The sequence below is a fragment of the Aphelocoma coerulescens genome, chromosome 2 (genome assembly GCF_041296385.1).
Source record: "Aphelocoma coerulescens isolate FSJ_1873_10779 chromosome 2, UR_Acoe_1.0, whole genome shotgun sequence".
In the NCBI taxonomy this organism is placed as follows: domain Eukaryota; kingdom Metazoa; phylum Chordata; class Aves; order Passeriformes; family Corvidae; genus Aphelocoma; species Aphelocoma coerulescens.
The window spans coordinates 3,997,190-4,068,164 of NC_091015.1; the positions used below are offsets into that span (position 1 = coordinate 3,997,190).

A 70,975-nucleotide genomic window follows, 5' to 3' on the forward strand; every position below is an offset into this window, starting at 1 on the left:
TCGCTCCTCCAAACACACACACCGGTGCTCCCCACAACACAGTATTAAGGGTTAAATTATGAATATTCATCACATTCCTTGGGACAGGCGTGGTTATACAAATTATTTCTCGGAAGTCATTAATATCATTAGCATATGGGTCATGCATGCGCTATGTGTCCTGGTGGTCGCGCTGAGGAAGGCCTCTCCTCTTCCTCGGGGGTCTTTCTGATGAAGGCCAGTACTCATCCTCGCAGTGAACTTTTCACCTTTCTCCCTGGGCATGCGTAGTCCTTTGAGGGATGATTCAGCAGTCTCTGAGATGATCCTTGTCCCCTCTATCTTGACAAGATTAGGGTGAATTCGGCTTTGTAATTATCATCTTCTGTCTGAACTAACATTGCTGTCTCCCAATAGTTAACTTGTGCTTACATGGGTTAGTTATTGACTGCCCCTTCTTCACAACCTGGCCTGGAACACTCCCAGGGTCAGGTAGGAAGGAAAACACCTGCATTTCTGGGTCTGGAGGCTGAGCAGATTCCTGCCAGGACAATGTTCCATGCCCTGGGTCAGGACTCAGCACAGAGCAGGGCAGACACTGGTGCTAACCTGAAACACAGCACAGACACCCCACAAAATACCAGGGCAGAAGAGCTCTGACCTAAGCAAATTTGGGGGCCTGGAAAAGCAGACTCTCAGAATGGAGAGAGCCTGGTTCCACTCCAGCAGGAGCCCCCATTAAAGTTCCAGTGACTCCAACAGCAGAACAACAAAGCCCTGGCACTTGAAAGGTTTCTTTTATGGTGCTCATCCCGTTAATAGGCACCATCTGCTCCTTTCAACAGGAGAGCCATCCACTGCTTTGCTCCCAGCACTTTGCTCCCCAGGGCCGTGGCCGTGTTTATATAACCATGGCAGTTCGCCTAGGCAGGCGGAGAGGGGCCTGACAGCTTCCCAGAGCGCAGGAGGAGCCCTGCAGTAACAACGGGGGATTTGGCTCCCAGCAAAGGCGTTGTGCTTGTGTGGAGAGTCCTCCTGTTTTCAGTTCTGCAGCCCAAACCACTAACTCAGCCTGCAGAGCAGGAGATGAGTGCTTGGGTTCACTTGAAATGACTTACTGTCACATAACTAGTGATGGTATCGGGGAGTTGCAGCAGTTCTTTCTGGAGTCCACAATATGACAGATTTTTTTAAGCTGGGAAAGCTCTTAGGATGTAAAAGCAGGTTTTTTGGACTAAAAATTGCAGTATTTGGAGGTATTCAAAAGTCAACTGGACACAGTCTTGGGCAACCAGCTCTAGGTGGCCCTGCTTGACAGGAGGTTGGGCCAGAGGTCCCTTCCAGCCTCAGCTAGTCTGTGGTTCTGTGTGAAATCCCTTTAAATGCAGGAATAATCTATCTCCTGCGCTTCATTCACTTTTCCTGGAGAACAATTTGCTATCACCACGGACAGCCCAGGGTGCACACCCAAAGTAAATCTATAGATGGCACAAGACAGAAATGAGAGAAGAGGTAGGAAAACAAGTGTTGTTCTGAATTCCTGTTCCAACCCAGGGCAACACCAGATATTCCCAGGGACGTGAGCCAGATCCAGATGCCAGTGATGTGCTCAGATGCTCCATAAGGCTTCTCTTCATTGAGGGGGAAGAAATACCCCTTGGAACTTGCCCTTAATTTTGTGTCATATCCTGATTTTCTGAGCATAATGCTGATACTGGCTGTGCCCTTATAATAAAATCTTGGAATTGCTGAGGTTGGAAAAGACCTCTGAGGTCATGGAGTCCAACCATTAGCCCAGCACTGCCAAGTCCACCGCTAAACCCTGTCCCCGGGTGCCACATCCACATGGATTTTCAACACTTCCAGGGACAGTGATTCCACCACTTCCCTGGGCAGCCAGTTCCAATGCCTGACCACACTTTTAGTGCAGAAATTTTATTAAATATCCAATCTAAACCTCCCCATGCATGACTTAAGGATGTTTCCTTTTGTCCTACCCCTTGTTACCTGGGAGAAGAGACCCACCTGACTCCACCCTCCTGTCAGGGAGTTGTGCAGAGCCAGGTCCCCCCTGAGCCTCCTTTTCTCCAGGCTGAGCCCCTTTCCCAGCTCCCCCAGCCTCATCAGACTTGTGCTCCAGACCCTTCCCCAGCTCCATTCCCTTCCCAGGACACTCTCCAGCCCCTCAATATCTTTCTTGTTGTGAGGGTCCCAAAACCAACCCCAGGATTTGAGGTGGATTTAATGTGAGGCCTCACACTGCAGATCAGCACCAACCCCCCCCCCCTTTTATTTCTCTTGCTGTTTACTGCATGATAACAAATCCCTCGCTCCACTCTGATGGTTTCCAACAAGCTGATTCCAAGAGTTTTGAACTGCACAGCAAATGAAATCACCCCTTCAAACAGCAAAGCTACTTGTGCTGTTCTCACATCGACTCTGCTCTTGCAAAAGATTGGTGTTGAGTGTCAGGAGTTTAACTTTGAAGGCCAGTGCTTGCTCGAGGTTTTGCTTCAAATAAAGGATTTGTCTTGCTCCAAAGAAAGAGGGAGAGCACAAGAGATGAGTGAGGGTGTTTCTCATGCCATGCAGAGCCCCAGCTGCCTGACAGAATGTCCCAGCCCACGCTGGCTGAGTGGAAAACAATGAAATGGGGCTTTTTTTATCCCCAGCCCTCTTTTCCCTTCTTTAAAGCCTCCTCTCCTTTGAAGTATCATTTAAAATACAAGAACCAGGATGCCACTTATTTTCTCCCCCTCTAAAAGGAGTGTAAGAAGACAAGACAAGAAACCTTTAAATGTCAAAAATCTCTTCTCTCCTGAGCAGGCACCCAGCAAATCCCTGTGGCGGCTGCAAGCTCACACTGCTGGCTCCTGAGCTCTGGGAACGAGGGCATTTCACCACAGCTCCTCACCTGGGCAAGATTCTAAATATTTATAAACAGCTTTAAGAGCCTTCTCTGCTGGGTTTCTCACAGAACCAGCAGAGATGTGAAGCTTTGGGGATGCACAAGGACCAATAATGCTCTGGGTTTCTCAGGCTGGTGACTGAATCAGCAGGAGCATGAGAGTTACTGACCCTAAATATCCTGGAGCTGAAGGTCTCATAGACATTTTTTCCCAAACCACTTGGCTTCCATGTCCTCTTGGAAGGATTTCCACCCCGTTTCTTCACCAGCAAGTTTGGTTTTTAAGGCTTCTTGGCTGGAATCCAAAGGTTTTTCTGGCTATGTTGGCTCATGTTCACCCTAAACATGAGAGCAGCTGGGCTTTGAAGGGCAAAGATGGCTTTCCATACCATTTAAAAGAAATAAATCTGTGAACTACTCTCAGGCCTTTGAGGAAGTCACAAAAAAGGTGATGAAAGGTCCTGCTTGTTTTATTTTCTCCACCAGCTTGCTGGTGCTCTGTAGATAGTTAAAACCACTTAGAAAATGTGTTTCTACCCTCTAAAAATGAATTTATTGTCCTTTTTCAATCTTGTAGACTTTATACATAGAAATCCTGACAATCCTTTCTCAAGTGGAGGAGAGTGAAGGAGTCTTGAGGAGGGTGATAGAGGGGATCAGAGAGATTAAACCAAGCAGAAGCTGAAAGAAAAATAAATAACTGCCCTGCACTGAAGAAAACTTGTCCTTTTAGCACAGGCTGAGCATTTCAGTTTGGGGTTACTCTTCTCCTTGGTCCAGGGAACTGAGTGGTGCTTCTCTCCTAGGGTGTATTTTTACTATATGGAGGATGTCCTTAAGAAGCAAAGCAGTGAGGAAGGAAATGTTCTCTACTCTAGAAGGCAAAGCAGGAGAAAGATCAGCAGGGCAGTGAAGTGAAGGCTGTCAGTCAGGCATGAGAATGGGACACACTGATTATCATATCTGGATGATTATGATTGGATTTATTGCTAATAACAGCACCTAAGTATTGCCAGTGCAGTATGTAAAGAACTACTCTATCATCTACATAGTTTAGATTATAGCTTATTTTATTTTAAATAGATTATTACAGATCAAAGTTGGGTTATGGCTCCTCCTGTTGAGTCACAAGTTTTTATGAGACCCCCTTACTGTCTAAACTTCTCAGAGAAGTCTAAGCCACTTAGTCTCAGACTTGGTCAAAAATCTGTGTCTAAAGGGTTATAGTATAAGCAGGTTTGGCCCAAACCACACTGGCTTACACTCTCTGGCCTTGCAGAACTCACAGTTACAAAGCAACAAGGCACCTATGGAGTTGCTTTAGGATTTTATGTCTGTATTTGATCAGATTTTAGTGCTTTTTATCACCCATCTGAAAGTGAGGGTTCCTCGTCTTGGGCATACCCTGGCTTCCTTGTGAGGGTGGGAGCCACCCAGAAGCAGCCTGGACACACCTGTTTGCCCAGCTGGCCCAGGGTCCTGCAGCATTTTTTCCACTTTTTCACCAAAGCCAATCACAGCCACCTCAGCTCCCCCATCCCTGGAATGCATCAATTATAGGAGCATCCGGACAGCCCCTTCTGCAACACCCACTTGGTATTCATAGAATCATGGAATGGGTTGGGACCTTAAAAATCACCTCATTCCACCCCCTGCCATGGGCAGGGACACCTTCCACTATCCCAGCTTGCTCCAAGCCCCAATGTCCAACTTGGCCTTGGACACTTCCAGGGATCCAGGGGCAGCCACAGCTTCTCTGGGCACCCTGTACCAGGGCCTCACCACCCTCACAAGGCAGAACTCCTTCCCAATATCCAATCTAAACCTGCTCTAATTCAGTTTAAAGTCAAAGTGTTCTTAGGATAAACCACAGTGCCTGTCAGAGAGTGTGGGGAGGGAGATGACAAGGGTGTGTGGGATGTCACAGACTCAGCTCTCTGCCACGGCTGTCACTCAGGGCAGCCCTGGGCATTTGGTCACACATTCATCAGAAGCTCTCCCCCAGCTCTTCTCAGCTCCCAGGGCTGTGGGCACCAGGGCACACCAGGCTTCCCCCAGGCCCAGCACCCCGTGACATGGCACATCAGAGGAGGCACAGCACCTCCCTGGCCTCCTGGAGAGTAAATTCACACAAGCCTCGTGCCCTTAGATGTCTGGGACAGATCCCAGAGAGGAGAGGGGTTGAGAAGAGACAGGAGAAGAGGGGAGGCAGTAGTACATGGGGGTTTGGTCCTGACAGCAGGATTTCCATGGAAATATCTGCACATCCCTGCCTGAGCCAGGCTTCCCAGGTAGCCTGCAGAAACCAGCTCAGGGGGTACAGAGGTATGATCCATCCCAGCCTAAGGCAGATGTCTCAATTAGAGCAGTTGATTCACACCCTTGAAATTCCTGCACTGAATATGAGCTTCTCTCACAACCAGGGAGCCTGGCTGTGCTGCAGGGATTTTTGAAAGCAAGGGAAACTGAGGCGCCAGCACAGGACATGCCCGGACTCCATTTTATTTCTCTGGACTTGGGAAACACCTGCCAGTCCTAGGAATACATTAATTTCCCTCTCAGTGGGGTGTGGGGGCTGAAAGACAGCAGATGACAGGCAGCACTCACTGCTTGAGTAGCCACAACTTCATTGCAGGCGGTTGTTGGCAGGGAGGACCTGTGGGGTTTGCTGTGGAGGAAGGATGGGGCCAGGAGAGGAAATGCACTGGGAAGGCTGCTCTGTTCACAGCAGGGCTGTGCTGTCTGCTCGACCCTGTGCACGTCATTTAGACATTTATAGTTGGAGGTTTTTATACTGTCTTGTAATGGGGCTGCTGTAATGGGGTTTTGGGATAGAAAGTAGCAACCAGAGTGAAGAGAGCAGGACCAGGGCATGAAGGGTGACTGGTGCAGGGCTAAGGATCAAGGTCCTTTCAGCATCCCAGTTCCCTGCTCACCACTTCAGACACCTGGAGATGTTTGATCAGCCCCACAGTGGTGACAGCATGTGGGGCAGGGTGAGTAGGGCAAGGAGGGGTTTCTGATCTGGGGGCATCACAGCTATAATCCTTCCTTCTCCCTCCTCACAGAGCAGGAGGGACTCACCGGGAGCTCTCCCCATGAAAATAAAACCAGCTTCAGGTTGAAGAAGCCCATTGATTGTAGGACAGAGAAGCAGATAACTCACTGTGATCTGTCCAGGCTTGATATCAGCGCTGGGGCCATTTGTGCTTACACCAGTTTTTCATGTTGAGCTCTTATCAGATGAATGTGATGGATATGGAAGCAGCCACAGACACTGCAGTTGTTTTCATCGTGGCAGGAGGGGAAACCATGGGCTTGTGGTGCACAATGATGCTGTAAGAGATGCAGGCCAGAAAAGGAAAAGCTTTCCTTGCTAATCAGGCGCTCAACAGCAATTAAAGAAAAGCAGGGGGTTGGAATAGCATAGAAAATTAGTTGGATTCTGAACACTTTATTATCTTGTATCTCATTTGCCTTACTGTGAAAGCTGTTTCCTAAATTAACAGAAACAATCCACAGTGTAACACAGCAACGAGGGGCTCCCTCAGCCTCAGCTGGCACCTCTCGTGTTTGCAAATCTCAGCAACAATCACAGGCTCACCTGAGCAAATAACTGGGCTCCCTGCTGCCTTATCTCCCCACTCCCAGTTGTCCATCCCTCCTGCATTGTGAGTACCCAGCACAACATCCCACCTCTTGCTCTCAAGCCTCCTGACGTGATTAACTGTGGCATCTTTAACAAAACCTGAGGCAATATTTCCTTCTAAAGCAGAGTGAAGATTTCATTTACCCATCCTCCTTTGTTTTGCCAAATTCCATTTTTATTCCACTGTATAATTAATCAGGCACTGGAGCATGTGACAGCCTGGTTTAAATTTAGTTCTCAGTTCCCCTCTGTAGCCTTGTCAGATACAGCTGGCCGGTCAAACATGGGGTTGGGGTTGTCTGAAAGAGCGACACAGAAATTGCCAGCCTGGATCAGATCTTTCCTCCATCAATTCTAACACCTTGTCTCCAATGGCAACCAGCACCAGGCACTCCAGAGAGTGAGGAGTGCACAGGTGCTGGAGGAGAAGGATGCACCAACACCCACCCTGCCCAAAGGGGAAGGTGTTCCTGGGCTGGGGGTCCTCTGCCATCAGAGGGTGGAAGGACACGCTCCCACATCCCTCCTGCAGTAGCTGCTGATCCTTGTGCTCACCCTGAGAGCCCACAGAACAGCCCAAGCCACTCAGGGCTTGCCCATCCAGGTGAAAAAGGAAGGTGTGTGCAAAGCCTGGAGGCTGCTCAAGGGCTTGGTCCTTGTGGAAATGTCAGGGGGTGACATGGGACAGATGATTTTCTGCAGACTGCAGAACTCCAGGCACTGTAAGGCAGAATGTGAGATCATTTCAGGCCTATACTGATCTCTCACCAGGGAAGTGCAGCACAGAACTTGCTGGTACACAGGGCTGTGAGATTTATGTTTTACCCTTTCTCCATGCAGGCTTTCTTTCCTAGTTTCATTCATTTCACCTTCCCACCAAACACCAAACATCTGCTTGCTGGTTATAGGCACCACGGCAATAACTTGCTTCTACTCCTTGATCCCTCCCCAACTCTGTGCAGGTCTGTCCTTCCAGGTTATTATTCCCAGAGCTGGGTAAGCTGGGCCTATGTCTTGCCTTTTGCTGACCTGGTATGAAGAATGATCTCCCAAAGGAGGACAGGGCTTGGACATGCCATGCCAGCACCTCTGTGTTTCTTGGAATGACTGTCCATGTCAGGACATCAAGTCATGATGCAGTGGAGAGAGGATTTGGCAGGTGAAGGTCTTGGAGGATTAGGGTGTTTTATGAGGAAAGGAGCTTGGGGGTGAGAGCCTGGTCTGGGAAGACACTGGGAAATAATTCTCATTTAAATAAGAGCAAACAAAGGCAAATATATAATGTGTATTTGGGAAACAGAGAGAGAAATGGAGAGAGAAACAGAGAGGATGTGAGCAAAACACATTCACACATTTATTTATACATACTGCCCAAATGCAAGAGACTTTATTAGACCAGAAGTGAAGCATTACCTTAAAAAACAAAATCAAACAAACAAACAAACAAACAACAAAAACCCCACAAAATCCCCACAAAATAACAAAGCAAATTGCCCCAAGTGTGAGGTTTCCTAAGTGGGAGGACCTGGCAGCACTTTCACTGGCATCTAGTGGTGCATTGCAGAGGCAGTCGATGGCACAGCTTCACTTCCAAAGTGAATTTCTCTTCAGGCTGGGGCATCACCACTTCCAAAATGGGTTTACAAAGAGGTGTTTTTGGACACAGCCTAACTCTGCCCTGACAGCTTTGTCTGTGAATCACTTTTGGGCATGAACATAAAATGCTTGGAGTCTAGTTTTGACCACATGAGCAAAACCTTGGCATCATACCGTTGGGACCATTTGGTCTCTCTTTCCTTGGATTTTGGGGCTTTGCAGGAGTCTGAGGGGACATCAGGCAGATCTGATCTGTTTGGAGGAGAGGCTGAGCTGGGGCTGGGAAAATGCAGATATCAGTGGGGAGCAGCAGGAGCTCTGAGGGCACAAGTCCTCTGCCCTGCTGGAGGTGTCCCCTTTGGAATAAGGTAAATGGTGCCCCAGTGGACAAATGGACACTGACACAGCTGGGATGGCACAATCCTGGCCCCTTCCTCCAGAACCCTCCGGAAGCAAAGAAGTCACACAAACAGTCTCCACCCCTCCAGGGTTGAGATGAGTCTCAACCCTCATCCATGTCCTGTCCCAACTCTCTCCCTCCAGGGTGACACAGCCCCGTGTTTAATAGAGCTGCTGACTGGCACCAGGCAGGGTTTGTGGGAAGGTATTATGGAAAAAGGAAGGATGGAAAGGGGAAATGTTAGCCAAGGAGTCTCCAGCATGACCTGGGGTCTACTGTGGCCCTGCACCACTGTGTCTCCTGCCTATCCAGGACCTCCTGTGGGACTCTGGTGCATCAAAGCAGAGCAACTTGAGTAAGGCAGACTGAATGAGGCTTGTGTGTCTTCTGCTGTGCATGTCCTGCTCTAGAGATGGTTGAGTTTGCATGAATTCTGTCTTCACTGGATTGGGATAAAACTGGAATATAGGTGCCTCTTCAAACTGGTGCTGCTGTCTCACACTGCTGGTTTGTACTGGGGTAAAAAATATATCAGCAGACTTTAGCTTCGTTTACAAACAGTGTGTAGAGTAAATCTGAACTCCAGGGAATATGTAACTTTAAATTGCCCTGTGTGATCCAAGCCAGACACCTCACCATCTCCTGCCTCAGTTTCCCTGAGTCAGAGAGGAGAAGAACAGCATGTTTGCAGCCTTGAATCATATGTAGGACAGGTTTGGAAGTGCTGGTGCATGCAGGAATAAGTGTTATTGTCCAGCCTCAGAGGCATGGGGCAATCCCTAAACTCTGCCCCAGGGAAGAGCCGTGCTGCAGCAGCTTTTCCTCATTCCCATGCTCCTAAAACCTTCCCAAGGAAGCATCCTGGGCTAGAGCTTCCTGCTGAACCTCTAAGCCTCATTGTGCAGGGCAGATCCGGGATGGTCTGGGTGCTTTCCACGGGATCCAGCTGAGGCTCAGCCTCTCCCAGGCAGTGCTCATCCCTCTGCTAAATCTACTCCACATCCCTCAGTGTCCACCCTTGTCAAATCCACCAAGTCACTGAGTATCAAAGGGATCCTTTGCTGGTAAATGGGCATGGGCCCTCCCCACTCTGCCAAGGGGGATTGCAAACTGCTGCAGGCACAGGAATACTCCCCGGAATGCATCCTTCCTCTCTGGATACAGAAGTACTCCCTGGGATGCATCTTTCCTCTCCTGAAACCTCCTGGAGCCTGGGAGGGAAGAAGGATGCTTGCAGTGCCGCAGGATGTTTTCCTCCCCAGAACAGCAAAAAATAAGGGAACACTCTCAGCTGGGACAAGCGGCAAATGTCCCGAAGCTGCCCCAGTGGCTGCCAGGGCAAGGGAGGGCAGGATCGGGACCAGGGATGCAGGGAAGGGGAACTACAATTCCCAGAAGGCAGCGCGGGCCGGGGACCCCCTCCAACTTTCCACCAACACAGCGGAGAGAAGAAGGACACCTCGGGGACAAATCCCCCTGCGCTCCCTCCCGGCGCTCCCGCCGGCACCTTGGCGGTGCCTGGGCATCCTTTGGGGCGCTGCCAGCGCGGAGCATCTGCCCTGCCCGGCCCTGCTCCGCCGGGCTTGGCTCTTCGGCTTTGTTTGGCTTCACCCTTCCTCCGGTAGCTCTCGCTGCTCTTTAGGTCAGACTTCCTTTAGGTCAGCCCGGCTGCGGCCACCACGCAATTTCCAGCCGAGTCTGCGCCGCGGCGGTGCCGCCCGGGATGCTCCGGAGGAGGGAGATGCCAGCGCGCACCTGAGGGACCGCCCAGGTAAGGGGCGCCCGGCCACCAGCCCTTCCTGCGTCCCCGGAGCCGAGGGAAGGACACAGCAACTCCCTGGGATCTGGTTCTGCCCTTCCTTCAAACCCCGAGCCCCGGGGATGGCGGAGCTGGAAGTAAAGGGTGGTTTGGGATGTGGAGCATCTGGAGAGTAGAAAGAGGAAAAAAAAAAAAAGGTAGAAGGGAGGCAGGAATTTCTCCTTTAGCGTTGATCTGAGTTGAGGGATTTGTTGCTTTTTGCCGGAATTCCTGGCGATTGAAACGCTGCTGCCAGGGAGGTGTTTCCCTAAGGGACGAGTGTGAGCATCCCTGGTGAGGGCAGAGGCCGTGGACACTGCAGTGACCCACCGGCACCTGCGGCCCCCCGCGACCCCCCAGCATCACCCAGACCCCAGGAGGGTCCTTGGTGCCGAGGCTAAATCCACTACCCACTCGGGGTTAATGACTTTCCTTAATAAAGATACAATACTGAACTTTCCTGAGTCCTCTTTCCAGCCTGGCTGCTGCTGAGGCTTTGTCTGCTGTGAGATAAAACCCGCTGTGTTGTCACACAGCTCCTCCCCCGCCCCGAAGGAGTGCTGGGGTGTCTCCCCTCCAACAGCAAACACTGAGCCCAGTTCCTGATCCAGGTGGGTGTGTTTTGTCTCTCCTGGCTCAGTATAACTTTGCAGGTGGTTGGGTTTTGGGATGCACTATTAACATTAATGTTATTAATATTAATATAAATATAATATTAATATTAACCATATTAATTATATTGATATTAATATTAATATTAATATTATTGCTATTAATATTAATAATAATGTTAATATTACTACTACTAATATTGGTTTTGTTTTCCTGTGGTTCCTCTGTACCATCATGAAGAACTCAGCTGGGATGGGAGCACCACTGTGTTCATAGCTCTTACCAGCAACAGTGGGATCCAGATGGATTGGCTGGTGGGGAAACACGTGGCATGACCAAATCTGAAGTAATTTTCCCCATTATAACTGAAATAGCTGCCCAATTAATTTACCACGCTGACTCCTCTCCTCTGATGAACTCAGAGCTGCAAACTCTGCATCCCAGTTGTGCCTGGATGTTTATCCTCCCCATCTCCCACTGCCTGTCCCCTGACCCATGGCAACCCCCCTCCCCAGCCCCTGCACCTCGGCTCCCCAGGGACTCATCTTCCCAGTCACCGCCCTGCTGGCCTCCCAGAGCTCCTGGGATGAGATCTCACCGGCAGCCTGTGTCCCTGCTGGCCTCCTGCCCCATAACCGGAGATTTTGGCAGCCTCACCTTCAGCCATCAGTGCAAGCCTGCCCAGCCCCATGTGCTCCTGTTGACAGTCATCCCCACTGCCTTCCTCCCCTCAGCCTTTCTGGCTCCTTTTCCAGCTGCAATCCACCCTCCTGATGGGAGACACTGCTCACATCTCTGTTGGCCCTGATTTATTTACTTTTCAAATAGAAATGCATAAGGACTCAGACCCTCCTGCCAACTGTACCCTCTTGAGGAGGACAAAGTCACTTCAGCTTCCATATTTCCCTTCTTCAGCTTCCCACTGAGGACATCACTGACCTGTCCTCCCCTGTGCATGGAGATCTGTCCATCCAAAGCAGGGCACCCCAGTTTTGCAAGTGATGACGAGTTTGGGGTTTCTTCTCAGTTCAGGGGATCTCATTTGCTGTGCAGCCACTTGCCAAAAAATGAGTCTAATTACAATAACTACTGCAAAGTGCATTATTTAATTAACTTACATATCTTTTTGATCAAAGGACAGAGGACTGTTCTGAGAATAAATCACTAGCATGGCAGTAGTAGAGCTGATACCTCAGTGTCATTGCGGCAGCAAATGCATCACTGACCCCCCAAAACTTTGGGAAACCATCCCATTCCTGCCCTCTCTGCCAGTGTCCAGTTGAGCCTGTGGCTTTGTTGGCCTCTGGTTCAGTGTCTTGTGGAGCAGCCAAGGTGCCACCCATTGTGTCGACATACTGGACACAGGAGGTGGAGAAGATAATAACCTAATAATTTATTTTTTCAGTCTGGCAGTTTAAGTCTCCAGGAATAGCAGAGAAGCCTTTCCAGGAATGCCAGGGAAGCCTCCCCAGACAAAAGGAGGATGGAGATGGAGCTATAAGCATTTCATCTACAAGCTGAGGTGTCAGAAGGCCGAGGAATGAGGAAGAGCAGCACACTGTGTTGGCCCTGAGCTGGCATAGAGCAGCAGCACCCTGTTCCCTGCAGGGAATGCATCCATTCCAGCACTCTTTGATGTGTGTCCTGGTGGTTTTTGCATCCCCGCTGTGGCTCTGTTGTACCCATGGGCTGCCTGGCAGCTATTGAGGACCTTCCATGAGGGATGTGGTCAAACCCAGGGTGCCACAGACCCACCCATGCGAGGAGTGCAGGAAATCCTTCAGCAGGAAGGGGAACCTGAGGGGGCACCAGCAGATCCGCACGGCAGAGCAGATCTTCCCCTGCGGGGCGTGCAGGCGACGCTTCACCCCGTGGGCCCACCTGGCCACCCACCAGAGCATCCACCCAGGGCAGAGACCCTTCTGCTGCGAGGACTGCAGGTGCTGCTCCTGCCTGGGGACCTGCCTGGCTGCCCTCCAGAGGCCTCACGCCAGGGCCGGCCCCTTCGGCGAGAGCCTGAGCTCCAGGATCTCCCTCAGCGCCCACACGCGCACCCACGGCGAGGGGAGCCCGTCCGCCTGCGCCGAGTGAGGGAAGGGCTTTGTGGAGAAGGGCACCCTCACGGCCCACGGGGAGGTGCACGGGAGGGAGAAGCCCTTTGAGTGCCCCCAGTGCAGCAGGTGTTCTGGGCAGAGGGCACGCTGCTGGCTCAGCAGAAGGTGCACCTCTGGGGGGGCCCTTTCATCTGCATGGAGTGTGGGAAGGGTTTGAGCACCAAGAGGTGCGTCCACCAGAGGAACCATGCCAAGCAAAAAGGGCACAGCAATAGTGTCGTCCAGATTAAAGAGGAGCCTGATTTTGGCTTCAGGCCAGAGGAGAGTGTGTTGGAGAGCATGACCCTTAAAGGAGATGTGGCCCAGGAGTGTAGCATACCTAGAAACCCATCAAACCCAAGAAACCCTCCTTGGAAAATCCAGGTGAAAGAGGAACCAGAACCACCCACTGATGGCACAGCAGGCAGTGCTGCAGCAGCCTGCCAGAAACTTCACGTCAAGGAAGAGCCACCAGAAAACCCAACCTATGGAAAGCTCTTTGATTCAAAGATCCCACCGCCAGTCTTACAGGGGAGACAGCCTAAAAAGGAAGAAGATGGAGATGGGCAGCATGAGTGGGAAGTCCCAGTGGTCAATAAACGCGTGCTTCATGTGAAGGAAGAACCTGAGGAAAGCACTGATTTTGGGATGTGTTATGGACAGAAGCCAAACCCCAGTGCTGTCCAGAGGATCCAAATTCAAGCGGAACCTGGTGTGGAGGCCAACCACCAGGAGAGCCAGAGCCCAAAGAGGAAGCAGGAGAAATGCTGCCAGTCCACCAGAGAGGAGATGCTGGAGAAGCGTAAGAAATCCATGTCCAGGAAAGATCCCTCAGCAAAAGGAGACCCCAGGGGCGAACGGACATTCCCCTGCCCCGAGTGCGGGAAGAGCTTCAACCAGAAGTCAAACCTGACGAGGCACAGGAAGATCCACACGAGCGAGGGGCCCTACAGGTGCAGCGAGTGCGGGGAGAGCTTCCGCATGAAGCGCAAGCTGCGGCGGCACCAGCGCGCCCACCTCGGCGAGCCCTTCAAGTGCCCCGAGTGCGGCAAGAGCTTCACCCAGCGCTCCAACCTGCTCCGGCACCAGAGGATCCACACCAAGGAGGAGCCCTACCGGTGCCCCGAGTGCGAGAAGACCTTCAACCAGAAGGCCAACCTCTTCCGGCACCAAACCATCCACGCCCGCATGGGGCCCTGCAAGTGCACCAAGTGCGGGAAGTGCTTCCCCCACAGGCGCCACCTGGTCAAGCACCAGCTGCTGCACTCTCGGGGGGGAGCCCACAAGTGTGGGGTCTGTGGGAAGCGCTACCGGCTGAAGAAGTACCTGAGGAGGCACCAGAAAATCCACGCGAGGGAAGGAGCTTCTCCCTGCTCAAAGTTTGGGGAGAATGCGCGGACTGGACCCCACCCTGCTGAACAGAGGGCACTGGGCCCCGTGAGGAGTGATGGGGAGAGCTGAGCGGGTGGTGTGCCTGCTCCTGAGGGACAATCCTTTGGGAAAGGAGAGGGATGGAGACAAACTCTATGTGGGCAGGATCTGGGGGTGGGCAGGTCAACCTGAGGGGACAGTGAGGCCAAGGGGACACAGGACAGCTGAATACCAATCCTGTACCACTTTTCTGAGTACAAACCTCGGGGTATCACTTGCTCACAGCTGTGGGATGGGGCTGGAGAGCCAGGCACTTGGAGATGGGGGGATAAGATTTTGGCATCCTTTGTAGTGGTGTAATGTGTCACTAAAGGCTGCCAAAGTTGTGGATGCCAAAGTTACCTTGTGTGGACAGTATAGAACCAGGAGTGTCAGGCAGGGTTTATTTTTGTTACACCACTGTGTCTCTAAAAGATGAAGGAACCTCTCCCCTGCAGGCAAGGGTTTAAACCAAGTCTCCTCCCTCATGTGTCTCTGATCCACACCTCGAGGGAGCTGATGGACCCTTCCTAACTGGGTGATACAGATTTGGGACAAACTACTGCCAGCCAAATGAGGGTTTTAAGCCTTGAATCCCCCAAACCAGGCTGCCAGATTGGTTTAATCCAGGTCCCTAAAAGTGAGTTATGCAAAACTAATGACTGTTTTCCCAAAGGCAGCCCAGAGGCCAGGGGATTGTGTTCTGGTTTGTGCCCCCACAACCCCAATCCGTGGGTGTAAATCAGAGTGGCTTTCCTTACATCGAGTTTCACATCCCTGATGAGCAGGTGGCTTTGCCACCACGAGTCCCAGAGGCATCTATGACTTCAGCAGCTTGAGAAGCTTGATCTGGCTTTCAGCACCTGCTTCCCTACCTCTTACTCTGATGCTCTTGGTAGGATATGGGGTCCACTGGGCATTCAAATTTATGGATTTAGGGAATTCAAACTGAGCAGCAGGAATAGGTGAAAAACTTCAGGCTTTGTGGAGCAGAGAACTGGAAATTATTTCCCTCTAGGGATGTTTTCCCTTCCTTTCCCTGGTGTAAAGGGGACTGTGCAGCTACTCAGAACTGTGGACAGTCAGCAGCTGTTACAACTCCCTGCTGATGGTTTGTTTGAGTGCTCCCTGGTCAGGTGAATCCTTGTGTCTTGAAAGTCCCTGGTGAAGCAGGGATGTGAATAGAAATGTATGGGTGAAAACAACAAGTTTAGGATGTTCCAGGGAAATCTAAGGATCACCCTTGTTAGAAAAATGGGTCTCTCTGCAGGAGAAACCTCTCTGCAGGACTGGGAACAGTTCCTTGGCAATAACATGGCTGAGCCAAACTGGACAAAGCAAAATGGCCTCAGCTGAAGTTGCTGAGGGGCAGGGGTACAGCAGAGCCTGCCAGTGGGGACAGAGTGATGGACAGCATTTATTTCCTTTCCATTAGCCAAGCTGTAGAGACTTTTGCCAGGAACAGGAACTGCTGTGAGAGGATTTCCAGCTGTATCATTTTGTCCCTGCACAGAGACAGGGCAGTGAGTCAATGCCAGCAGCTCTCCTGGACATCTCTGGGTCTTCCACCCTTCACCATGGCCAGTCCTACCTTCTGGGGAAAATCAGGGCTGGCAGTTTGTAATATCTCCTAAATAAATAAGTATTCAAAGAAAAGGAGAAAACAAACTGAGCCTCTCTTCTGGTTTTTTTGGGGGGGTTTATCAAAAATATCACCGAGAGAACCACACTGTGTTCTACCCACACTGCAACAGGTGAGTGGTGCCAGAGCCAGATGTGTACCAGTAGCAACCACATTTTACTGGGTTTAACTGGGGGATTGTCACAGAATCACAGAATGGTTTGGGTTGGAAGGGACCTTAAAGATCATCCAGTTCCATCCCTCCGTCATGGGCAGGGACATCAGGATTGAACACAGCCAAATCCTCACATTAGCAAAACAGCCTTCATCCTTTTCTGCCTAAACCCATTAAAAAGGCTCCCAGATAAGAATAAAATTTTTATTAATAAATAAAATAATATTTTGCACTGCATAGATTTTATTGGAAACCCACCTGTGTATGCACTGCCTGAGCAGTCTCTGTCACCAAGGAAAAGGATGCCCACAAGGCCTGGTTTTACAGTGAATTGAACGGGGTAAAACTGAAACCAATGCAGTTAAACCTAAGTAAAAGTCATGTTAATGAAGAGACATCCAAGCTCTGATGACTTTTAAAAAGGAGTCTGGTTTTGCACTGTGGAAAGGCTTGTCTTAAAGCAAGTTAGGCACAATTTTTCCCTGGATTTCAGGGGGAGTTTGGCCAAGCATCACCTCATTGACCAATCTTTGTGTATGACCTCAGCATCAGTTCTGTCTCCATCTTTCAGCATGGCCTGTCTGGATGGAGATGGAGCTGGGGACAGGCTGTGGTGGGCAGTGTTTGAGCAAGAGAGCTCCTCTCATGCTTGATGGGACACAACCGGTGCTTGGCGTGGTCTGCTGTGGTGGGAAGGAGAGGGTCCTTGGCTCCAGAGCAAACATCTGCTCCAACAGAAGTGCCTTGGGATGTTTACTTGTCCTTTGAGAACAGGACAGTTCCCATGAGAACTGCTTGGAAAATCCCAGGCTGTGGAGAGTCTGGTGTCCCCAGAGACAGGGAGTGAGGGAAGGAAAAAGAGCAGGGTGAAAACTGGGTGAGCCCCAGGGTACTGAGTATCACACACTTCCACACGAGCTTTGTCTGCTCAGATTTGACTCTCAGCCTCCATGGGGAGTGAGTATTTGCCCACCACCACTACCTTGGCTGCCTCTCATCCCATCCAGGGCCAAGGGGATGCTGCCAGGTGGCACCACGTGGGGCCAGGTTATCGAGCTCAAGGTGTGTGTGTGTGGAACCAGGGCCTCCATCTCCAGACCCAAAGCACAGCCCCGCCCTTCAGAGGGATTTCTCCTGCTGGAACAAAGCCATGGTGAGAGATCTCCATCAGAGCACCAAAGCTTCTGACTTGGCACCCCCTGCAGATCTTCTGAGTGAGGCCATAAAAACATCTGTGACCTCAGCCAGCTTTAAGGTCCCTTCCAGCCCAAACCATTCCACGATTTTATCCCCAGGAAAGGTACCTGGTTCAACAGCACAAGGTCACAGCTGAGGCTTCTCCTTCAACAAACCAACTCTTTCAATGTGTAACCTCACATCCTTAACCACAAACCAACAGAACCAACCAAAACAAAAAGAGAATGTGGAACATCCACTTCACCCTGGGTTTTGTCCTTCTTCATTTTGTAACTGGGAAAAGAGAACCAAAGAGGATGTCAATGTCACTCCTTTTTGTGGTCACTTGGCAAGCCCCTGGTGAGCCACAAGTGGGACAGGGCATGATCCAGATTGAAAAAAGGAAAACTGGAGCTGTGTTTCCCAAGATTTCAAAATTCAAATATAACAGCATTTCTTTGCCCTGAGGATACTAAATTCCTGTAAAAGATAGGTATCGTTTTTCAGACTAATTTTGGAAATGGAGAAACTAAGGGAAACTTTGGATCTCAACAAAATCCCACAAGCAAGCTATGTCAGAGGCACACCCTCCTTCTTCTCCTCCATGACATGCTTTGAAACAGTTGTGGACTCATTTAATCTGAATAATGACATCAGGAGAAATTGGTTTGACTTCTAAGTGACACACATTAGAAATCAGAAAACACAAGCTGCATGAAATATGCAGTGCCCAACAGAGGCTGAACTCCTTTTTTACAGTACTATTGTTTTTTTTAATTAGTAATGAATGAATTAATAATATTTTCTTTAAAACCTCCTAATTCTGAGAGCGTGTCCCCAGCATTTTGACCTGTACTGCCAGAGCTGCTGTCAGGAAGGTGCTGCTGATAAATAGCCAGGCAGAGTGGCTGTGTCTGTGTAATTCAACCAGGCCAAGGACACTTCTCCAGCCCTGAGGGCTCCCAGCTGCCCTGCATCCACCCAGCTACACTCCATTTGGGATGGCATCATCCAGCTCTGCCATGGGACTCACCCCTGGCTCCAGCTCTGGCTCAGGCTAAAAGTTTCAGCATAAGAGTTGAGAAAATTGTGCTCTGGTGTACAGAAACATCATTTTTTTTTTTATCAGTGACGTGGCTTAGGGCTCCCTTCACCATGAATCAGCACATGTCCAGCAGCCACCAAATGCTCCAGGAGCTGCTGTGTGACCCAGGCTGGCAGGAGCGTGGATTTACTGTGTGTTTCTGAGGGCATCAGCACTGCTGGTTGTAGCCACAGCCTAACCCGGGCAGGCTGCTGCAGAGCACCAGCTACAGGCTTCCCTGGGAGCTGGGGGTTCACAGGGGGACTCCCAGCCACGGGGGGAGAACAATTTTCCTGGACTCTACCTCGCCCTGTCAGGCAGGGGGTGCTGACCTGGGCTCTGCCACTGTCACACCAAACCTCCTCTCTCAAGTCACCTCACTACATTTTTTCCCTTTTGCAAAGAGTTTCGAGCTCCACAGACAAAAAGGTCATGGAAGAGGAGAGCAGGAGGGCTCATGGAGTGATTTTTGGGGGTGTCCTGTGCAGGACTCGATGGTCCTTGTGGATCCCCTCCATCCCAGAATACTCCATGAATTCTACGACTCTTTCCTTGCCCAGCTCTAAGGGGCTCAGCCACATGAGCAGAGTGAAAGTATCCACATGGACAACACAGAGGTACCTGCTGGGGATTTAGGATGCAAAGCAGCTCAGTTTAGCTGCCTAAAAATAGCAATTAAAAAAGACAACTATTGTAAATAAAAAGCTGTTTCCAGCCTGCTGCAGCACTGGGCTCTGCATTTCCTTAAAACAACACCTGGACACCAAACTTTGGCATCCTGCAAGGAGCATCCCCACCAAGGACTACAGCTCCTGGGAGCCTGCAGCCCTGACAGCCTGCAGCAGGGAGGCTGGGGATCCCCCACCCATGGCCAAGAGGTTTTTGGAAGTGTTCAAGGTCAGGCTGGACAGGGCTTGGAGCAACCTCGGATAGTGGAAGACGTCCCTGCCCATGGCAGGGGGTGTAATGGGGTGATCCTTAAGGTCCTTCCATCCCAAACCATTCCACGATTCCCTGATTCCATGGTGTGACTGCCAGAGCTCACTTCAGCAACAGCAAGAGGGGGTTCACCCTCCTCTTCACAGAGCTGAGGATCCCCATGCCCAGAGCAGCACCTTCCACCCTCCCACTCCCTCCTCAGCTGCCAGATGTTGCCTTTGGGATTGCACAAAGGTGCTGAGACACCACCCCACGTCCATACACCACCAACTTTCAGTACCTGCATGTGTCTTTGGAGCTCAAGCAGGCTCCTTCCCCACTAAAATCACCTGGTGGGGAGTGATCCCCTCCCCTCTGTGCTTTCAGCAATGCTCACTCTTGCAGGATTTTGTGTGTGCCCTGCTCCATCCCCCCACTTTATTCTCTCCGAGTAGATCGGTTTGATTTTGAAGATTCCCTTCAGCATTTCTGTTCTTTAAATTGGCCTGTTCTCCCTACATTCGTTTCACTGGTGGTAAATTCATCAGCCCTAAATAGGCAGAGCGATAACAGACCATGATAACACAAATGTACACAAAACAATTACATGAAAAGCAGGGAATTAATCCATTCACTGGAAAACAGGCTGTGGTGGAGGACTGCTGCTTCCTGAAAGCTTTGTAGCCTTTTTTTTTGTGCAAGATGTTCTTGCTCCAGTAATCTTTGCACAGCTCTGCCCTATTTCTGCAAGCTACAGACACAGCCAGGCTGGCTCAGCCCTCGGCACCCAGTCCCCCCCTGCCTCACCCCTGGCTCGGGGATTTGCTTTCAGGAATGAAATGACAGCGAGGAATAAATTACCCAGTGCCCCTTTCCTGACTGATTTCTTTTGCCCACGTTAGGTCTTGCTAATAACCCCTCTGCACACAAACAAACCGGAGCCGGGACGGTGGAGAGGCAGCCACAGACATCACATGGCAAAACTCCTGCCCTGATGAGGTGATGGCTTTTCCAGCCAGGGGATTGTGAGTGATGAGCACCAGACTGCGTTCCTGGAGCAGGGATACAAGGAGAAAAGGCTTTGCCTCAGAGTCTTCCAAATGGGAGCCTGGAGGACAATTAGAGAGCGAGCACGGCCTGGCCAGACACAGCTTTGGAGGAGAGGAGCAGCTCCGTGTTTATGGGCTGTGGTTGGGGCTTTCTAGAAAAGTTGGACATGGGGTGGATGGAGATAAATTCTCGTAACAAAGCCTCCCTCACCTGCAAATCTTCCCAGGGTCGAGTGAGAAAATAAAGCAAGTTTGGAATAGATGTGTTTTGCCCTATCTTAGCGGTTGCGGGTCCACAGGGTGGGATTTTTGGGGGTGTCCTGTGCAGGGGTAGGAGTTGGACTCGATGATCCTTGTGGGTCCCTTCCAACTCAGGGTATTTTGTGATTCTGTGATTCTGTACTTTATCTCACCTGATGTAAACACCTGAGCTGGTTCAAAACCAAAGGAAAGAAACAGATGGGGAAAGTGATTTTTCTGCTCCACATAAATTACGACTCTGGGATCAGACTCCAGGACTCTTTCTGGCTGTGTCTCCACGAGCAGCAAAGGGGAGCCAGGCTTGGAGCAAGACATCCCCATCAGTCCATGGTGCTTTTACCTTACAGCATCCAATCTATTTGGGAAGAATAGCCAGGAGTTTTTAGTTATTAGACAAAATTGGTGCACGGGGTCAGCACTGCAGATGTCTCTGGTGCAGAAACTCCCCTCTGGCAGTGTTGGCTGTGCAGATGGAGCTCTGCCTGCAGGCTCTCTGAGGAGGTTTGTGGTGCAGGCAGGAGTGTGGAAAGGCTGGTATAACCCACAGAACTTCCCAGTCATATTTTTTTATAACTTCGTTTTCATTTAGCAGTGGGCAGAAGGTAGCTGGGCAGGACATGGAGTAACCAGCGGGAGTGAAACAATAATATATGATCCAATGTTGTTTGCTGTTCACAGAACAAAATAAACTGCATTTTGTACTTATCCCTCTTTTTAACATCACATCCCAGCATGCTTTTGCTGCACGGGATCCTCCAGCTACGAGACTCACTCTTCACCCTAGATTTTTTCTGTATGTGCTCTGATTTGCAGGTAATTTGCCTCTATTTTTCTCATTAAAAGCTGTATTACAGAAAGATGTGCATCAGTGCTGTCAGATTCAAGTCATCATGAATGGGATGAGGGTGGGGGAGGTAAGAGCTCAGGATGGGAGCATCCACCTGGGACCAGGGAACCATCATCCTCATCTTGATTCAACCCTTCATCCCATGGCAGGTCTGAGGGGGAAATAGTGTGAGGCTGAGGTTTTCCTGCAGGAATCACCGAGAAAGGACTTAACTCTCCCTCTAAACATCTGGAAAAGCACACTCAGGGTCCTCACTCATCTTGGTGTAAACCAGTCTGGAAAAATCTGTCACAAGCAGAGGTACCTGGGATACTCCCTTGGGGACATCTCTGAGCCAGACGTGTGTCACAGGCCACTTGGTGATCCAGTGGGATGTTTCAAGGCCAGGTTGGATGGGGTTTGGAGCAACCTGGTCTAGTGGGAGGTGTTCCTGGACATGGCAGGGGACTGGAACTGGATGAGCTTTCAGGTCCCTTCCAACCCAAACCATTCCATGACTCTGTGATCCTTTCCTTAGCTATTTTCCAAGCAACTCTCTCCAACCAGGTGAATTTTCTGGATTCTCCAGCCTCCATCAATCCCCATTTTCATTTGCTAGTCGAGAGAGCGGCTCTGCTCCTTCTCCCCCACAGAGGGACATTTGTTATTCTGAACAAAAATATTGCATTGCCTCGTTATTTAATCAAGTCAAAATTCATAGGCAGCTTCTGTGCAGAAGATAAAATGTTTTGGGACAGTTTAGTCCTTTTCTTATCTGAGTGATTAGGGTTATGTAAAGTCTTTCTCTCAAACAGAGATGGATTTTCATAAGCGATGGACCAAAATAGTGCCAAGTATCCAACCACCTCCCCTTGATCACACAGGATTAGTACAATTAATCTGTGGGCATTAGTGGCCAGCAGGGTTTTGCCTGGAGGATATCATATATATTTATTATTTCATATCTGATTTCCCCCAAGAGCAGACAATTCAGCCGTGGGCTTTGCTCTTCATCGTTATATTTTTTGCAATTGGCACAGTGGGATTTGGAAAATTACTGAGGGGCTCCTGTTCAGAGGGAAACAAAGCTCAGGGATATTGAATTAAGATGGGAGGGGATTCTCCCCCTTTACTCCACTCTCATGAGACTCCACCTGTAGAGCTGTGTCCTGCTCTGGGGTCCCCAGTGTAAGAGGGACATGGATCTGCTGGAACAAATCCAGAGCAGGTCACAGAAATGCTCTGCTCTGGAGCCAGGCTGGGAGAGCTGGGGGTGTTCACCTGGAGAAGAGAAGGCTCCAGGGAGACCTCAGAGCCCCTGGCAGGGCCTGAAGGAGCTCCAGGAGAGCTGGAGAGGGATGTGGGACAAGGGCATGCAGTGATCAGGCAAGGGCCAGACCAGCCAATGGCCAGCAGAAGACATGAAGCAAAGAGAGGAAGAACAGCACAAACACACAGAGATCTTTCCTCCTTCCCTCCTTCCTTTCAAAGCTGTCACCTGCTAATTTTATTAATTATTCACCACTTCTTGTATTAGAAGAGAAAATTAGCCTTTCTTTTTTACTCCTCCTCTTTAAACACTTTCTGAAAGTGGGGGTGATCCTAGACACTGAATCCACAGATGATCCAAGTGATGCAAGTGGAGATACTGAGGGGCTGGAGCAGGTCCAGAGAAGGGCAATGGAGCTGGGAATGGGTCTGGAGCACCAGGAGCAGCTGAGGGAGCTGGGAAAGGGGCTCAGCCTGGAGCAAAGGAGGCTCAGGGGGGACCTTGTGGCTCTGCACAAGTCCCTGACAGGAGGGGGCAGCCAGGTGGGATGGGTCAATATCTCGTCCCAGGTAACAAGAGGTAGGACAAAAGGAAACAGCCTCAAGTTGAGCCAGGTGAGGTTTAGATTGGATATTAGAAACAATTTCTCCTCCAAAAGTTTAGCAGTGGGCTTGGCAGTGCTGGATTAATGGTTGGACTCAATGATTTTAGAGGTCTTTTCCAACCTAAAGGATCCTGTAGTAAGTTAGAAAAGACCAGTGGGGTTTGCCAGCACTTTTCATTTTTCTGAGCTTTGTAAGATGAATGGGCAATGCTCTCCTGTCCCTGTGCAGGGAGATGGCTGCAGATTACAGGCCGGTTACACGATCAGCCCGGATGGGAACATGGAAATGAGGGTGGCAGAGCCACGTGGAGTTAGACTGGGGCTTATAAATACTAAACTCTGCCTGTGTGGCACAGAGGGTGAACTGCAGGTCACAGCAGAGATAGGAATCAAAAAGGTTTAAGCTGAGCTTCCAAAGTCCACCTGTTGGAGCTGAATTTGTTAGGACAAGCCTGTCACCTTCAGCAGTTTTTATTTTTTTATCAGGGCGATTTTTGCAACACACCAGCAAGGTAAGGTCCACGTTCTTAACTTCAGACTCCCCTCCACAGCATCCCATTCCAGCAGCAGAACAAGAACAGAGGGTTCATGGCATCTGTTTGCAAAGCCTGCTTGAGACTGAGGCAAATTGTGTCCCAGACTCTGCTGATCAGGAGGCTGCACTACAGCCATCCACACTCGGGATGGTTGGATGGGGCTTGGAGCAACCTGTTCTAGTGGGAAGTGTCCCTGCCCATGACAGGGGGTCAGAACGAGATGGTTTTAAGGTCCCTTCCAACTTGGACCATTCCATGATTATTCCAGGCTGTGCACTCCCCTGAAGGTGAACTACCACGAATTACATTTCTAAGCTTGTTGTCCCACCTGCACCAAAATCCACCCTGCAACAGCATTTTCAGCCATTGAATTAACCAAGAGCATTGGAGCCACGCAGTGCCGGAGGGTCAGGGCTGCAGCACAACCGAAACACCCAGGAGAGTTAAAAATAAACAATTTCAGAGCCTAAACACCTGCCTTCTGCTCGCTATTTTCTGCCTGACAGCACCCTCTTCTGGGAAGCGGGTGCTGTGCTGGCTGAAGGGTGCTCCCTGCTCCCATCCGTGCTCAGCACCAGCTGGACAAGGGCAGAGTCTCCCGGGGTGAGTTTAGGCAGAGAGGCATCAGACAAGGCTCTTCTGAGCTTTTTTTTGCAGCTGCTTTTGGAGGAGGTTGGAGATTTCTGCATGACCGAGTGCTGCTCAGTCACAGCACCCAGTTCTGGGGTACCCACGAGGGGATGGGAGCAGCAGCCAGCACAGGCACTGGGAAAGCCTGGCAAATACTTCAGCTTTGGGGTGCTGGAGTTAAACCCTCACTGTCCTGGCAAGGACTGCCCCAAATTTATGCCCTCAGATATGTCCCAGCCCTTTCATTTGCTTGAAACACAGGTGACCCATCAACTTTTTAGAAACCATGTGCGTTTCAGAACACTTGTGTTCAACTGGGTACATCTCACAGGCTGTGAGCTAAGAGGGGATGAACAGCCCAGGGATGCTGGGCAGGGCTGGGGCGCCACCATCAGCACTCATCCAGCAGGGCTCCAGGTCCCACCTCCTCCAAAATCCTCATCCTTTGCCCTCTGCAACAGCAGGAGCACCTCGCTTGTGGCTTACTTTGGTCTGGTCCCCACTTGAACAAATTTAGCATCATGCAGCTGGCTCAAGAAATTGTTTTCTATTTTAAATAACAAGGTTTTTAAGTACAAACCACACACAGGGCTTGCCTGCATCCTGGGCTAACATTCCCCTTTGAAGCCCAAGCAGTGAAGTTGGGACAATTTGCTGTCTAATTAGTTCCCTGGTGATGGTTTCCCACCCCCAGTGAACTTGCCCAGTCACTGCAAAGTTTTCTGTGCTCTTCCATGAAGCATTCAGTCCTGCTGCATCTGCTGGGATGTTTAATTACCTTTATCAAGCATGGACAGCAGCAGGGGCTGGGAGATGGATGAAGAGGAGTTGACCTGACTCTCCAGCTGCTGCTCAAAAGGTGGGCAGAGGGAGTGTCTGGCAGTGAGCAGGTCTGACACCTGCTTGGAGGCAGGAAGGTCCTTCAGGGCAGCTCAAAACCCACGTCATTTCAGGGACTCCCCAAAAGCAGGGACACCCCAAAGCGCTGATGGCTTTGGAAAGCCCTGCCTGCCCTTCTGTGCCCCTGCACAGCACCAGGCACACAGGCACTGTGCCTTGTCTGGTCTTTCACCCAAATTAATACCCAGGCTTAATTACTACATTATCTCTGTCCATCTTGTGGTATTTCCTAAAGCTCATGACCTTTGCTCACCCCCAGCATGGGGAAAACAGAGGCTAAGAAATCCCCTAGCAGGGATCCAGGTGTTCATCTCCATGCCTTGCACACTACAGGTCCTTGGAGCAGCCCCAGGCTGCAGAAACACCCAGGGGACGTTGCTTTGCTCCAGGTCAGGCACTTCTTCAAAGCACAGGACAGGCCCATGGAACAGCAGTTAACTCCAGGAGGCAGTTTGAGGAGGAAAAGAATGATGGAAAACAGTGACCACCAGGATGGATTAATGCAACCAAGACAAATAAACCAAAATTAAATCAGCAGCAGAGCGATTCAGGGGAACACTGAACCCCGCACCTCTGTCTGCTCATCTACTGGAGAAGTTTAGCTGAAACTGAAGGAAATTACTCAAAACATTCCCTAATTGCTGTTTGCCTGCCAGGCTGGAGAAGGCATCAGCTGCCAGCACAGAGAAAGCTTCCAGTCACATGAATCCCATTGATGGTTTCAAGCATCCTCTTCTGCATCCCTTTTTAAAAGCCTTTCCTTGCTGAGTGTCAGACCTGCTGGTGGCAGGGGCTAACACAGCTAATGCTTCCCCAAGGGGATCAGTGCACCTGCAGCTGACAGAGCCAAATCCTGACCTGGGATGCAGAAAGGTTGGGATCAGTCCTCAGATTCAGTTACCAGGGGCTGACAGGGGCAGGCAGGTAAATTACAGAGGTAAAAGTATCCTGGGCTGCATCAAAAGCAGGGCAAGGGGATTCTCTCCCTCTCCTCTGTCCTTCTGGGACTCCACCTCAGTGCTGTATCCAGCTCTGGGGCTCCCAGCACGGGAACGAGTCCAGAGGAGGCCACAGAGGTGCTCAGAGGGCTGGAGCCCCTCTGCTCAGGAGCCAGGCTGGGACAGCTGGGGCTGTTCACCTGCAGAAGAGAAGGCTCCAGAGAGAGCTCAGAGCCCCTTCCAGAGCCTAAAGGGGCTGCAAAAGAGATGGAGAGGGACTTTGGACAAGAGCAGGACAAGGGATGGTGGCTGAGGGAGGGCAGGTGTATATTGGATATTGGGAAGAAATTCTCCCTGTGACAGTGGGGAGGCCCTGGCACAGGTTGCCCAGTGAAGCTGTGGCTGCCGTTCCTGGAAATGTCCAAGGCCAGGTTGGATGGGACTTGGAGCAACCTGGGCTAGTGGAAGGTGCCCTGCCCATGGCAGGGGGTGGCACTGCATGATCTTTAATGTCCCTTCACACCCCAAACCATGCCAGGATTCATGTTTTCTAACTTATCTTTAAACTGAGTGTTTAAACCCAAACAAAAACTTGGAGAACACTTCCCAACCCTCTGAAGGGAAGGTTTCTAGCCTAGGGATTTCAGCAGGAGAGCCTCCAAGACAAGGTATGAGGCCTCTCCTACATGGCCCAGGCCAGGCAGGCTTTAGGGCTCCTCAAACACCAAGGGACTCTGACAGCACATGGCTTTGAATTCCTCCAGTGCCCAGGGAAGTCAAAGGCTCTTCTCCCACCTGATAAGGGTAGTCCCTGGTTTCAGCCCTTGCTTGCCAGGAGACATTGAATGAAAAAACAACCCTGGCAGCTCCTTGCTGCTCGCTCCCTCAACCAAGCAAACCAACCGTGTCCAGCAAGAGCAAGAACTGGAACAGGATTTTCCACCCCTGCTCCCTTCTCCCATCTGGCAAATGCTCCCAATTCTGCAGAAACAGGCATTAAACACCTGCAGCCAAAAAAAAGAGCACTGAACCCCCTTGCTTGAGGTGGCTGCTTGAACCACAGTGGAGAGAAGAGGACTGGCAATAGAGAAAAGAGGACTGTGATCACCCCTTCACAAACACAGCCCAAGCAACTGGTACCATCTTCCACCAGAGTCCAGGATGACCCAAATCCAGATGAAAGCCTGTGCATGAACCTGTAACACTCACAGCCCTAAGAAGGAGGGCAAAAATGAGAGACAAAAAGGGCATTTTGAAAGAAAGCACAAGGCTGCAGGAACACAGAGAGGCAGGCATATACAATGGTGGTTTTATTCATAACACCTTCAGCTCAGGCTGCAATTATTTCCGTTTTTAAAGTTAAATCTGGTCAGCAATTGAGGAAAAGAAAAAAAAAAAACCAAATAGTCCCTCTGTGTGCACAAACAATGCAGCTCTGAATAATACACAGTAAGTTTATTTCATATTAACATGAACAGTAAAAAGTGGACATTTTGACAGGATTTTACTTCAGGTCCTTTTCTTTATTCCTCTATTGTGTCCTTTTTGCCAGTCTCTTGTCCCTCAAACTGTGGATATTTTGCCTCGACATCAGCCCAGGTGAGATAACCGTTGGCCAGGTCTCGGATGATGGCAGGAAGTTCAGAGATCTGCAGGAGAAGCCACAAAGACATAAGGAACACAAAGTCACCAAAATCAAGCTGGATACTTAGGGAACGTGGGCAATTTTTACAGCAGCAACAGAACAGGTACAAGATCTCTCCTGGAAGATCATTCTTGGGGAGAAAACCATTAATTAGAACACCTTAAATCAGTCTGTTATCTGTTATTAAGGTGATCCAAGAGGGAAATGGTGGACCAAAGCAAGGTAATGTGCTAGAGTTTGGGAAAGGAAAAAGCAGAATACACACATCCAAAAGATGCTGTAAGCCAGGATTCAGCCAGACCCTACCTACTGTAAGACCAGTACAAAAGCAGCTGCCAGTTGCCTTGTCTTTGCTCCTCACAGCACTCTGTCGTGGTGCAAAGGATCAGCCAGAAAGCTCAAAAAGTGCAGAAATTGAAGGACAGCAAAGTCTCATCTTTGGTTAGCAGTGAGAGGTCACCCAGGTGACAGAGAGACAGATGGGCACCCTGAGGAACTGGCATTGCCTGCTACAGCCAGCAAAACCCCAGCCAGCTCAGCAGCCCCAGGCAGTGCAGGTGCTTCTGTGGAGCTACAGCTCAGCCTCACAACTGAGCACCATCTCCTCCTGTGTCTGGGGCAGGGGCAGGAAGAAAAGGGCATCAGGGCAAGAAGAAAAACCCCCAAGCCCCCAAGACTGCAGATTCACAGCTCTGAGCAGCTCTGCTCACAGGCAGAGCCCACCACAGGGAGGTTTTTGCTATTCCAGTCTGCACTATGGCCACACTGGCAGAGCATGTTCAGGGCACACGCAGCTTTTGGGCAGCAGTTCATCAGCTCCTCTGCTGCTGCACAGGAAACACCAGCTGCAAGGCAAACCCCAATGTTCTGCCTTTTGGTGCCTGTGGATTCTGAGGAGCCCTGCCTTTGAAAGCCAGACACAACCCAGTCAATGCTTTAACTCAGCAGCCTTCACCCAGAAAGAGCCACTCTGAAGAGCAGTGCAACCAGCACAAGGCACGGCTTTCAGGTAAGATTAACACCTCTGCATACAAGAAATACAAACGCTTCTCTCCCCTTTATCAGCTGGGCCAGCATCTTGTCCGACCAGCATCTGTTCCTGGGGATTTCTCAGAACAGCTGAACTGCTACAGAGCTGCAGGCAGCTCCCACAGGGACTGGTGACAGATCAGAATCAGCGGCCCGTGCTGGCCCCCCAGCCCAGGAGGGGCACACGGCCGCGCCAGCAGCCAGCGCAGGCGCCGCGCTCACCTCGGCGCGGATCTGGCGCATGGAGTCGCGGTCGCGCAGCGTGGCCGTGTGCGGGGTGCGGTTCACGGTGTCGAAGTCGATGGTGATGCCGAAGGCCACGCCGATCTCGTCCGTGCGGGCGTAGCGCCGGCCGATGGACCCCGCTGCGTCATCCACCTTGTGAGAGATGCCGGTCCTGGTCAGTGCTTCGGCTGCAGGGAGCAGAGCAGGGATCGTTACACAGCCCCACAGAGGCTCTCTGCACCCCCATGGCACTGAGCACTGCCCGTCCTGGGTGCAAGCAGCATCTCACACCCCAATTTTACTCGGACAGAAGATGCAGTGTTCCAGTCTCGGCAGGAGCACAAGCTCAAACCCACCCTGCTCTCTCAGCCCTCCACATTGCACCACAACTCTCACCCAAAGGGCAAAGTCACCGAGTTCTTCCCCTTGTCATCAGTGCCACAACTCTGCTTTAGCTCCAAACCACCCCAGCCTCAGTGTGCAGGGCACGTCCAGCACAGGGAGACAAAGTTCCAGGCAGAACCGGTGCCAAGAGCAAAAGGCACTGTCTGACATGCAACCCCTGTTCCTCTCCTTCATCTGTTCACCTTTTTATGGTCCCCTATTGTAGGAACCCAGAGGGCCAAGAAAATGTCTCTGCCTGTTTTTAGGGGTTTTTACCCCCCTGAATGACTGTTTTAACCTCCAACCTTGGAAAAAACTGCCTACGATTAGACAAGAACTAGAAAATACAGTGGTGTGAATTAGGTGACAGACTACTATGTAAGATTGTCACAGGGTGAAAAATTTAGAGGTTTTGGGCTTCTCTTTGTAGTAAATAGGTAAGAGTAAAAAATATCAAAATGGAGGATTGTTGTTGTTTTCTAAACCTCCTTCTTCTTCTACTACTCCATATTCTGCACTAAAAGTAATTTGGGATGATTGGACAAAAAAAATTACACAGTTCCTGGCTGTGTTACTGAATAATTGGTAGGAAAGTGAAAATAATACACGTTTTTAGTAACCATTGGTTAAATTATCTTTAAAAGGCTGTCTAAATCTTGAGAACTGGACTTTTCTCCTGCATTCTCTGCTCTGTGTCATGCCTGGGTCACGCTAGTGACTCTGTTTCTCTGATAAAACTTAATAAACAACTATCTGGCAGCAGTGAAACTCCAGGAAAGTCTCTGTCTCTCAAACTCCTTGCAGGGACTTTAAAAACACCCTCTCCCATCAGGAGACATTTGATTTATGGCCCGGTTCAGTGCCACCTATCTCCCACCACGATGCCCACTGCCAGTGGGCAGTTTGACAGACTGGATGCAGGCTCAGCAGCTCTGGGACAGACTCAGTAAATTAGCTGGCCAAGAAAAGCAAAGCAAACTTTAATAACAAAACAAACAAAAACCCCCACTGCTGCAGCTTCTCCCAAGCAATGGGAAAGATTTATTTTTGACACAGAAGGAAAAAAAAGCAACGTCTTTTACACTCCAAACCAACACAAGGAAGGTCACAGTGTTTGGTTTTTTGGGGATAGCTGAAGAGTTTGATGGATACCCAAAGCTTGTGGATTCTCAGCTGGTTCAGGTCAACAACTCTCCCTGTGCACTTTGGAGAGCCACATGATCCCTTTCTCATGCTTTAGCTGAGAAAGGAAAACTTCACAAAATGCTTCAGCAGCTGGAAAATTCCTCTGCTTCTGCTTTTTAGCATCCACAGATCCCAATGCTATTTTCTCCCTATACAAGTAAAGACAGAGCCTCTCTTCCCAGTGCACAGCCCCATCAGACCCAAAGTGCTTAACACACTTACATAATTCCTTGACAAAAGGCATGAATTCCTGATTCTGGCTCAGAGGAAGAACAGAGCACTTGAATGGTGCTACAACAGCTGGGAAGCTGAAGAACTGTGGAAAAAGGGAAAAGCACAAGTAAATACAAGTTTAATGGTCAGATCAGTCTCTTAGGAGGTGAGAATAAGCTCTGACTGAGGCTGGATGCAGGGTGAGTGTTTCAGGGGAGTCTCTGGCCTTCTCTAAGACATCAGCAGAGACACCTCACACCACTGGAGCAGGCTTGGTTTTCTTTAGCCTCCATTCCCCCTTATCTCCTGACAGCTAAATGTCACCTCCCACCAGAAGAGGTCTATTAGAGCCCTCCTGAAGAAATTTAACCTCATATGAATAACAGAAAAATTAAGGGTGAAGGTGTCTTTCCAGGAGATTTAGTCTTATGCACAGTCTAAACCAAACTTCTTGTTTGAGACTCCACACACAGAGCACATGCAGCAAAAAGGTTTTTAGAACCCTTCACAGATACCTTCAGAAAATAAAAATGTGCCAAAAGTAGGGGGAAAATAATAAAATTTTTCCTGGCAACCAGCAAGGTATAAAAGGAACAGAAGCAATGCATATGAGATGTACCACAATATAAAGCACCCCAGGGTACCCAGAAAGTAAATGGGTACTAGAAGGAAGGTAAATCCAGTATTTTATACTTCAGGAGCAGTTTATGATTCAAAGTCAACCATGTCCTAACTCTGGGCTCCTGAACCTTATTCCCCCAGTCATAAATGTACCACATCCTGTGGCACCCAGAGACTCGAAGAAGCACTTTTATTATATTTCTTTTTTATGAACACAGTCCAGGAGCCAGGAACAAGGAGCAGGAAGCAGCGCCAAGTTTCCAGCCAGCTTCCCTTGGGCCACCAGCAATGGCACAAGAGCATCACATCTGGGCACTGGCTGGAAGAGGCTGGTGCTCTGTATGTAACAAACACTTCCCTCCAGCCCCTGCTACAGCAAAGCTTCAGGCCAAAGTTTTAGGGGTGTCCAGAACCAGAGAAGGCTGAATTTCACAGGGGATTGAGCAAACACTTGTCCATTGTCCATCCTGCTGCACACAAGTATGATTCCAGGAAAAGCAGCAAAGAAAGGAAATTAAACACTGAAGAAATGTCTTTCTCTGAGCAATGGAACACTGCCAAGTGTGAATCCAGAAGGAGGAATTTCTCACCCCCTTGCCAGTAACCCAGCGAGAGCCTCATGCACACATGGCCCAAGAACGCTCTTATGTAAAAATGACACGTACTCTGGCAAAACCAGCAACTCCACAGCCCACCTGGGCTTTCCCATCTCTACTGGGCATTGTGCAGTCTTATTTCAGCCCTTTCCCTGGCTGTCAGGGGAAGGCAGGTGCCTGCAGCTGGCCCAGCCTCAGGGATGCTCACCGTTCTCTGCTCGTCTCCTTCCCGGATGCGGAACGTGTGTTCAAACACTGTGTACATGATCCTTCCAATGCCAAATGAGGGCTCAATGACATTTGGGATGATTTCTTCCACTGGAACACAAAATAACACACATCATCATTAAAAACTGATTTATACACAAGAAAAATATGTGGCTGCTGATGCTTTCTGCTCAGAAGTTCTCGTTACGTGTAGATGAGTACATGGAATTAAAAGATTAAATATTTCTGCTCTAAATACAAACACTTGAAATAGAGATTTGGACTTAGCTCATGTGCAGGACATATTTAGGCTATAGAAAACAACTCAGGGCCCCTTCTCTGGTCCTGAAAGCAAATAGCACTGCACAACTTGCATCCACACAGATAAAGCCTCTTCCACTTCACAACAGCAAAGCCCCATCCAAACTAATCACTGTCTACCCCAAGCTACAAACTATGCCCAGGCATTGTCTGGGGGTGCTATTTGGCATGGAAAGCCATTCCAGGGAGTATACCAGCAATTAAACAGCCTGGATGATGACGTGGCAATGCTCAGTCCCTGGCCCACTTTGATTTAACAGCCTCAGCATCCAGCAGTCTGGGCAGAGAAGCTTCAGATCCAACCCAAATTCCAGCAAAGAATCCCATACCTTCCACAAAACCTCATTCTGACCTTGATTTGCACTTTGGTTTGTCACTTAACCCTGACTAAAAGTGTTTGTATCACCTTGCAGCACTCAGCAGTAAGAAGGGAACTGGTCTGAGTAGCTTAAAATCCATTCTATAAATTTACTGCATACAATGGTTTGGGTTAAAGGGATTTTAGAGATCCAACCCTCCTGCCAAGGGACACCTTCCACTATCCCAGGTTGCTCCAAGCCCCGTCCAACCTGGCCTTGGACACTTCCAGGCATCCAGGGGCAGCCACAGCTTCTTTGGGCAAACTGTGCCAGAGCCTCCCCACCCTCACAGGGAAGAATTTCTTACTAATGTCTAATCTAAACCTGCCATCTTCTGGTTTAAAGCCATCATCCCTTGTCCTGTCACAAAGGTCCTGGTCTAAAATCCCTCTGCAGCTCTCCTGGAGCCCCTTTAGGCTCTGGAAGGGGCTCTGAGGTCTCCTCAGTGTCTTCTCTTCTCCAGGTGAACACCCCCAGCTCTCCCAGCCTGGCTCCAGAGCAGAGGGGCTCCAGCCCTCTCAGCTTCTTCATGGCCTCCTCTGGACTCGTTCCAGCACATCCATGTCCTTCTTGTGTTGAGGGCCCCAGAGCAGGACATAACATGGGATGACCTCTTTTTATTTGTGCATTGACCAACCATTTCCAAGACAAGAGAGAGGGAAACCCTAAATTTTGCCTTCTGCTTGCAGACAGCAGCCAAACCACCAAATGCACAAACTTAAAGGAAAACCAGCCACTGGCATTCTACTTGCTGGCTCCCAGCAATACCAGAGTCATTAAAAGCTACAACTGAGACCTTCTTTGAAGTGGTGACAAAGCAAAGTCTGGCACAGCAGCAGCACATGATGACTGAAAGGCACCCAGACATCCCAAAGGCTCAGCTGCTGCAGGAATAAATACATTCTGCACAGACTACAAGCAGCTCTGCTTCCTCCCAGGAACACTGATGGCTCCACCCAGGGCAGGATGACCCAGCAGCTACAGTAGCAAGTGGGGAAAACTCTACCTCAGCCTCCAGCTCTGTCAAAGACTTCCCAAAGGACCTCAGGTGAGGCACTTACAGAGCTGGCTGGAAAGACACGACTTCTTTGAGGAACTAAACCCACACATTTTGTAAAGTCACCTTTGAGCCCCACTTCTCACATCAGGACAAAAGCTCTAGGGACATGCAGTCACTGACTTTTCTAAAGCTTTCTAACTCTTACATTGTTAAATTTCAAGGAAATTACATTTGGCATTTTTCCTATGCTGTGTTATAGTATTAACAGGACAATGCTACCAACAAAGTTCATACTAAAAGTGTATCCTGATGATGATCAAACAACAAAGAATCAAATTTACCATGTAATGTTTTCTGAAATCTCTTCACAGTAACCATGTCCTTTGTTAACATAAAAGTTTTCCCTTCAGTTTCAACAGTGAATTCCCTGCAAGGGAAAAAAGAAGTCATTTAAAAGCTACAGCAATAAACAAACAAGTTTTATTTCCTTCATTGCATCACTTGGTTGACTCTAAGAGTGGGATGACAGAAGCCAGGGAAAACCCCAGAGATGAAAGAAACATGTAGCATACCCATTAAAAGAAATTTGCATTAATAATAAAACTACTACATGTATATTAAAAGCAACCATTTTCATAATCACAGTGAACTTAGCAATGGTTAACAGCCTGAAGCAAACTCAATTGTGAAATTCTCAGGATGAAGCCTATACACCAAAGAGAAAAAGGGAGGCACACAAAGCAGGCACTGGACTCTCAATAAAATCAGGGATATTGCTTGTAACTCATCTATTGAACCATTTCAGGGAGATTCTGGATGGACTAAGTTCACTTTCTTCTCTGCAGTAATTTCTCTGCCCGTTTTGAGTGCTACTGTTTTTTTTCTACACTTTCACATTCAGAGAGATGTGAAAGAAATAAGTTTTAGCTTAGGGGAAGAAAGAAAGATGCAAATATTACCATTTAATGTATTCATTGATCCTACACCTTGTACCACTTGAAGCAGGAAATGAAGTTTATTTTTTTTTGTTACTGCACCATTAACTTTCTCATAACACAGACAGCTGTTGGCCTGCTTCAGCCAAATTTGACAACTGTAAAGACTTTTCATATTTTCAGTTCCTGCACATTGTTAGGAAGGCAGGTCAAAGAAAATCATGCAAATTCTTGCCACGGTAAATCAAAGGTTGTAACAGGTCCTAAAGCAGCTCACTGAATACTGGAGGATACTCAGGCAAGTTTTGCTTCTCATTTAACTATCTTGTTCCATTGGCCACAGAATTATTTTATTAATTTTAAAGTTTTAGGTCTGTCCTGGTCTACTCTCAAGCCAGAGTGGGGAAGCTGGTAAACAATTTCCCTTTCACTGAACTGTTTCTCTTCTGGGATGATCCTAGTAAAGCCAGCAGCTCATTCCCACACAAACAAGTATTTGATTTATGTGCATACACCAAGGGAGGTGTTGATAGATGACCAGCAATGCCTGGTGGAAAGGACAGCACTCTAACATCTCAGATGACCCACACAGCTTGCTCTCACAAGGAAACTGGTTTCAGGTGGCTCATTAAATGCAGAGCCCACATCAGGATGTCAGAGGAAGGAACCACACACACACAGAGCCAGCTCACCCTTTCTCATTGAGCAGCTGCTCCATCTCGCTGATGTAGCACTCGTCACACATGGAAAGATATTCCATCACCACCTTGGCATCCTTCTTGTAGGCTTTGCCAATGGCTCCCTTATTTGCCTCAAACTGAACAATGTTGACTGTTCTGTACAAGGCAGTTAAGGAGGTTGTGAGGATAGAAAGCAGGGCCTGGTTCCTTTGTTATGTCAAAGTTAATTGCTACACAACACAAAGACATCTCCTCCACTACTGAATGAAGGAACTGCCCTCCAAAAGAGGAAAGGAATAACAAATGCTCTGTTCTTTCCTGTAGTTGTAGGTTTCCCTGTTAAATATACAGATGTAACTTGAAATAGAGCTGTGCAGAAATCCAAGACATTTCCCTGTCCAATCCCTTTCCACTTGAGGAGAAGCTGTTTTTTTCTGAAAGGATATAGGTTCTTTGAGATGCTTCTCAGCTATAAGAGGAACTTTGGTGGCGCGGGCATGGCAGGAAAGGTCATAGCAGGAACGATCAGCACAGCCAACGATCTCAATCCAACCCTGAAAAAACAAAACTGGAAGCTTTCACCAACTCACTTTTTTGTCCACTTAACCATCAAATATGTTTATTCACCCTTAAGCCCTCCCTGCTCCCATGACTGTTTTTTCTACATAATTAGCTCTGTTACAATAAGCAGCCCTCCCTCACCAGTTGCTCCCTCATTTGAGTGATTCCATTTGTTTCCAGAGGAAACGATCAGTCATCTACCCAGTGCCTGCGTTCAGGCCAGCTTTTCCACATGGCTTGGCAGAGCACAGCCCTGTGCCAAGAGCTCAGGCTGGGGCCAGAGCACACAGTCCTATCACTCACATGCCACAGGCACACAAGGCATCTTGTCCCCAGGGCTCTACTGCTCCCGAGCACAGGACACACAGCAGGGAATCAAACATGCTGGAATGGCCAAAAGCCTGGCTTAGGAGCTGCTACAACACAGATCACATACAAGGGAAGCTCTTAATTCAGTATTTCAGCATGTATGGCATGGAGGAATCTCAAAACACCGTTCACACTGGATTGGTGAAACAGCAAATACAACCTCCTCTGGATTTCCTAACAGACAATCCCATGTAAGAAAAGGCTCAGCAGCTGCTTCCCACTCATTGTCACATCAGTGTGGAACATTCAGGCAGCCAGATGTGTGGTTTTCCAAGCTGGAGTGATATAGGAAGGTGTCAGAAAAGGTATGTGAAGAGAAAAAATCCCTGTGCTTGAAAATCGTGGTGTCCCAGGGTATTTTTGGAGGATTTTTTACAGAAATTAAGCTATTAGGGTACTAAAGCTACTTCTCAGAAAACACAGAATACAGATTTATGTGTTTGCTCAACCTGGAGAAGAGAAGGCTCTTCCAGTGCCTAAACGGGCTCCAAGAGCTGGAGAGAGACTTTGGAGAAAGACATGGAGTGACAAGTCAAGGGGGAATGTCTTTAAACTGAATTAGAGCAGGTTTAGATTAGACATTAATAAGAAATTCTGCCTTGTGAGGGTGGTGAGGCCCTGGCACAGGGTGCCCAGAGAAGCTGTGGCTGGCCCTGGATCCCTGGCAGTGTCCAAGGCCAGGCTGGACGGGGCTTGGAGCAACCTGAGATAGTGGAAGGTGTCCCTGCCCATGGCAGGGGGGTTGGATCTCTAAAATCCCTTTAACCCAAACCATTGTATGCAGTAAATTTATAGAATGGATTTTAAGCTACTCAGACCAGTTCCCTTCTTACTGCTGAGTGCTGCAAGGTGATACAAACATTTTTGGTCAGAGTTAAGCAAAAACCAAAGCATAGTTCAGCTCCCAAGGTGTTCCTTTCATGCTCACTTCTGGGTTAGGCAGTTGGACACCTTGCCCTGTGAGTGTTGTCCTGATCATCATGGCAAGTTTAATAATCTTATTTACATGGTGTGGCCCACACCTGTCCAGTTTTGGGCTGGCTTGGAGGAGAGGCTGTGAACTTGTGGAACTCAGCTATGGATATTCAGAGGAAGCCATTCCTTCAGTCACTTCTCCAGAGCTTTTCCATATGAAGACAAATCACTCATCTGAACTGCAGGAGATTTGTTGTTTTTCCAATCTTAAGTTTGGTAGAATGTGCAAAGTCTAAATCCAACCAACAATACAAGAGGGAAAAAAAGGCATTCAACAAAGGCTTGAGCAAAAAAGCTCTTAATGACTGAGAAGGAAGATGACAATAAATCCTTGGGGAATTTTTCTTCCAGCACCAGCTGTCTGAACTGGCAGGAGTGAACTCATTTCTCACAGCTCAGAAGAGGTAAAGGAAGAACAAGCATTCAAGCAGGAAGCAATCTGCCCTGGAATAACACCTCCAGCAAAGTAAGTCCTTCCCCACTGATGTTACAGTCTTTGGAAAGCACCAAGATTCAGTTTCCTTTAACTCCAGATTAAATTTGACCAGTGAAGTGTCCCCAGGCTACTTCAGGCTCCAGCAAAGGAGTCTGGACCTACCAAAGCAGCATGAACAGTTCTTAAACTTTGTGCAGGGAGTTGATCTGCCTCTTGGTCCTGGATTCAGAACATTTCAACTGCACTACATGTGCTCAGACCAACACGGAGTTGGACAGATGCATCAGACTCCCACCCCTAACTTTAAAAAGCCAGAAATAAACCAGATCTGACAGGGGTTGCCCCTTGCTGTTTCCACTTTGCCCACTTACATAGGAGGTTTTGGACTCTGCATCCCAGCAGTCACAGGCATAATGAGCCATCTCATTCTCCATGTGCTGTCGGAAGCGCAGCTTCTCCGGGGACACACCGACCTTTGTGAGGAAGAGGTAGATTCTGCCAATGAAGTAACCGAGAACCGAGTTATTGATCACACCCTGCAGGGGGAAAAAAGCAGGAAGAAAACAGCCACATTAATTCCTAAGGAAGCAGAGTCATGATTTGTTGTACCTCTGCAGGCAACCTGACATGTTACAGATAAAACTAGTGGTAAAGTTCTGTCTCCCCTGAAACTGTTACATCGCCTCAAATTCACCTCGTGTCACTGGCACCATCTCCATCTGACCAAAACAGTGACTTACTGTCACTCCAGGACTCATCTCTCACTGTCTCTGAGGATTGCCTACTTGTAAAAACCCCACTGTATGCAGCACTGCACTCACTGGCATTACAACAGCTGCACCCTACAGTTCACAGCCGCAATACAACAGAGGGGTGGTGTTCTTTATTTTTTTTGGCTGTTGTTTTGGGGATTTTTTTGCTTTATGTTTTTTAAAAGCAATGTTTTGGTGTTTTTTCATTTGGGGCTTGGAGTAAATGGGGTGGAGAGGGTTGGTAAATCAGGTAGTGATTCATCTAATTATGCAGGCCATGTACTGATGAGGGTCAGCAGCTGACTGTGAGATTCCCAGTTACTGCTTGTATTAGTATTCCTTACTGTCCCTCTCCCACTAGCTAAGTGTGAAGTTTAACTTCCAACCTCTATCCCAGCACCACCTGCACTCTTCTGGTAACAAGGGCCAGGCCTGGATCCCAGTCTCACTGATTCACTGGAGAGAATCTGCTCTTAAATCTGGGAGCAAACCCCAGCTGGCACCAACACAACACACACTTTGTGCAAGCCCAGTGCAGGAAGCTGATCCACCCCCTCAGCTCTGGATTCAGAATATTTCACCTGCACTACGTGTGTTCAGACCAATGTGGGACTACACAGACACATCACTCAGAGCTCTAATTTGAAAAAGCCAGTTTGTAACTCAGCCTTGAGAGCAATATTGCAAGGAGCAAACCCCCTGTGCCTCCCAGAGGAAGGTTACCTGCTGGACAGCGTCTCCCAGCCGCATGACGTGCGCAGACTGCCCGCTGACCTGCGCCTTGGCCGAGTACAGGAGGATGTTGAGATCTGCCACGTCCTGAAACTTGGGGTGGTTTTTCTCACTGGGGTCCACAAAGTGCTCAATTTCTGCCATGGTGAATTCCCTAGTGAAAACAAACAAACACACATTAAATATTTTATGCATTAGCCCCAAATAAATCATTGTGTTTCAGCCTCTCACAACCAAGTCAGTAATTTAAAATCATATGCAAACCCAGCCAAGACAATGGATAGACTGGAACACAAACCAGTCTCATCACTGGATTTAGTTTCATCTTCAAATTCCTAACAAAACTTTCTACAAATTCATCTAGAGCTCTCCAGGCTGTGGCTAACACCACTGTGAATCAGAGCACATAATACCACCTTTGGAAGTACTTCCAGAAGTTCTCTGGAGTTCTTCCAGACTGCTGTGATGCCCATATTAGAAGTATCTGTTCCTTACAGGGTCTGCTGATTAAATCAGTAGCTTTAACTCATGTCAGAGATGCTAAAAATAACCAGGTGAGGTGATGATCTCCTGAAGATAACGATACTGCTGCACTCAGTAATGGCGTGCACTCTGTTTTAAGAGCTTGTCTTTAATGTTTCTTTACTCAGAGATTGATTCTGAGCCTTCTTGCTTGAAATCACTTTCCACTGAATTAGCTCATTATCAAGAACCTTTAAAAAAGCTCTAGGTAATCATTAATTGTAGATCACAGCCATCAGGGTGTAATTTGCTGTGATTACATAATAACAGTCTCCAATAAATGTGCCACAAGCATATCATTTATATTTGACTGAAAGTGAGTTCAATGAGAGAAGTTCTCATTTCCAGATGAGCAAAACAGTACAGGAGGACTGAAGAAATTCCTGAGTTCCCTCTGTGCTAAGGATGTCACAGCCTCTCAGTGACATTTATGACACCACAAAATAATCAATCAGCAAGCTTACAACATGTACTGCCTAGGCACAGGAGCTCTTGTTCCAAATAATATGCAAGAGACTTCCAATTAGGATAGATCAGTTTAAATACAGAGATTATCCTTAATGAAAGACAATAATCACTTTTTATCCAAAGACAGAACTGAAAGTAATTCCCAATAACCCTGAGCTTTCCTGCTTGACTGATCTTGCAACACAAACACTGAGTCAGGGCACCTCCCAACTTCCTCTCTGGAGCAAGTTGTAGAACTGCAGGATCTGCAGGACTGAGACAAGGAAATATTGCTGCAAGGTCAATCACGTTTTGATTTCAGTTTCAAAGCAAATTGCGTTAACATAATTAATCAGGCAAAGTCCTGTAGAGAATACAACTAGCTTTAAAATTATTTGTTTAGGCTATGATGGAAGCCAAATTCTGTCAGAGAAACTGAGTTTATCTCTAATACAACAACTATTTCAGAGATTCTACTTCTCACAAGCCGATCTCAGATAGAATTCTGTACTTCCAACCTAAGCTATGAGTTCATCTGCAAAGCCTGAGACTCACCAGGCACACAATCAGGATTCCTCTGGGAGAAAGCATTAAAGTGAAACAATCCTGCACAAACCCTGGAACAAAAGGAAGATGCTCCCTGCTCCCAGATACCCTCCAGTTGAAAGAGAAAGTTGGCAGTACCTCACTCTGATAAGGCCGGAGCGGGGTGAGATTTCATTCCTGAAGGAATTTCCAATCTGGGCAGCAGCAAAAGGCAATTTGCCTTGGTTAAACTCCAGAAGACGTTTGAAGTTGAGGAATATTCCCTGTGCAGTTTCTGGCCTCAGGTAGCTGAAAGGACATGGGGGAAAGGAAAAATCAGGAAGATTTAAGGGTGGGAAAAACAGGGAGAAAGTCACAATTACACCAAAATGTACAGGTGGAAGTTTTTCTCTTGAGACTTAACTCCAAACAAAAAAAACAATGAAGCAATAGACTGAAGGAAAAAAATGAAACCTTTCTCCTCAAACAGGTACCCTGAAGTGGGTTTTCTACAGCCATGAAGTCACTGACAGTCAGAGACCAGCATTACTGGCTTTATGGAAACTACTCCCACCTGCAAGGGCACAGCTGGGATCTGTATTTTGGGTGCTTTAAGCACTTTCAGGATTCTCCAACAACCCCTAGTTTCTCCTGCCTTTTCCCAAGACTCCAAGGAATGCTAACCTGCTACAGGAGGCTGGGATTGAAAGGCAGGAGAAACCTACTCAAGAGACTTCATTTTTAATCCAAATGATCTCCAAAGCAGGGAGAGTGTGAGCAGAATGAAACGAGCACCTACCCAGGCATGTTTCCTCCAGGCCCAATGGAGGTCTTGAACATCAGATTGAAAGAAACAGGAGGGGACAGGTCATTGCCAGTGACAGGTGACTTCACATTGTAGTTCACAAAGAGATCTGCAAGCTCTTGCTGGCCATAATTGTCCAACTAATACCAAAACACAAGAGAATTATTTCAATTACTAGACAAGATAACAGGAATGAATGTTCTCTTTATCTTTTACTGAGCGTGATCCACAGCTCTGAATCACCTGCCCAAAATACTCCCTTCTAACCTAAATTTTCAAGCAAGCTAAAGTTTGAACCAGTGATAGAAGAATACACTTTGCACATTTGCAACCCATTTTAGTAATAGGTCCAGGATTTAGTCATACCACAGGAAGTCTGAGCTTAAGAGTGGGTGTACAGCAGAAGAAAAGTCACTGGGACTGCACCACCACCCACCAGAACAGATTCTTTTGAACAGATTCAGCTAAAACATGGGGAGCTCTCAGTTGGGAACAAAAAAAATACAGCAATGAGAGACAAGAAAGCTAAAATTTCTGCAGGGCTTTGTTTACATTCATTTCTCTTTCTTCTGCTGCTTGAAACACAATATTAAGCTATGCATTAGATGCTTTTTCAGCGCTGTTCTGCATTTCTGGTTGTCATGGTCTTTCATACATCAGAAAAAAATCCAAAGACAGAATATAAAAATAGTTTATTAATAGAGAGATTTCCCTAAAGGATGGTCAAAGTTCAGTGTTGTGGTGTGGAAAACCTAATGACAGCTGCTCAGTGATGCGAAACACTGCCAAAAAAAGTTTCTCCTTCTGGAAGGAACATTCATTCACTGCATAGCTTTGGAAGCATTTATCCTAGAAATCATGAGAGCAAACATCAAAAGCAAAGAAAAACAAATTAAAAAAATAAAGGCAAATGTTTGTACAGTTGTTCAAGAATGTCAGCCTGAGCACCAACTATTCTCATGGTAAACACAGGAAAAATCTTCCTGGGGTGCCAGAGGAACAAACCTCAAGTGCTTCAAAGCTGAGACAATTTCAGAACGCAGCAAATCAGTGCTAAGCTGACAAATCTTGTGATCCATCTCTGCACCTTTGCATGACAATCTCACAGAAGGGATTGACAAAGGTAAAAGCTTTCTCCTGGGTGTGAAATGAAGACACACACCAGCTCCAAGACTGAGCTTCAGCCCCACCAACCCAACTTTCAGGAGATTAATTAATATAAAAGCAGTAACTCTCCAAAACAATGAGGGAGATGTGATTCACCAACAAGCTCACAGTATTTATTAGCAAGTTAAGTTTTCAGTATTTGAGAGGATCTCTGGGGTAAAGACTTCTGAGTATCCTCAGAACAGAAGAGGGCCAGTGCCTCTAGACTCTGCCACACACAGCCCTCTCTGAAGCAGCCACCTCCCCGTGCAGCACCTACCTGTGTTAGAACATTTTCCATTTCTGCCTTTTTCTCTGCCGTGCACTTCTTGTCAGACATCAGTTTCTGCAGGTGGGCTGAAAGAAAAGCAGGTGGTGAGTTTATACTGCAACTCCATCACTGAGCCCAGTGTAAAACAGCTCGGGAGGATCCCCCAGCACAAGTTAAGTGTGTGTCCACAACCTGTCCTGACAGTGTCCACCAGGGTAATTCCAGTCACGTCCTCAGGGCAATGGTGACCTACAGGTCACTGTACTGGTGTGCCACAGGGAAAACAACACATTCTGATCTAGTTCATTTCCAATATTATTTCTCTAAACACAAGCAACAGCTTTGTAGTTCCTTTCTCCTTGCTTTCTATTATACAGACTAGAAATTAAATGTCTGATCCCAAGCCAGCAAGCCTGATTTTATTCACAGAGGCAGGTACAGAGCTGGTACAGTGGGGCTGGACTGCATTCCACATTACAGCACAACATCCTCCCAGAGACACAAAGGCAGACAGCGATGCCAAGACTTCCCACTCTCGTTTGAAAAAGCAATTTGACTTTTTAGTCAGTAACAGCTCAGTTCTGCAGGAACAGCAGGTGGCTGTTCACAGGGAGGGGCTGCAGAACACAGGGACACTTGTTTATGAGGCTGCTCAGCAAAGGAGCAGAGGTTAGATGGAAAAACCCTTCTTTTGAGGATTTTTTTGAACAACAAAAAAATTCTTAATATCATGAAAACTGCTCTAACACCAATACAGATTGTTCTGCATACTTGAATTTCAAGGAAGAGGCTCAAAAACCAGAGAGCACAACTCAGTTAAACAGAGAGTGGAACAATCCTTCCATTCACAGCGGAGCTGTACATGAGAAAGTTTTCAAACAGGCTTCTTATTTCTGAGATTCCTTCACATGACTTTTTTGGTTTGTTTTTCCAAACAAATTCTAATAACCAGGAAGACGAGTGAGGACGTGGCAAATCGAAGAAATGCCCGAGGTCTATTTCTAAGGTACACATGAAAGTCATCCACTTCCATGTAATTGACCTTGCATAGAAAAAGCATGCTCTGGCCCCCTGCAGCACCAATAAATTGTTTCTCAGTACTGAGAAAGCAACTGAAATTCAAGAAAACTAAGACCAGAATGCAGTGGAGTACAGGAATCTTGTTATATAGGGAATCCTCAGCTTAGACAACAGAGTAATCTTTTGTAGCCTGATGACACTGGATTTTATAAAGCAGGACACAACTGTTTTCACCAGAGATCCAGTACCTCATTTAAGACACTAACAGAACTTACAGGATTTTTGGTATAGTATGATTAATTAACTGCAAAACACAAGTATGAAGGACTGGCTACACCAGCAGGCTTTCCTTGAAAAAGATTCTCTTTTCCAGTGTTTGTACCACTACAAGAAATCCCCAGGCCCACCTAGCTTGGAACAAAATCAAACCTTTTAAGAGATGATCAGCACGAAAACATTCCCCATTTTTCACATCTTTCACCATGAAGTCAGCAAACTTGTCTACGTGGCCAGAAGTCCTGGAAGAGACGACACGAAAAAAGGAATTGTTACAGCTGCCACCAGACAGCCCCAGGTCTGTGTGATCCCAGTGGACAGACCTTTATCAAAGTGCAATCCTTCAAAAACTGCAGGCTCCCTCCTGCTTCAGATCACATAGTCACGTTAAGCCGCAGCATCCCACAGAAAGCATGATCTGTGGGAAGTATCAATACATCTAAACCTTAAAATGTGTCACAAAAATGACACTTAGTGCCTTCAGGAACTGCATCATGATCAAAACTAGACATAGCTGCAGTAGTAAGGAGTTACCAGTAATTCAGGTGGACACTTTCCCACTATTTTGTACCAGGGATTCACGAAAGCTTCTGCCCATTACACCTTTTTCTTGTCTTCTTAATCTTTTAGAAAAAGGAATAATGATAATTTCTTACCTAATGGCACTGCCAGGAGGCTTTAGACTCTCAAACATGAATGCCAGTGCTTTCCCTGACTTATGGAACAACAGCTTCTCACCCTGACCTGTGCACTGGTACCTAATTACAGTACGAAATTGGGTGACCCAGACTCAAGATCCCTGTGGATAATTTTACAGAACACTGCAAAAAGCAACTTATCACCAGAAATCCCATGCTGCAGGTAAAAAAACAAAGCCCCATATTTACTTTAGAACGGGCTCAGGCGTGAGCATGGTGCAGTCAATCTCCAGGATTTGCTCTTCCTGAATAAAGTGATGTCTCCATGCTTGGATGATGTTGTTCTTCAAAGCACACCCAACAGGCCCAAAGTCATACAGACCACTGACTCCTGAAAAGAGGAAAAGGTAAAAAAGAAGGGTGAGATTGTACAAACCTTCACTGTTTGGAGGAGTTGTCTTCCCTTTTCACTCTTTCCATCAGTTGGTTTCATTTTATGAGCATGAAGCACAGTTCAGCTGCAGAGCACTGAAGCACCAGGTAGTGGCAGAAGCTGAAACTGATAAACTCCTGCAACCAACAACTCTAAAAACCAACTCTAAAATCCACCAATGGATTCTATTTTGTGGAGAGTTTTGTGGGAGCAGTCTATGTGAAGGAGGAATCTGAATACAGAAGTGACCATGCATGAGCTGAAGCAGAGTTATTGCCAATAAAACAACCTAGAGTGCTATTTTAGTAGCTAAGGTGAAAGAGCAGTAACCAGAGACATTGTGTGCCTCCTGAGATGCTCATATCAGCCATATGAAGAGGTTTAACAGCCACATTTATTCACCTGTGCCATAAAGTTCATTACCAAAGTTCACTGAGGGAGCAGGTTCTAAAGCTCACAATGGGTTTGAGCACTATTGGTCCCCTTGTGGACCATTCACTTAAAGAGCTGGACTCGATGATCCTTGAGGGTTCCTTCCAGCTCAGAATATGCTGTGATTAATTTGCCAAGACAAGCTCAGATAGAGATGAATGGTTATAAATAAGCTGATGATCTCCTTAAGCCCCAAACACTCGGGGCAACACTCAGCAAAGAAGCCATCTTCTACCAAAGTAATGCTCAGAACATGCATCCTAAAGTCCATTCATTTACATTCAGAGAACACAAGAAAAACTGAGCCCTATCCCAACCCAAACACTTTAGGAAGGAGGAATTTTTAAAAGGTTTACAAATTCAAGCAGGAAAGATTAAAGCAAAGTTTAAAAAAAAAAAAATCTGGTATGCTGCATCAATAACATTGCAAGAGTGCAGCATTTCACCCAGCTAGAAAGACCAGAACATTAGCCTAAAGGGATTCAAATGTAAATTTCTTCAAACCCATACCTCCATAAATAGAAAAGGCTTGGTCATAGAAAAACCTCCTTTTGAGAGTGTCTTCCATCTTAACTCTGTCCACGATATCATCTTTGGGCTGTAAGGCCAGCTCCTGTAAGTCAGGCAAAACAAAATCAGTTAATAGCTCCTGATTCTGGCAGGAGGAGAAATCCTCTTCACTCACCACTGTGAGTCAGAAGTCTGCAAAGACCACTCTGAAGCAAAGGTATCCTGCCAACATCCTCATTTTCCAAAGAGGAATGTTCCCACTGAGATTCAAGTGCTCAACTATGAAAATCCCTGTCTGAATGCAGCAGTTTAGACACTTGAGGTGGACTCATTACCTAACTTTCCTCAGGTTTCTTCACAATCACTGCAAAGAAATGCCAACTTCCAAAGCAACTCTGACGTTCTTCCCTCTCCTGATTATGAAAAGAGCTCCAAGTGACCATCTCAGACTGCACACATCTAACTCTTGGCATATATAAACCTTTCAGTAAAGTGTTCCTCACGTGAAAGAATTTTGAGTATGAAGATTACAAGCACCATCATCCTTGTGCTCTGCCAGAGGGACGATTTTAGGTACTTGCACAAGGAAAACCTATTTGTAAAATTTAGGTCTTCACCAAGATGCCCCCCTGCACTCAGAAAAGTTGGAGTGCCTTAATGCCCTGACTAGATACTGTGAAAATGATTAACAGCAGACTCACTCTTTTATCTGAAAACCTGTGATTTTTGCAATCTGACCCATTAGTGAGCTCAACAGACTTCGAAGATTTTCTTCAGGAAAGATAATTAAAACAGAGTTAAGCCCAGAAATTTAATGAATTCAGATCCTCCCAAGTGGCTCAGACTACCATTTTGAACAGCCCTTTGTTAACAAAAAGTATTTTATGCCCATTTATTTCAAACTTTTCCTTTTCTACCATCTATAAAGACAAATAAACATGGTCTAATTTTAAAAGCACTGTGCCTCTGTCCACCCAACTGCTCCACCCTGCTCAAAGCTTCAAATTCAGAGCTGCTCTGCCATCTTCAAGTAGGAACCACAGGACTTGAAAGCCACCAGCAGCTGCTAAAGCAAAGGAGCACTGGCACTGCTGCCTTCCCCAAACGCTGGAAGTGACTGTGATCCTTGCTGGGAACAGCATCAGGAGAGAAACATTCCCAGTACTGGAGTGCTGCACTCCCAAGGGCAGATGCTGCATTTGCAAGGTCACCCTTGCACTGACAGCCCACACAGATTGTGTAAGTGCTAAGAACACCTCCCCACTGCATCCTACAGGCACCCTCCAACACAGAGGTGGGGCTCATAGGGATACCAGAGCTCCTAACCTGCCTGGTGACATCCACAGGGACACCAGAGCTCCTCACCCACCTGGTGACATCCACAGGGACACCAGAGCTCCTAACCTGCCTGGTGACATCCACAGGGACACCAGGACTCCTCACCCACCTGGTGACATCCACAGGGACACCAGAGCTCCTAACCTGCCTGGTGACATTCACAGGAACATCAGGACTCCTCACCTGCCTGGTGACATCCACAGGGACACCAGGACTCCTCACCCACCTGGTGACATCCACAGGGACACCAGGACTCCTCACCCACCTGGTGACATCCACAGGGACACCAGAGCTCCTCACCCACCTGGTGACATCCACAGGGACACCAGAGCTCCTAACCTGCCTGGTGACATCCACAGGGACACCAGAGCTCCTAACCTGCCTGGTGACATCCACAGGGACACCAGAGCTCCTAACCTGCCTGGTGACATCCACAGGGACACCAGGACTCCTCACCCACCTGGTGACATCCACAGGGACACCAGAGCTCCTAACCTGCCTGGTGACATTCACAGGAACATCAGGACTCCTCACCTGCCTGGTGACATCCACAGGGACACCAGGACTCCTCACCCACCTGGTGACATCCACAGGGACACCAGGACTCCTCACCCACCTGGTGACATCCACAGGGACACCAGAGCTCCTAACCCACCTGGTGACATCCACAGGGACACCAGAGCTCCTAACCTGCCTGGTGACATCCACAGGGACACCAGAGCTCCTAACCCACCTGGTGACATCCACAGGGACACCAGGACTCCTCACCCACCTGGTGACATCCACAGGGACACCAGGACTCCTCACCCACCTGGTGACATCCACAGGGACACCAGAGCTCCTCACCCACCTGGTGACATCCACAGGGACACCAGAGCTCCTCACCCACCTGGTGACATCCACAGGGACACCAGAGCTCCTAACCTGCCTGGTGACATCCACAGGGACACCAGAGCTCCTAACCCGCCTGCTGTCACCTCTCCAAGCTTCTGAGGGCTGGTACACAAAACTGGGAAAATATTTACATAGTAATTCCTCCAGGATGACCTAGCTATCAATGCAGGTTTCATTCAGCTGTTTCAAAGCACATTCCCTATGCTGAATACTCAGTAAAAATGACATTTGCTTGGGTCCAATGCATGTAAACAGGCAGCCACAACCTGGCACAGAGCAGCACCTGCTCACCCCACATGACTCTGTAGGACAAACAGGGTCAATGGGTTTCAGTTCAGGCGGACTCACATTCTCACAGTCAGGCAGCTGCAAGAAGTGCTGTATTTACTCATTAATTCACTTATTTTTAAGAGTACCACCAAGGCACAACTGCAATCATATTTATATGAAATAGAAATTAGAAAGAACCTGGCAGTTCCCTGGGTGAATCTGCATACCAAACTGGTTTCAAGCTTCAAGAGTTTCTTTTTGTTGTTTCAGTCTGGGAAGGGGAGGGAAGCTCACAGGATAAGGAAGTGTATTTTACTTGTTTATTGATCTAAAGACAAAAGAAACTTCAAGTTCCATCATTTAATTTGCACAGACTTTTCAGAGCATGACTGTATTTAAAAAAGGGGACACAATTTCACCTCTCTCTAAAGCTGAGGAGAACCACAGGTTATTTGAAACATCTACAAAAACTTTGTTACTGTAGCAAAATGGGTGTACTGTAGCAAAAACAGGTTCTATGGGAGTCTGGGAATTTCAATGCACAAAGAAACTGGAAACCCATTACACTGACCAGCACGTGCTCTCACTCTGCACACAAAAAATCTATATAGCAAACAAAGATTAGTGAATACACGCTCAATTTCAGTTTTGATTATTGGGCAACCTGAACTCATATTTATTTGTTTGCACACTGACTTAATGCTAAGAGAAATTAGTGTAACAGGTAAAGAATGAAATTGCTAGTAGCTGGAAACCTATAAAAACTACTTCAGAAGTGATTCAGTCCAGGACTGTTTAGGCCAAACCTGCAATGAAGAATTAAGCAGAGATTTCAAGGCTTTTCAGACAAAACTGTGGAGCTCAGAATTTAATATCCAGACTCACCTTTGCTTCTAGGACCCTCTTCCGAGCTTTGAGCTCTGCTACAGCTCTGTCTATGTCCACCTGGGGAGCTTTTTCTTCCTTCAGCTTCCTTACCAGCTCTCCCTAGAAGGAGAAGAAGAACAACACAGATTCATTCTTTGAATGCCACAGATGAGACCTCCGCTTCTTCTACCTCCTCTGGCCATCCAAAAGGAGAGTTTTGTCCAGCCTGCACACAGGTCTCCACAGGCTGCAAGTGAGAAACACGTTTGAGAGTTAGCAGAAGTGGACTTCATTAGAGAGATTCAACCACTCCACTCAACTGTTAAATCACAGACCTGCTATTAAATCTCCATGTGTAAATATATTCCTCTGTGTACATCGGATTTCCACAAATGCCTGGTTTCTGTCTTTGAGGATGCACTAAGTGGATTCTCAGATGCTGAGCACAGGCTTTGTGCTCTCTTTCTCCTTCACCAAGGCTTCTCTTCCTTCTGCCTCTTCCCTTTTCTTTAAAACCTACAATCATTTCAAACTTTTTTTCCTCTGTTCTATCTGATCAAAACTGGCCAGCAAGGACACAAATTTTCAGAAGAAGGTCTCACAGAAGAGATATTTGCAGCCCAATGCCTAAGCAAAGAAAGCATTGCGTTTTGTGTGACAATTATTAGTTTTAAAACCTGTTCAGTAACTTTGAGATACAACAAAGTCAACAAAAAAATAAAAATACCCTTGAAAAAAAATAAAACTCAAAGCCTAAGTATTTCAGAGCAGCAAAACCCTGCAGTGGGTTTACAGGAGGTCTTGAGCTGACTCAAACCACCACTACCTTGTTACAATTCCACAAAGGTCTCACTGCCCTGTGGAGATGATTCTCCCCTTTCAGCCCAGGGAAGTGCCCAATCCCTGCACACCCAACAGGGTTCTTTTCTGAATATGATCCTCAGCTATCATGCCCAGCTTGGTCCTGGAGATAAATTAACTAAAAGTCTTCCTTTGAGTCCACTCTTCTTCACCAAAACCAAGATCTATCTTTAATCACTCAGAAGGACAAAGGTGCTGGAGGAAAAAGCACAGAGATGCCAAAGCCGCCCCAAGTAGGGCGTTCTAAAAATGGGATGCTCTAAGTTCAGCATTTTTCTTGCACCTTGCATGTCTTGAGCTTCAAAACAAAAATAAAAAGGGAAAAAGCCCCCCCAATCCACAGAGATGACAACATTTCCACGATACCAGCTTTTCATAAATTCTGAACTTTCCTGACATTAATGTTACAGGTAACTGAGTGAGCAAAGAGAAGAGAATACACAGATTGCCATTCTGTAATCAGATTAGAAAAGATAAAAGTGCTTCAGAGACTGAGAGGTTCAAAGGCTCATTTTATTAATAAAAGGAAGTCTCCAAGGACTGCATTAAATCACACACAAGGAGAAGAAGGAAAAATAAGAATCCTGTCAGGATTAACCCCGTCAGCTACAAGAACAGAACAAATCTGCTGTTTCCTTCCTGTTCACTACTTATACCAAAATATGAAAGTTTCACTCTGGGGCTGAGGACTGCAACTGCCATTCCTGGGTAACGTGGCAGAGGGAGGGATCTGATCTGGTGGTTTTTTCTTTTAAAGTAGTAAGTCCAAACTGCCTTTGTTGAGCCAGGGGGGTCGGCAGTGGAAAAACATCAAGGCAGCAGCAAAGCTGACTCAATAGAGCCCTCACCCTGCTCACTGCTGGGCATCCAAAAGCAGCACACAGCAATTCTTTGTCTTGACCTATAAGTAAGAGTGCTCAGACATACGCAAGGAGAAGAAAAAAAAAAACAAAAAACACAACTGAAGCAAATAATTATGCCTGCTGACAGGACTCAATCTAATTAAAGCTCTGATCTCCAGCCCTGCCCAAGAGGAGTGCACAGCAGCACTCGATGTGGCAAATTTTGCTGCAGCTTTGTCCCACAGACCAGCAAAGCAGGGAGGGATCCACCCCTGGATCACGGCAGCTTATTGCATCAGGCACTGCTGCAGGAAGATAGGCTGCTCCCTCTCCATAGGCTGAGTCCCTCAGGTTTAATTAAACCACTTCTCCTGGAGCTGCCAGACACAGACCCCTGCATCCAGAGGCATCAACTACCCCGATCTTTGTTACTCCTTCCCTTTCCTCCTGTGCAAATTTCTCCGGGAATTACTACAGCCAGTTGTACAACACAATGTGTGTGGCCCCAGCTGGACAATTTTTTTTCCCTTGGCACCCCACACCCCAGTTTCAAGCCCTGAAAAGAAGGGGTGCGTTGGTACTCACAGGCAAATGACAGCACCCAGGATTTTAAACTCAATAAATTGGCTGGTTCTAGAGATCATCGCTTTATTTACAAGCGGCTCTCTTGCCAAGGCATTATGCTGTACAGTGATTCATAATAAAAACTCACTGAAGTGCTGGCATAATTAGAGGGCCATAAATCCACTCATTTAATGGGGAAACACACGCACAAATCTGTGAATACAAGGGACACACGCATAGCTCTGTGTGCAGCTAAGGAGAATAATATGGACTCAGCCACTTAAAGGAGGCACATGGGGGACATACGGGCGCAGGTCTGGCAGGTGGAGAAGGGAGGAAAAGGAACTTCACAAGATCCATTAGCGTACACAGCCAGGGTGCCAAGGTTTATTTAGGAAATGAAAAGTCAACCAAATCCTTCTCAGGTAAGAAGGACGATAAAGGTAAAAGGAGGGAGATGGGAAGAGAATGCGATGCAGCCCCAGCTTAAAGGACACATCACCTACCTAGATAAATCAGAATGATGAAATGGAAAATATGCAAAGGAACTACCATCCCTTACTGCATCAGGCAAATATGCAACTCCAGAGAACGTCATTTACCTCCGAAACCCGGCACAAACTCAGCTCTACGGGGACATCACCGCGTGACCCCGAAGGGACGAGGAGACCCCACGGGGGCAGTTTAACACGGGAGACACGAAGAGGGGCCGCAAGGCAGGGCACCGGGAGCGCCACCCGGGCACAGCCAGCGCGGGAGGGGACACCCAGGTAGGCTGACGCACACATCCAGCCCAGCCAGGCAGCCCGGCACCGCGGGCAGGGCGAAGAGCCGTGGGGGGAAACCCGCCCGCGATACCCTCCCGCACCGCCTGTGCCCGAGGGGCCACCCCGCAGCCCGGGACCAGCGCTGGGCAGGGACCCCGGGGACACCCGGGAGGACACCCGGGGGGGCCCCTCCAGGCCGCGCAGCGCCCGGAGCCGGAGCCGCCGCAGCGCCCGGGGGGATGCGCCAAGACCCCTCCGCAGGGCGAGCAACCCCGGGGGGGGGCCTGGGGGCACCTCCCACAGCCCGCCCGACCCCCGGGCGACACCCCCGAGCCCCCGCGGCGGGGCGCGGGCCGGGGCGCGTTACCTGCTGCCGCACCGCGTTCCGGAGCGGCGCCAGCAGCGCCTCGGCCTGCGGGCCGTCCATGGCGGGGGGGGCGGCGGAGCGGAGCGGGCGGGCGAGGCGGCGCAGCAGGGCGGGCAGGACGCTACGGGGAAGCGGCATGAGGAGGAGGAGGAGGAGGAGGAGCGGGCGGAGCGGCGCCCGCCCCCCGCATGATGAAATCGCGGCCGGGGTAAAGCGCGGCCCGGGTAGAGCGCGGCACTTTCCGCACTGGGCAGCGCCCGCAGATTCGGCACGGGGGGCGCGCGCGGCCGGCAGGGGGCGCGCACGGGGCGCGCGGCCGGGCACGCAGGCGCGCGCGCGCAGCGCCGCCAGTGCGCGCTCCCGCGCGCCTCATGAGGGGAGCGCCGCGCCCCCGCGCGGCGGGAGCGGGCAAGGGCGGCACTGCCGCCCCCCGGGGCACACGGGGCGCCCCGAAAGTGTGGCTGTCCCTGGGGCGGGGGGCACCGCTGAGCAGCCCCTCCGGCCCACACAAGGGTTTGCCTGTGGTGGGGGGTACTGGACTCCCCTGCGGTGTGCACAGGGCCGAGCAGTACTTGCTCCCACCCACCGCCCAGGTTGACACATGTCACACCCCAAAAGTGTGACTGTCCTTGGGGTTGGGGGCACCCCACTGTCCCTCAGCACCCCCAGCCCCACACCAGGGCTCGTGTTGTGTCTCGTGGGGCAGGGCGGTACCTGTCCCCACCCAGGTGACACGTGTCACCCCCGAAGTGTGGGTGTCCCTGGGCGGGGGACACCCCGCTGTCCCTGAGCATCCCCAGGGCCCCACAGCAGGACTCTGCAGCGCCCACCCCACCCTCTGTGCACAGTGTCCCCTTGTCCCAGAGCCACATTCCCAGCGCGTGCCCCCAGCCTTGGGGCAGGGACTGGCAGGGGGCAAAGGGGGATCGCAGGGGGCTGGGGGGGGATGTTGTTTTTTTAATCAGCTGCAGTGTTTGAGCTCTAAAGGCTTTGTAGCTTTTGGGCTCGGCGCTGTTTTGCTTTGCGCGGATCCACGGCCGTCCCTCACAGCCCGGGGGCTGTGTAGGGTGGGCAGCACCCGCTGCGGGACCCTCAGCGTGGGTTTAGGGCTGCGGGCAGGAGGCCAAGTCCTGCTTTCCCCAGTGTGGGGGGTCTTCCCTGGGAGTCAGGCCAAGCCGACGTCAGGCAGAGGAGCTGTGACCAGCATGGTGCCACAGGAGAACTTCCCATCCCCGGGAGTTAAACCTTCTGTGAAGGAGAATCCAAACACTGGTTACATAAAACAAAATTTAAGGCAAATTTTAGAAAATATATATTTCCCACACATGCTTTCCCCACTGCCCTCCTCCTCCTCAGCCTCTCCCCTTCTCCCCTCCCACTCCCAGAGCCAGGAGCATCGGCACTGATGCAATGTTGGCGTAATTGGAGTATTCCGGCTGCTATTTTGTACCTGTCTGTTTATTTGAGAGACAGCCTCAACCTCCTAATGAACGCGTCTGAATATTTATCTGCTGCTCCTGAATGGTGCATTTGTGTTTCAAATGCTTAACTGTTATTTTTATTTAGCTGCAAATTGCTGTTTTTATTTCTCTGGCGTACCTGCTTGGAAGTTGCTCTAGCATGAGGTTAATGCCGAGCTGTTTTCTATTTCTGATTTTTTTTTTTTTTTAATTAAACCTATGGTGATAAAAGTGTAAGGACTGGCTCTGCAGTCCCCTTCTAGCTTGTCATGGAGCTAAGATTGCGGAATCATGGTCGGAAGGAACTAGCTTGTGGAGCTGGGATGGTAGAGGAAATATGGGCAAAACCCTGGGAGATGAGAAACCCCAGTGACCAGGAGCAGCTCTGTTTTCTGATGCTATACTTGAAGGTACTTGTACTAAGTAGCAACATTTCTCAAAAATCTCTTTTTTTTTCTCCTTCTAGAAGGTTTCCTTCCCTCCTCAGTGATAGAGGCTTGGTCCTCAGGACAGCACACTGCAGGATGGAAATGGGCCAGACTGGTGCTTTGAGCCTTTTTCCCTGGATAAAATCCTGCCTTGCAGATGGTGCTGACCCCAGCAACGTCTCTCCTTGGAAATAAAACATGCCTGGGACCAGTTCCCAGCACTGTCACCAGCTGGTAAGGGACAACCTCAACACGAGGGCCAAAAAGACCTCCTCCCTGCCCATTCCCAACTAACTGTGGATGCAGCTCTTCACACAAAGGACTTTAGGAAGCATCTGGCTGAGAGCACCTATGGGCAAGACCTGTCCTTGTGAATAAATCCTTCATGATGTATTTGACTGCCCACGCTCTGGGCTAGCACAAGGTTTGGGCTGTACAGTCAACTTGAACCTCTAAAGTTGTGTTGGGGTTTGTTTTTGGACAAAGGAACAAAGCAGTAAAAGAAAAAAAATGGAAAAAATTGGAAAGTGAACACATTTTTGGAGCAAGGTTAAAGGCAGGTGGGTAGAGAGCCCACAAGGAAACCCCAACTGCCCCTTTTGTGATGGTACTGCTGAAGATGGAGAGTGTGATTTGGAGTCCTTAGATCCAGGGCACATTGCTGGATCCTTGCTAGGTTGTGCAGGATGGGAGAAAAATCGAGCAGGGTTTTGTGCCAAGCTATAGCTGACATGAGAGACCGTGAGCAAACTGGACCCCCAGAACTGGGTCACATCTGGGGTTGGTTGGACCCCATCTCCAAGCTGATTTCAGTGGGAAGCACTAAATATTTCTGAGAATAATCAAGAAATTAATATAAGACCTAAAAAAAAAAAAGCTGTACATCCACGTGGAGCTGCGTGGAAGGGCTTTGTGCATCCTCTGCCAGTGGAGGGTCTGTGGGCACAAACCCACAGTGTGCCTGTGCCATCTTCCCCATCCCCTTCAGTCCTGGGGTGCTGCCAGACTGCTCTGATCACTCTATCAGAGATGATCTCTGGTTTGCCAGGAGAACCCATTGCTGGCATCATCTTTGACACCCCTCGGGTGGCTGAACCACCAGTGCTCCTGGGCACACCATCACCACTGGCTGACATCTCACAGCTGCCCAGGGCCCAGCTTTCCCCCTCCTTTTAAATATGATTCCAGCTCTGTGCCTCTTTAGACATGATAAGCAACCTGGTAGGGGCTGTTTGAATATGCCCACGTTAGCTCTCTGCTCTGTACCCCCAAAAGGATCCCAAGGGGCAGGATAGGATCTAGAAAGTGCATTACTCCATCCCCTTCTGGGGTAGCCTTTGAAAAACCATCTCCATTTCCTTCCCTGGGTATGAAATGGGACACTGTCACCCCCAGCACAACAGGGGAGATTTACTGCGTGATGGAATTTGCAGGAAGATACAAAGGAAGAGGGGGTTCAGGCCTTGACCCACCCTTTCAGCCTGCAAACTTTTGGGTGCAGAAACAGAGAGGTGTCAGCATCCCGGGAAAGATCTGAGGGATGTTAAAGATATATGAGAAGGAAGAGAAGAAACGTGGCTGTGTGTCTCCCCCTGCTCTCCATGGGGACCAGCAGCAGTGGGGGAGCAACGAGACCACAGAATGGGAGGCAGGAGGGAGCCTGCAGTGCATGTGAAGGGATGGAGAGAAAGGCAGAACCCTGCTCCTGCCACAGGCGATTTTTTCTGATGGAGGGAAAGGAGAAACCCTTCGCAGAGGCATAAGGAGGGGGGAAGGTGCAGGCAGGGGAGGGGGAAGGAGCTACAGGCAGGAGTCCATGGCTGCTGGGATCGGCGCGGCTCCTCGGTTCGCAAACACATGCACGCTCCACCGCATTTACGTCTCGGCGCATTTTCCTGGCAGATGCTCCAGCCTCGCTGGCAGAAACCCCTCGGAACCCCCCGAACCCGAGGGCGACTCCCCCGCGTGCAGAGGGATGGGGGCGGGCGGGGGTGTTTCGGAGGGGTCGGGGCTGTGCTCGGGGGTTCCCTCGGCCGGGGCAGGGAGGGACGGGGTCTCGGTGCCACTAGATGGCAGGCGGCCCCGCTCCCGCTCCCGATCCCGCCGCATCCCGGCCCCGGCGCGGGGCCTCCCGGCTCCCCGGCATCCCCGCTGCGCTCTGCGAGCAGCGCCCGGGACAGGCTTTCCGTGCCGGCATCTCTTGGAAAACTGAGGGGCACCCGAGCCCGAGCCAAAGGGTCTTTCGCAATGCGGGGCGACGGCGGGGACGGTCCTCGGAGGCTCCGTCTCCTTCCCGAGACAAAATCCTCCCTTTCTCTTCCCTCCCGCCCGCGCTTTTGGTTTCCTTCTGTTTTTCTTTCCTTTTTTATTTTCCCCTATCCCTTTCCAAAGGGCTGCCTGCTTTTCCCTAGCTCGTTTCAAGCATCAGGGTTGCAAAACCAGACAGATGCACCCTCCAAATGCCGGCTGAGCTGCAGCGATGTGCACACAAGGTCCAAGCTGATTTCCCAACACTGGGGGATTTTTAGGCTGGCAGTAAACTAAGCAGGGCCTGAGGCAGTCTAATAAATAGCTTCACCTGGCTTTTCTCTATAGGACTGCATTTTTTCAGCCTTTGAAACTGTGGCTGCATCCAGCCTGCTCCTAGGGTACAGGCCCCAGCTCCTGCCTTCCTCCAAGGAAAAATGGTGAGAGAAATACCTGGGCCTCATCCAAACCCATGGCACAGAGCATGCAGATAACTATGGGATAAATCCCTCGGCCCTGTTGTCATCTCTGGGGGTCAAGTTGGCTGCAACAACCATCTCTGCTCCTTTTTGTTCATCCCTCCTCCTCTGAACCATTCCAAGGGTGATGCTGCTCTGTCCCTGGGCTACCTGCAGGGAAGGATGTTCTGAGGGTCCCATCTGCATGTGGAGTTCCCACGTGCTTTACTGTCATCACCTCTGTTCTGGATATGAAGAATTGGACTATTTGGTGTGTGTGTGTGGGAGACACTCTGGATGTCACTGAAACTCACCCCCTCCTGGGACAGCGCTTTTTTTAGACTGAAATAGGAAGCACAAACCTCACCCTGAGCTTCCTCTAGGGTTTGGTTCTTCCTAGAGGTTTCTCCTTACTGGAAATTTATTTTCTGCACCTCTGGCCTGGATCCAGCCAAATGCTTAAGCACAGGCTTAGCTTCAAACCTGCATTCCCACACTGTCTTCTTGGATGGGTCAGATTGTCTTGTTCCTCTTCACATTGGGAAAGTTTGCGCCTCTCCACACTCCTGCTGTGAGATGATGGCAGTAGGAAGGAGTATCAGCTTGCTTTGCTTGTGCACCAACCACAAAACTAACCCTGTACCTGTGCAGGAAGAGAGTTATCAAATCTGTGAGGGCATGGGAATGCTGCACGTGAAGATCTGGGGTCCCCACGCATGAGCACCTGCAGCCCTGATGGCTACAGCTCAGCCCATCCTCATCCTCTCTGCTCTTCTCACCACGGGATGGTCAGGTAATGCTTAAATTACCAGTAGTGCCAGTGAATGTTTGATACTGGCTGAAATGGCCAAGCAAAATCACAGCTGCTGTCACCATCAGGGACTCAAAAATTTGCCTCCATACCAATGACAAGCCACAACACCCATCCTCCAGGGACTGGGACCACCAAAAAAGTCTGATCCATTTGGTCACACCCTCCCAGCAGCTCGGTCCCTGATGATCTCCCACGTTTGGCTGTGTAAGAGCTCTGATGGAAATTCATTATGATTTCTCGACCCTTCCCCTGCTATGAATTTAAATTTCTCAAACCCTAATGCACAGAATTGAAGCGCATATTGATTAAGGGCCTTTTATGGATGTCTTGCAGAGCATATTAAAAGTTATTTAAAACTTGCATTCCAGTATTAATGACTCTTGTCTCCAGCACTTTGGAGCAATCCAGTCTTGACTTTTAATTGCAAATCTTTAGTTAAGACAAATTCTTACAGCCGGAGAAGATGAAGTGCTCCTCCAGGCATATGCCATGGAGAGGCTTTCAACCTCAGGGTTCCCAAGTGGCTGTGACACTCTGGAGAGGAGACTCTGTCCTTCAAGTGGGTGAGTCTGGGTTGTTCTCTAGAGAGCCAGGTCTTTGGGCTTCCTCTCAAGGTGCTGCAAACAGGTGTTTCACTGCTCCATCACTCAAAGCAATGAAATGAGAAAGATTAATAACCTCCTTCAAAAGGGCAGTCACTGCATCCATGTGCAGAAAAATGTGGCACCTCAGGGCTGGTGGTGCTCTTACACCCCACTTCCAACAGCACCAGTGAATATCCATGGCCAAACAAATCTGAGCCAGTTACTGCTGTCACCAGGTTGAGCACCTCGTGCCTCCTTGGTCATGTTTTCTTCTGCCTCTGCATCTGATCCCAGGTGGCTTCTTCCCAGCCATGAAGCTCTGGTCTGAAAGGGCACCTTGGCTTGAAAACACCCCCAGAGAGGATGTGGCGTTTTGTAGAAGGAGCAGCAAGAGATGTCACCTTGGGACTGCCAGCAGCTTGGTGGAGACAGCACCTTATTTAATATTTGCTGGCTCCATGATGGCTGGGATCTGCCTTGTGGTTTGGTGTACAAAACCAAGGTCTTGCATGTTACAGAGCCTTGTTTCAGTGTTATCTTCCTGCTCTGTGCCTGGAGCCTTCAACTGACAGGGAAAGGGGCTTTGTCTTTGCATTCCCTTTGCCTCCAAGGAGAAACAAGCCCTCAATAAATGTGTCTCTGAATGTGCCTCCTCTGAAAGGAAATCAGTATTTTCCATCCAGTCTCTGGTGGGACAAGATGTAGAACAGCAATCGGTGCCTTCACCCCCCTGCATGGGCCTGGAGCCAGGGGAATTCCAAGACCGCAGGGATTTCCAGGTCACATCAGCACAAGACAGGAGAGCTCCCCATGCATCAGAGGGGACCTCTGACCGTGACAGCAAGGAATCAGTACTGGCCACAACCTGCTATGATTCTGGTTTGAAAAACCTTCCTCCATTCACTGATTGCACGCTAAATGATTGTTTGACTTTTTTACAACTGCATGTAAAACATAAACCAGCTGGGACCCAAAGTGCTTCTCTCCACCATGAGTGGCTTTCCTATAAGTCTCATCAAAGCCACTAGTCACCCGACACTACCCCAGGGACTGAGCTGTTCCTTCAGCCTGTCACATGTGCAGTACAGCTGCGCTTCTTATGCATGAGGGAGTTGGAACTGGTTGATCTTTATGGTCTGTCCCAACCCAAACCATCCTGTGACTCTGTGATTTACAGCCTGAGAGGAGTCACAACCACCGGCACTATTCAGGTGGTGAATAACCATTACCCCACAGAAGGATACAAAGAGAAAGTATTTTGCCAGAAGCTGTACTTTTTTCCTTTAAATATTCATTTTGTTCCTTCTCTGTTTTTAGCTTCTTGGTGTTTTCCTTGTCCCACCCATTCTGAAGAGAGAGAAATAAGCAGAGCTTTATTTTCACATCCAAAGATGGTTGATGCCTCCTTTCCTCCCAGGTGGTAAAAGTGCTGCTCCATAACTGACTGTGCCACTGTGGTGTTTACAGGGTAATGGAGTCTGCCTGTGTTTCCAAGGATTTTATTGGTCTTTTTGCTGATTTTCCCTTGTGAGTCACACAGTTATGGGCTTGATTCTCTGGGTCAAGTGCTTGGCTGGAAACCATGGGGTTCGTCAGACTGCAAGCAAACCACGTATTTGCCCCTGTGATGCCCAGGAGTCAAAAATCATGATCTAAACCTCCAAAACCCAATCTGAGGCATCCTCTGGGCTCAATGTCCACATAATGGCCTATTTTTTTCATATTTTTAACCAACAGTAAGAGCTATGAACTCCAGGGGTAGGCAGGAGTGCATCACCATGCCTTGAGTATCTTAAGGAGAGCGTGTGATGCTGTAGTTGTGAGTATGAAGAGGACCTTGCCAAACACCACCCAGACTTCCCAAACTGCGGTGTTTTGTGCATATGGAGAGACCTGAATGTAGCCCTCATGAAAGAGTCCATCAAATAACCAACACATCCTTCTCCTCCCCAGTCTCCAGTGCCCGCAGATGAAAATGGCATTACCACAGGACTACCTGCAGGCAGTGAGTTATGATTAAAATGGTGGTTATTTATAATAAATGGAGCACACAGATGGAAAAGGCCAGTTAACTCTCCTAATTGTGCCCTGGGGTGGCTGTGTGCTCAGGGACATCCTCCCCTCACTGTTGTACCACAGCACAGTACATCATCTTCCAGCATCATGATGAAGGGACTTTGGTTTTGCTTTGAGGCAAGAGTTTTGTTGTTCAAGGACAAAACAAGACTCTGGCTTCTTCCCACACCCCTTTCATTTTTTGGTTGTTTGGTTTCTTGTTTGTCTGTTTGTTTTAATTTGAGTGGAAGGCTGGAGTTGCTTTTCTACACGCAAAATGAGGATGCTGGTGGAAACCTTTGCAGACATGATACATTTCATGTCCAAGCAGTCTCAGATCTCAAAAACCTAGGCCAAGATGCTTCTTTCCTTATCCCTCAAGTGCTCAGCAGCAGGAGATGGTAGCTGGGATGGAAATGACCTGCAGCTGACGGACCACTTGGAGGATGCCACAGCTGAAGCTGAAGAAAACCCACACAACACCATGTGATGCTTTCATCCTGGTGATTTTGAAGGTTGTTTTTCAAAGTCTGATGTGTTTCCTGAGTGGAGACACAGCTGCTTTGCTGCAATATTAGGCTTCTTCAAAACTGAGACCTACACATGGAAGGATCTCACCTTCCCAATGACCCCTGTGAAAATACTCAACCCAGACACTCCTCACCACTTAGGGCAACTCAGAAGACAGAAGTGGTGTTGTAACTTGAACTCATCTCTAATTATCTGGAATTTGTTCACACTAAATCAAACAGAGTGAAATGTCCTACAAGCATAGTCTATAATTCATGACTCTGTTGATTTCTCTCCTAGGCTACAGTGACATCAGTAAATAACAAAAGACTGTATCCTGTCAAAAAAATCAAGGAGGAGATATCTGAGGAACTGGGCAAATGCTCTCCAAGGGACATGAAAACTGCAGCAGCCTGCCATCACCCTGTGAGAAAAATAGAGTGAAAGCACATGAGATTTAACTCATTAAAAATGAGGGTTTAATGCAGATTTGTGTTTATATATTGTAGCATCTGGAGTTGCCAATGAGTGTGACCACATCCTCCTTGGATTCAGCAAGCCTTTAAGAGTGAACCACAAAGGAAGCACAGAAATTACTTATTTAGGGACAAAGAAAAGCTTTTGTTTTCTGTTATTTTACAGAATGGCATTCTGACAGAACCCTGCTTATTCTGGGACCTGTGTTATGGAAGCAGATCCTCCTTGTCCCAAAGGACATATCCCAGTCTTCCATCTTTAGGACATAACCCATTCTCCTTCCTTTAAGACACATTCCATTCCCCTGCCTTTAAGACAAGGTAATAATATTTTCCTAACACAATATTATTGTTTTTATACTTCTGTAGTATCTGAATAATGTGGCAGAATAAGGAAACCAGACCTCACCTGCTTTTTTTTCTCTTCAAGCTAGTGACAGACCATATCACAGCATCCTTGATTTTCCATCTCTCAGCCTCCAGCAGCACCTGTCAGCAGCCCATCTGTTGGAGAGAAAACCCATTTGGCTCTGCTCTGTAGTTATTTAAGGAGGGGGACGACAAATGCTTACATCACTCAGGAGCCTGAGTCCTGGGGGAAACCATCATGTTTTGATTCTTAACACACACCAAACTTGAGCATTGCCTGGTGGCACAAGGCTGGGGGGATAGGAATGTGTGTCCCGTGCTCCCATGGCCATGTTTTTTTCCCCACAGCTCCACTTCCCACATTCCATGTTCAGCAGTGCCATGTGGGGACAGTGGCCCTTAGAAGTGGCCTTTCCCCTCGAGACAGGGGTGGAGATGAACACCAGGTCTTTGTGCTGGGCCAGACAGCCAAGAAGAAGCATCACCAGCAGGATCAGCAGCTTTTTTCCTAGAGGATGATGAATCAAAGCCAGCGAGCTCCTGGCTCCTGCCCTGGTGTCCAGCCCAGGAAAAAAGAACTGGTGGTGGCTGGGTTGGGCCATGAATGTGGGAAGATCTCTAAAGGAGGGAGAGCCTTGAAAGCAGGAAAGTGAAGCTCAGAGGGATGTGCTGAACTCGCTCTAGACTGGGTGGGGCAGAAAACCAAAACATGAATCAGCTCCTGAGCACTGGAAAGAGGCTGGTCTTGGCCATTTGGAGTTGGCTGCCACTGACTCTCCTCATTGCCAGTCTGTCCAGCACAAGCTGGACAGGATGTGCCTGGCAAAGGGCCTGCTGAAGGGGATGAAATCACCATGCTGAGGCTGCCTGAAACTTCCTACACCCTTTTCTGGAGTGGGAGCACCGCTGATCATTTCTCAGGTGTCTTCCCATCTCCCAGATATCCACCCTCCTGGGAAGGGTAGGGCAGCTGAAGTGTGTGCTTGGTCAATAAAGGAAGATGGACCATTATACTCATTGTTGCTTTTTCTCTAAAGGATATAAGAGCAAGAAGGGCTGGAGCAATGAACCACAGCTGAGGAGAACCAAAACCACTGTGGGTTTCTGTGGCTCTCTCCCTGTTCTGTAGGAACCAGGAAGGATGAATCAGCAGGCAGGACAGCCTGCTTGGTCATGGGACTGTGAGATACCAGATGCAGATGGACCAGTGGAGAGGTGGCCTGGAGGGACAGAGAGCTGAACCCATGGAAGCCAGGAAGCTCTGCCTGGCTCCCAGTGGGAACCTGGAGAACATAAGGAACAAGATCTCCGTGCAGGTCCTGTCCTATTTCTCCACAGGGGCTGACCTGGGTCCCTCACTCAGACCATTTCTCTTTGTGTAGGTGAGTTGGGTTGCTCAGGAGTCCAATATGTGGGAAGCTTTTCCAGTGAGTTTCATAGGAAGGAGCACAGGCCAGGGCAGCCCTGCCCTGATTTTGAGCAGAGAGCTTTATTATGGATGTGGGTCACAAAGAATGGGGAAATGTGGCCATTGGTCAGGAAAAGTTGGGTGAGTATCCAGAGGAAAAGGGCAAACCCAAGACAGTTTGCATGGAATGACAGAGTTATCTAGAGATTTGGAGCACAGAGAGCAGAAAGATGGGTAGACAGCTTCGGGAAGATGAGCCTGGGCCAGCTGCAGGGCATCCCAGCAGGGAGGTTAGAAGAGCAGCAGAGAGATCTTATGGTAGGTAATCTTTCAAACAGTGCAAAATCTTTGGAAACAATAAAACAGTCACTTTACATCAGGTTAACTATCTGTTTCTTGTAGTCCTGGTGTTTACATCTGGCCCTGAAACTCAAATTACTGCTGATGGCTTTAGGTGTCTTGAAAATCTCACATATCTTCTACAGTAGAATTGGTCTAAAACATGTTTTCCATGTTCTTCTGGTGCCAGCGCCAGTCAGAGCTCCAAGTTTTGTAACCTGCTTGTTTTCACTGCTTCAAGCAAATCAGAGTCAAGCCTCTGGATGTTGTGGTGCCTTTCACCACATTCTTCCTGCAGTCTTTTTTTTCTGCCTTTTCCACCCCGTCCCTGACAGGGGAAGCACTGTTCTTTCCGTGCTCCTTGGTTCTGTGTTCGGAGCAGTCACAGAAAAAGTGACAATTAGGAAAGAAAGGACCTTCAGTATCTGCTTTGGCAGGCACAACACATCCCACTGCTGAGCTGCAGCGAGTCAAAGCAGCTGCCTGCCTGGGTCAGATGGAGATTTTGCTGCCTTGTGTTCTGGGATCTCCCCAGAGAGCCTGGTGCTCTGCCATGCTGCAGAGGGAGTGAAAACTCAACATCAAAGTCAAGTAATGCACATTTATAGCAGTCCTGCAAGGACCAGGGAGCTGGACTCATTGATCCTTGTTATTTTTCATTTTTAGGGTGGTGAGGCTCTGGCACAGGTTGTCCAGAGAAGCTGTGGCTGCCCCTGGATCCCTGGAAGTGTCCAAAGCCAGGTTGGATGGAGCTTGGAGCAACCTGGGATAGTGGAAGGTGTCCTTGCCCATGGCAGGGGGTTGTAACACAAAGATCTTTAAGGTCTTTTCCAAACCATTTTAGGATCCTTCTGGGACCCTTCCAACCTTAGATATTCTATTATTTCAGGATGCTCCAGAGCAATTCAGAAAATAATGGTGATTAGAAGCAAACAACAAGGTTAGATAAGTTATTATTTGGGAGATAAAGTAACCTGGGGCAGGGTAACAGACATCAACTTCGTCCTTCCCACATTATTGTGCTCTACCAAAATGATTTAAATGTTGCTAAGCAATGTCAGTGTCAGAAGGAGCATAACAGAAGCTAGTGAGTTCCCTGCAGTTTAACTGAACTTATACCAAATATAAATATATATATATATAATCTTTGCTACTGATGATTTCTGTTCCTTAAAGCATTCCAGGCAGCTCAAAAATCTAATGAAAGCCAAGATCCCTATTTCATGTCACTTATAGTGCAGAAGTCTTCTGGATCAGCCAAGATGGACCTGCAACCCCTTCTCCAGGTCTTATCTGGCCCCAGTTCAGTGTCCAAGCCTGTTGCTAAATGCTGCACGAAGCCCCATTTTCCTTCCATTCCAAATCCAGGGAAAATGAACAGAAATCTCCACCCCAGATGATAAAAAAGAAAATCTTATCAAAGCACAACTTTATGAAGGGCAAGGCAGACGAAGAGAGTGGGAAGAAAGAGAAGACAATTTCCTAAACCATTAAACTAGCCTCATTTTCCCACACCATAGCTTCTCCCTCCTTAATTTTATGAGGCAGCAACCAGCCTCTTCCTGTCAACACATCACCTCTGTGTTTTGTGGGTGAACAGGGAAGGGGTGAACAGGGGAGCATTCTGGGTCTGAAGGTCCTTCTGGAGCTCTCTGTTAGTCCCTTCTGTCCCTGCTGGTCCCCTCTCTCATCTCCTCAGGACATTCTCTGATGCCTTCATAGTACCACAAGTCTAGAGAGGACCTAAAATCAGCATTTTGATTTTCATGCCACGAAAGGGGGAATTTCCCAAACAGACTTTTGGGACTATGGTAGAGTGACCAAAGAAGTCTGGAAGGGACACAACAAACGGTAGATGCCAGAGGACAAGAGATGAGGACTTGAAATTGTCCCGTTTTGTCTCACAGGAACACAAAAAGGAGACTGAGGTGCACAGCAGAAAACTCCCAGTAGGACAGGAACCATCAGCACTTATTGGAGGTTTCACCTGGCTCATCCAGGTGAGGACCAGTCAGCACTGGGGACATGGAATCATGTGGAGCTGGTGCTGCCAGCTCCCTGCAGTTCATCCGTGCAGTTCATCCCTCCAGATCTCCTAGTATTTGTTCTCCTGCTCTGGGAAGAGTCGAGAGCTGCAAGAGGCCCAGCTCACAGGGATGTTTAGAGGAAAGGAAAGTCCATTGTGTGAAAGACTTTGGTATTTCAGGGTTTGTTTTCCTTCTGACACAGAACAAAACACTACCATGTCAAAACCCTCTGCAAGGCAAAACAGAACAACAACAAAAAAACAACAATCAGTGGCATTCAGTTTGGACATGGTCTGTGGAAGTGTTTCTCTTCAGTTTTGGGCTTTTCCATCTCAGGATCTACTGTTGTAGCTGTTTCAGGAAAAGTAAAAAAAAAAAAGGAGAAAGAAATAAAGGGAAAGAAAAGGAAAATAAAAGCCGCACCAGAGGAGACAAGAGAAGCCTTTCCTGTGCCAGGGTCTGACCCTGCCTCGGTGGGTTTTCTCTGCAGTGGCACCAGGGTCAAAGTGTTTCCCCTCTTTCTACCCTAGGGAGGATGCAGAGCTGCAAAGGAGCCTCCAAGTTTCAAGCAGGAAAACTTGGGAATGGGTAGTGCAGCCACCCTGTGTGCCATCAGCAGAGCTGTTTTGCACCAGCTTTCCTTAAGCAGAAGGACTCGGGCCAAGCAGTCCAGAAACTTCAGAAAGGTGGGACGTAAGGGTCGGTTCCCAGCAACAAAACTGGGGGAAAGCCGCGGCTCTGGGCGGTGTTTTGGGTCAAAGTGCTTTCACACCAAGGGCTTCAAGCCCAGCCTCCGCGCTGGCCCTGGGTGCGCTCATGCCTCTCCTCACGCTTTCAGCCCCTGGGACGGGGATGTTTTGTGGGTGTGTGGGTGAGTTTGGCGGTGGGGCAGTGCCGGGTGCCGATGCCTTCCCTGGCGGCAGAGAGCAGCTCGCCACCAGCTCTCTGGCCGCGCTTCCCTCGCGCTTGGCAGCGCGCCCGGCCGCCTTTCACTGCCGCCTTTTCATTCGCCTTAATTCACTGCGTTTCCTTTCTTGCTCCTTGCGAGGAACAGAGGGAGAGCTTGTTCCAGCAGACGGGCCCCATCCGCTCCACCCGGCTCCGCTGGAGCGAGGGCTGGAAAAGCGGGACGCAGGCGAAGGGGGATCTCCCACCCCTGCGGGGCCCCCGCGCCGCCTGCGCGCCGCTTCCCAGCAAATACGGTAAGCGCTCAGCCTAAAAATGTGAGTCTGATCTCATGACACAGGGTGGCCCTGCATTCCTCACCTCTGACATAACCCGCTGGGAGTGTGCTCCGCAGAAAAACACAAACAAGATGTCCTGGCGGGCTGGCGGCGGGGGCCGGGCAGCTGGCAGATGTTCCGCAGAGCCCCCCGGGTGCCAGAGCTCCGGCACAGGCTGTACCCTCGCGGGGAGGGCACGGCCACAGCCCGTGCTGCCCGCACACAGCCGGCCGCTGGTGGCCGGGGGTGCCCAGCCTCCCCCGGCCCTCGGGAAGGTACCGTGCTGTGGTTCTGTATCACCCGGGGAGGCAGCTGGACCTCTTCCCAAAATCTCCCCTGGGATCTGGCTTGGCCGATGCCCGAGGGCATTTGTAAGGACTTTGCGGTGCTTTGGCAGGCGGTAGGCGGTTGTTATTTTTTTGCCTTGTTTTTTGTTTCTTTCCCAGTGTCCCTGGGACGGGCTCTGTTCTGGGTCTGCCATGGTCCCCTGTCTGGGTGAGCCTCCCGCTCCTGCAGCAGCTCCACAGCGATCCCAAGGCTCTGTTTGGTCTGTGTCACGCCCAGGCTCACGCTGTGCCCCACAGAGCTTGGCACCCACAGCCCTGGGTGTCGTGGGGCGGTGATTCCTCCCTGCACCCAGACACAGCGCTGGGATGGGGTGATTTGCCAGGGATCACGTGGAGAATCCGAGTCCCGCTGCCGTAAACACGAAGCTGACTTTGCTCCCAGCCAAACCCTCCTTCAAGCACAGCCTTGTCTTGAGCAGGGGCAGATCCTGCTCTCCCCTCTAGCCCGGCCACGCTGCACCGCTTGTTTACTTTCTTCTGCAGATGCCCTAAACCTTGACAACGACCTATTTTTCCCTTCTGTTACGCAAAGCTCCTTTCCTAGAAAGAGGCTTTGTAACGCTCGGTCCAACCAGCCCAGCTCTCCTCCATGTGTGTAAAAGCAAACTGTAAGAGCCTGGCAGGTTCAGCTCAGCTCCAGCACATCCAAAACCCACACACGGATGAGTCAGGAGACTCGGGCAGATGTTACCTGAAACCATCCTGCGAGACAGTTGGCCCCGTTTGCAGGGGAGTCAGATAAGCAGGAAGGCAGCCTTCAAGTCCACTTCTCAAACTTTGCTTTTTTTTTTGGTGCTTTTCATCCATCTCCTCCTTCTCCAGCTTTCAACAAAGCTGGGAGACAGCTTTTCTCCAGACATTTCTGTTTCTTTCCTTACCTTTTCAATGGCAGGGAAAACATATGAGGTTGGTGGTTTTTTTTAGTTTTTTTTATTATTATTATTTTCACATTTTTATAAAGGAAATTTAAAAAACCCCTCCTCCTTCCTCCATAATACATCCAAGTTTTCAAGATTGCTACTCCTTTGGCAGAGGATGGTTTGCAAGAGAACACAAGACAAACAGTGGTAATGAGAAACAATAGTAACAAGAGAATAAAAAAATGTTTCAAATTTGCTCCTCCAGAGCACGCAACGCTTTGATCCCAGAGTGGAAGAGAGCCTTTTCTCATGGGTCCAAGGCTCTTTTCAGACACTCCTTTTATCCTGGGGCTCTGATTCTTTCCTTTTTCTCAAGGAGGTGCTCTGGCCATGCTCAAGCTGTTGGCAGCATGGAGTTGTCTCCTCCTCCCCTCACTGGTGAACACAAACAGCTCCCTCCACAATTTCTTCTCCATCTCCAATCCACAACCCAGCTTTTTTAAGCAAAGTCAGGGATGGTTTATTTTAACATGCCAGGCTGTAACCTGAAGCTGGAGATACAAATTCAGCCTAACAAGTTTCCCTTGGCCAGCTAAGAGCGCAGGTTAGAGATTAATCCAACAGCAGCAGATGGTCTGGGCTGGACGCTTGCTGCTTGCCACAGCTGCTCTTTCCTGTCCCCTCAGTACCTGCAGCCTGGCTTGGCTTCTGTCCCTGCTCTTGCCTGGACAGGGACGAGCTGCTTTCCACAAAAACAAAAGCAGAATTTGAAGCCTGATGTGCTGGGGGCAGGGTCTGGTTGTGAATGGATCACAACACCAACACCCACACATGCACACTCGTGTTTTCCATCAGACCATCAGACTTCAAATCACTGCCAGTGACTCCTTGTGTGTCTCTGTTATCTTGTCCATGCAGGACAAGGATGATTAGGACAGCTCAGTTTCAGCCAGCAGAGTTCTTCTGTGGGTCTTATCTCCTGTTCAAACCAGTTTGAGATGACAGAGTGAGTTCAGATACTGGGGTAGGTAACAGACCCCTACTCATTGGGAAGCCACTCATCAGAGGGATGAGTGATCCCATACATGACCTGGTCTTCCCTGGTTGTAAGAGTTCAGGCTGTATCCTTGGATGGGTTCTTGTGTCCCAGAAATAGTAAATCCCCCCTTCTCTCTCTCTCTCTCTCTCTCTCTCTCTCTCTCTCCCTCTCTCCCTCTCTCTCTCTCTCTCTCTCCCTCTCTCCCTCTCTCTCTCTCTCTCTCTCTCTCCCTCTCTCCCTCCCCTCTATACCTGGCTGCCTGTTGGCACAAGCCTTGTAGGCTTCAGCTCTTTGGGAATGCAAAGGTACCATCAAACAAAGCTGGAAATTGTCCCTTGGTTCACAAACAGTGAACAGGAAGTGACAGAGAAACTGTCTGATCACATCTGCCTGTCTTCCTGCCAAAAATGCCAGGGACTACTTAATCCCAAGGTGCTGATGAATACTTTGGGTATGTTGCCCATAACAGTCTATGCCAAACCACCAATTTTCCATGCTTTTAGACCAAAAGCAGGCAGCTAGAATGTCAGCAGGAGCAAAAACCATAATTTTAATTTACCTGGAGAGGTATGGTTCAGGTGAGGAGGATGTGGACATTCCTTCCCACTGTAGACCTGATAGGATATCCATGGCCACACAGGAGCCATGAGGAAAGCTTTCCCTGGTCTGAGCATTGCACTTAAAGTTATGGTGGCTATAAATGCACTGAGGTGCTGTACAGATCCCCCTTTCCACCTCTGGAATTAAAGGAAGCAATGGAATTAAAGGAAATAATGATTTTAGTGGTAATTCTGAAAAGCATCACATGGGGGCTTTTCCCAGCTAAGGGCAAAACTTGGAGAGGGTCACCAGGGCATTGTGACTTCCCAAATCCTCCT

General features: G+C 48.8%; 2 protein-coding genes across 2 annotated transcripts; one reads left to right on the forward strand and one right to left on the reverse strand.

Moving 5' to 3' along the window:
* The first annotated feature begins 12,658 nt into the window (after positions 1-12,658).
* LOC138106073 (oocyte zinc finger protein XlCOF26-like) lies at positions 12,659-13,033 on the forward strand. Its single transcript, XM_069006083.1, has one exon. It carries the CDS (start codon positions 12,659-12,661, stop codon positions 13,031-13,033), a length of 375 nt encoding a protein of 124 aa, XP_068862184.1.
* Positions 13,034-27,728: 14,695 nt separating this feature from the next.
* On the reverse strand, positions 27,729-53,616 carry GARS1 (glycyl-tRNA synthetase 1). The gene is made up of 17 exons (XM_069006303.1): positions 53,454-53,616; positions 50,071-50,172; positions 46,684-46,786; positions 45,558-45,699; positions 44,824-44,912; positions 43,384-43,460; positions 41,952-42,097; positions 41,312-41,461; positions 39,650-39,812; positions 38,546-38,710; positions 36,279-36,387; positions 35,846-35,990; positions 34,560-34,645; positions 32,540-32,649; positions 31,124-31,217; positions 29,330-29,520; positions 27,729-28,082 (listed from the first exon to the last, which is right to left on the reverse strand). The coding sequence occupies exons 1-17, from the start codon at positions 53,589-53,591 to the stop codon at positions 27,957-27,959; spliced, it is 2,136 nt and encodes a 711-aa protein (XP_068862404.1). The 5' UTR covers positions 53,592-53,616; the 3' UTR covers positions 27,729-27,956.
* Between the last annotated feature and the right edge of the window lie 17,359 nt (positions 53,617-70,975).

What these genes read in the sequence shown, in the direction of transcription:
- LOC138106073 (XM_069006083.1), top strand. Translation starts at nt 12,659, where the DNA reads ATGAGGGATGTGGTCAAACCCAGGGTGCCACAGACCCACCCATGCGAG.
- GARS1 (XM_069006303.1), bottom strand. Translation starts at nt 53,591, where the DNA reads ATGCCGCTTCCCCGTAGCGTCCTGCCCGCCCTGCTGCGCCGCCTCGCC. An exon ending in AGAGGGTCCTAGAAGCAAAG is followed by an intron (nt 46,787 to 50,070) that starts GTGAGTCTGGAT and finishes CCTGACTTACAG; the next exon opens with GAGCTGGCCTTACAGCCCAA. An exon ending in ACGCCTGAGCCCGTTCTAAA is followed by an intron (nt 44,913 to 45,557) that starts GTAAATATGGGG and finishes CGTCTCTTCCAG; the next exon opens with GACTTCTGGCCACGTAGACA.